The 60948-nt window shown below is 46.2% G+C and overlaps 1 protein-coding gene across 1 annotated transcript; it reads right to left on the bottom strand.

Annotated features, from left to right (window-relative positions):
* Positions 1-4812: 4812 nt before the first annotated feature.
* On the bottom strand, positions 4813-59802 carry AMOTL1 (angiomotin like 1). Its single transcript, XM_066341335.1, has 13 exons — positions 59705-59802; positions 48539-48685; positions 45205-46090; positions 34769-35042; positions 30664-30808; positions 29536-29625; positions 22665-22810; positions 16728-16877; positions 13051-13241; positions 11602-11727; positions 10152-10378; positions 9182-9451; positions 4813-7778 (listed from the first exon to the last, which is right to left on the bottom strand). The coding sequence occupies exons 1-13, from the start codon at positions 59745-59747 to the stop codon at positions 7675-7677; spliced, it is 2799 nt and encodes a 932-aa protein (XP_066197432.1). The 5' UTR covers positions 59748-59802; the 3' UTR covers positions 4813-7674.
* Positions 59803-60948: the final 1146 nt, after the last annotated feature.

Below are 60948 nucleotides of genomic sequence, written 5' to 3'. Positions count from 1 at the left end.
GTTCAGAAAAGTCTCTTCTCTCTAGAACCTCAAGCACATTCTTCGCATGGGAAAAACCATGCCGTGAAAGATCCTGGGTGAAAGCTGGCATGTGGGGGGTGAAGTTTGTCGAGTGCTGGGAAATATTTGCACTAAAGGGGTGTATGAAATTCCTCTCTAAAACTGAAATGAACCTGGTCTGTGGTGGAAGTTTTGGGTCTGAACAGTTCAACTAGATGATGATGCACAGAGGAGTTTCACACCCAGGAGCTATGTAATAAACTAGTTTTCAAGTGCAGACCCAGTTCCCACAAGCACATATTCCAATTTTCTCACTGCAAGCTCAAAGCCCTGTGCTTAGATCAAGCTTTTTTACCTGGAAAAGTCTGTATGTGAACAGGCCTGGCCACAGCCAGGGCCAGGGGTCACTGGGGGATAACAGAAAAATTTCCCTTAGCAGGAATACCTAGCTCAGTCTAGAATCAACTTCTTCATACTCAAGCTTTCTTCTGCCACTAGAGGTGACCAGATTTCTTTTTCTCCTTCTCTTTTTACTTTTCTTGTTCCCTGTAACGAACCAAATTGTTTATTATACTTATTCGTATTCCTATCCTTCTTATTTTCTTGTTCTGATTCCTATACTTATTTTTTATTTATAGCCTTATCATAGGATGGTTTGGATTGCAATGGACTTTTGAAGGCCATCTAGTCCAACCCCCATGCAATGACAGCAGCCATCTGAACTAGATCAGGTTCTTCCTAGTCTGTCTTAGTCTTATTCTGCTTGCTCAGAATATACCAGCATCGACTACTGCTGCTGCTATAATTACTGTAACTATAATACTACTGGTATCAGCATCATCATTCCATGCTGGACCCACCCTTCAGACCAAAACCCCACATCCCAGAGCCTTCCCAGTTTGAGCACCAGGTAAGGGCAGGCAGGATGAGCCAGCAGAGGGAGTGTTTCCCACGCTGTTTTGGCACAGGGGCGGACACGCTGTGCCAGCTGGCTTTGCCCAGGAGTTGGCCCGTGGCTGCTGGAGAACGGCACAGGGGGTCTGTCAGTAGTGGATGGGGACAGGGATGATGTAGGCTGGTGGTGTAGTCCTATTCGGGGTCGGGTGAGGCTTCAGAGCCCTGCAGGCAGAAGAGCCAGCACACACAGCCAATCTGGGTAACATGATAAGGCACTCATGGCATCTGAAAAGAAAGGCTCAGCCATCTATAAAAAGCCCTGTGGTGGGGATAAGGCATTATTTAACAACATAAGTGGAAGGGTCTCTGACCTGTGCACCAGATTTAGGCTTGAGGAATGTGTACAGTGATTTCATTTTAAAAGCAGAGGTGCACAGAGCTGACAGATAATCATCATCAACAATAAATACCCTTATATAGAGTTTGAGAGTACGATTTGGGACTACCACACATGGCCCCACCTGCCAGGCACTGCACAAGCACCTAAATGAGAGTAGCCCCTTCCTCTTAAGCTGTTCAGCCTTAAAACTGAACACTAAAACTGGTGGCATATGAGAACCTGACTGCCTGGGCTTTCACTGCCTGTTTCTGGCACGGTTGAGCTGGAAAAAGATGTTGGAGGCAACAGGGTGAGAGGGTGCAGCACAGAAGCAGGGTAGGATGTGCACTGAGGATGAAAGCCAGAGCTACAAGAGGGATGCTACAAAAGAGAGCCAGAGAGGGAGTGTTTCCAAGGACATGTAGTGATGGGACAAGGGGTAACAGCTTTAAAGAGGAAAAGTTTAGACTGGACATAAGGAAGAAATTCTGCACTATGAGGGTGGTGAGATAGTGGCACAGGCTGCCCAGAGAAGTTGTGAATGCCCTATTCCTGGAATCCTTCAAGATCAGGTTGGATGGGGCTTGGAGCAACTTGGTCTCATGGAAGATGTCACTGCCCAGGGATGGGGTGTTGGAACTACGTGTGGTCTTTAAGGTTCCTTCTATGAATTCAGATGGGATTTACAGCAAGCAGCAATTTTTTTGCACACCAAATTGCATTGCAGTTTTAATAGCAGGCCTACCAGAAAGGGTCATCTTAAAAATGACCTTAAATGACCAAGTAACTGGCCAAGCAAGAGGACTTCCATCTCCTCATACCTTACACCACCTTTCTCCCTTCTGGAGCTTCATCCCAGCAAGATTTTTCCTACCTGGGCTGATCAAGGCCCAAACCAGGGACTGGTGGAGGGATGTCAGCTGCCATCACAGTCCCCTATTCTTGTTCTGAGCTCAGCTGTCCTGCAGGAAGCTTCACATGCTTGGAGGGTCACTGGCTGTCCACCCTGCTTCTGCAGGGGACTGAAGGTGCTACCAGAGCACACAGACACCAAGAAAGGCATGAACAAGGAGTCAAAGTCTACCAAGCAGCTGGAGAAGCCACCACAATGGTAAAGTGCAAGTATGACCTCTAGAGAGGTGATGGCACTGCCCTCCAACTTCTAGCTTGCCAAAAGCTCCATCACTGCCTCATCATGTGGTACTGGGGGAAAAAGTTCCCTTTCAGCAGTAAACTTTGCAGCAGGTCTTCAGCCTCTCACAGGATGTGGGGCCAACGTGGACCTGGGTCTCACCTCGTAATTGCTGCCCTGCTTTGTGTCAGACTGGAGGGCACTGGCACAGCACTGAGTCCTGGACTGCAGCAGGGCATGCCAGGTTACTCTGGAAAATATGCACACTGATATTTTGTTCATCTAAAGCTGAAGTGGTTGGTATGAAAGAAAATAGCTTGTGGTCTTCATACCTCGAGTCAATGAATTCCTGGGCCTTTTATAGCTCAGGAATGCTGGGCACTCGTGTTTGGTTTTACAAGGCTTCGAAGCCACAGTTTAAGGTCTGCATGAACATTAATCACAGTGGTATGATGACAGCTGCTCGTGTTTTTACCCCTCTCTCAGGTGGGACTGCACTGAGGACACTGTGTCCTATTTTCCCCACTTACTTTGGTTTGCAGAGAGTGGGGTTACCACCTTCAGGCCGACTTACCTGACTCAGAGTGGTCGAGGAACACAGCGGGGTGCTCAGATCAGCCCAGTTTGTTGGACTGCATCCAGACCCCACACTGGGGATCCTGACAAGCATGCCAGGGAGTGAGATCCAAACTTTTCACGTTTCACTGCAGTGTACTTCCAGTTCCAGACACAGAAGGTATTTAAAGATGTTGGAAATTGCAGCTTTTCCCCAAGAATGCACCTCACTGCTGTTTGTATGTTTGCCCCTCTCAGACTTCGGGAGTAGAAAGCCCTGAATGTGGAACAAACCAGGGCAGAAGAGATGCCACCGCTGCACAGTGCACAGAATCCAAGTGAATCCTGAAAAGGCCTTGTTATTTTGGATGGGACTAGATTTTTGAATACTTCTAAATAGCAATCTTGCTAATATTTTAGCTCTTCTGAGCTCTTTCTTTATATGATGCAGGTCTGTTACTTACTTTTGGAATAATGGATTTTAATGTTCAAACAAACTGACTCTTGAAGTTTGCTTCTTTGCATATTTATTCCTGACATTAATGCGCAAAATATATTTAACCTGCAGACACTGTTACAGTGACATTCTTTTTTTTTGGCCGGAGCATCTGTGGTGAAGACACAACTGAAAAATGGAATACCCCTCTCCTTGTTATACCTGAACACAGCTGGCCATGAGGCTTTTCCCATCCTAATATTGGTTTGGCCTCTTAGTTTCTTTCCTTTCATGGCCTTGAAAAACAAGATACATGCCAAATTTTACTGTCAAATCTTGACTTGAAGTCAAAAAACCACAATCTCAACAACCACCAAACTTTTGTTCTTGGTACAAGAAATACTACCGGCTGCTTGAAGATGGAGTGATCAGATGGGTCAGGCTGACCTGTGCTTACATGGGGAACACACGGTGCTGGGATCTGGGTCAAACAAACTTCTCCTCAAGCTTCTGCAACCCCCCTGGATCTTTGCTGACACACTCCTGCTCAGGACAGGTTGGTTTTTTCAACGTGTGCAAGGATCTGGGGAGAAAAGGTTGGGACAGGCAAAGAAGAACTCACAGAAAAGAGAGGCCCTTGGTGGCATTCATGCCTTTCATGCCTGCAGCTCCCTGGGACCTGATTCAGGAATTTTTTAACAGACACTTTCAAGAGCATGTGAGAGCCTGCTGAGCAACTTAACCCCTAACTCAAAGCCAGACACTTGGCTAACTTTTGCTCCCTTCCCCCCATTTATTTCAGTTGCATAAACAAACACAGGAACAGTATTTCCACCAGGCCGGAGCATTCCCCTTGCCAGCACTACAGCGTGAAATGGGATCTGGTCTTTACTCCTTACTGAGCACAGTATATAATTCAAGAACATCTAGATATAAAAAATACTTAGATACTTCACTCACACTGATCCAACATCTGTCAAATAAAGAAGCCCCAGGCCCTCCAGAAAAAAATACAAAAAATCAGTGAGAGTTCTATGCTTAGCAGGAACACAGGGCTAAAAAATACGTGCATCTTCACTGATGCATCTCATTAAGTTTCCCCTCTCATTTCCTTCCAGTGAAGATAATCTCACTAAAATCATCTCTTCTTGATCATCTCTAATATCATGCTCTTCTTGCTTGGGCAAACTCCCAGTCTGATCCTCTGCCCTGGAGACCCACTGATTTGATACACTTACTGGTGTCACCTGCTGTGGGGCTTTTCATTAATACCTGTGAAAAATGGAGAAGATGCAACCTTAAAAGTCCCTGAGCATCCCCTCTTAGTCTTAGCACACTGTTTGCAAAGCTTAAAGAATTTTTTTTAAGTCCTTTCTTCTGGAGGACTGAATGTATTCACACTGGAAAAGTGAGAAAATAAACATGTTTATACATTTATTATCTACAATAGTAAGGCACAAATTTAAACAGCAAAGAATAAGAAATCTTTGGCTGACCAACAATATCAACATTTGCTGGGGGTGACACATAACAGCCTTCATTTCCCCCCCTATGTACAAATAACCCTCCAGCTGTACAACACTGTACACAAACTTCTCTATACAACCAACAACAATAAAAAACGACAGTATTTTACAACTAGTTACCACCGACATCACCTGGAATGGCTACAGCACAGTTTCCCAACAACACCAAACAGTTCAAAGAGCTGGGAAAGCCAGCACGAATGGAGCTGTGCCGCTCTGCTCAGCAGGGCTGACGTGTGGCAGTAGTACTCCATGCAAGTCCTGCTAGTGCTTGGGCTGGAGGGAGACACACCAGTCCTCCAGACTTTCCCTCCAGTAAAACTAACATCTCTTGAGTTCAACACAATTGGTGAGAATCAATCTTTTGGATCATTTGAGCTGTTGCCTACAATGAGAGTTGCCTACACACTGTCTCTAACAGTTTCCTGTATGTGACCGTGAATCTGGGGCAGCATCATGTGTCAAGCCATCTTTGGCTAGCAGAAACTGGAGAGACTGTGGTCTCCCCAAGGAGGAGTGCTGTACTCTAGCTGACTTGGAGAAATCGAGCTGAACCACTACCAAACATAACTGAGAGCTGATCCATGCTGATCCAGCACTGTTTCTCCTGGACGCCTCACTGTCTGCCTGCACAGAACTTACTGAAGAGTTTCAGCAAAAGAAATATTACAGCTGGTAACAAAATGCTTAGGGATTTCCAAGTACCTGGGTATCCTTATTTCTTGGATAAAAAGTGATGCAATTAAAAATTCACCAAGATTTTACTTGTATTCCCTTGATTTGTCTTTTTCTTGCCCCATTCCTACCACAGAAGCTTGAGGAAGGGCCACGAAAGTGGGTCAGTGGTGATGCCACACACGGTCCCGGCTTTTATGCAAACAATTACAACATTTAAATTAACTTTAGAGGAAAAAATTATCTTACAAGGCATATATTAAGCTGCATAACATCTTCCAAGGGTTTTACACCTTTGGTTTCACAATGCAAAGCTGCTAATACTTGAAACACAGTTTGCTTCCTGCACAACCTACCTAGTAATACTTTGTTTAACAAGTGCAAAACTCAGAAAGAGGGTGACAACAACATACGTCTAATTCTAGGTACACGCAAAAATAAGTGCATAGCTTTAACATAGCAATTTTGTTCTTTGAAAAAAAAAAAAAAAAAGGTATCAGCCAAGCAGTATTGAGCACAAGGCTCCGGCCTGTGAAGGCTTTGAGTTCACAAGGACTTCAGTTTTTGGCGAAAGCAGAGTTTAAAATGCCTGGTGTTCTCAGCAGCCAAGGGCTCTGATTTGTCACCTACAGGAAGAGGTGACCTTGAGCCAGCCCTGAGTGCACGATTACTTTTAGCACCCATTACTTTTCCACTCTAGGCAGCCTCACATTAGATCCCATCACTCTTTTTCTCAAAGTCAAGCTCTCTTTAAAGTCATTATGGTGCACCACAAGGCTCAGGAACTGCAGAGCCAATACAGAAATGCCTCACAGAGGAAAATTTCCCCATCGACATGTGCAGTGCACGAAGCCACAAGTAACACAGTGGGTGAGTTGGCTGCCTCTTACTGAATTCAGGGACAAAGCTGAAAATAAGAAATGTTCCACCCTGGGTAAAATAAGGTGAAAAGAAACCACAGCTCAGCACAGAAAACACATGATGCTCACATACTGCTTTGCAGTTAAACCCTTCCCAGCCTGCTCCTGCACTCCTTAATGTCCAGTCCCACATCAGCTTGAACAGCAGGTTTGTATGCTCAAGTAAGGTAGAACTTGGCTCTAAGAATTGAAAGTAAGGAAAAATCTTGTTCTTGCCACAAACACACAGATTCTTCCAATATTATGAACCAGTGCCCAGAAAGAGGTATCTTCTGATCTCACATGCAAACCCAGCTTAACTTCTCTAAAAACAAACCCATGCCGCTCCCCTCAAAGGAACTCTATAATGCACAGCCCTTTTAGGGAGTTGCTGGGATCCTTCCCCAACTTTCCTATGGTTACAACAGGGTTTGCTTCAGCAGGGTCCTCCCTCCCCCTTCTACATTCATCCACCAGGAAAATTCCAGCCAACAACTGCTCCTATCAAAAAAAAGTCTCAGCAAGCTCTGAGGTTGCAAGACATGAATATTTGTACTGTAAATTCGGCTCCAAGAGAAACACTTGTCCAGCCAGGAAAGAGGCACCTGACTTGCCTGCCCAGGAAACCCACACCAATGCCACTTCAAACAAATACTTACGAGAACCTGCCATGTACATCTACAGACCAATTATTCACAAAAATTAAGAAGTGAAATTTTTGAGACTGAAACCTTTGAGAAATGTATTGATATTGAGGAAGATGCAAGTTTTTCCTGCATTACTCAGAAACTCTCTCTGGCCTCCAAAGAGACAGGATTTCGCTCCCTGTCCTGGTTGTAGAGGCAGGAAAACAGCAGTGTGCAACCAGTCTGTAATTTCACTACTTTCTCTTTACGCCAGAAAACAGTTTCCTTTTACCTCAACACTCCCCTTCTCACACCACTTTCCATTTTCAAAGACCCCTTCTGTTCAGAAAATCTCAGACGTTCATTTCATCACTCCACCGCTCTTGACTTCTTGCCTGGTCAAAAGTCTCAACATAACAGACTGTAGCTTCGATTTGGGAATAAACTTTGTTTTTTCAGACTCTCAGGGTTAGTTTTCAAGGTTGGCACACTGAGGACCATCTTGGGCCTGGCTGAACACACACAAAATCCCAGAGATGCTGCCTCTGCTCAGATGAGGACTTCCATCATGTCTGCATCTGGAAACTCAGGCTTGTGGAGCAGGCTGCTCACTCTGCCTTTGCTGTCAGGCAGCTTCCCGTGGCTGGAGTTCTCTGCAATGGAAAGAAGGGAAAGTTGATCTTCAGTCCAAATTCAACAGCAATTTGTTCAAAGTAAATATCAACCCATTCCTTGAAGGTGGAGCATGTATTCCCAGTACATCCTACATACTGGAAGCCAAATCTGTTCAGGACACTAAGGACATGTGATGCTGAATTCCCTGCACAATGACAGCAGGTGTGTCAGTGTGCACAGACCCCGAGGGCAGGCACAAAGATGATGTTTAAGAGATACAGACCAACAAATCTCATTAGCTAAAACCATAAAATGGTATGGGTTGGAAGGGATGCTAAAGACCATCTAGTTCTGTGATAGTCAGCTCTTTTAATGATACACAGCATGTTTTTAGAGGGAAAACTTGCTTTGAGAGTGATGCCTTAAGCTTTAGTTTTTGTATTTGCAGATTCTGTTCCTGCCTAGGGATGTAGTTCTGAGCCTCATATTAAGTGCCAGTAAGCTCTCTTCACAGAGTAGGTAGACAAAACAAATCCTTTTTCTGCGGAGAACCAAGGGCACCCTTCAGGCCCAAAAGCATAAACAATGGTGGACTGAAGGAAAGAACAAGAAGGATGAGACCTCACAACCTGAAGCTGTAATTGGACAACTAAACCTCAATATGCAAATGGACCAAAACTTATAAAAGTGTAAGATCTCATGACTGGGCAGCCATTTTTTTGTGACTATTCTTGGTCCACCCTGGGTGCAGCTTTGGTTGGGCTCCAATCCTGCCCAGGGTGGATCCTGGAGGCCTTTCAAAAAATACCTACTTTATTCTTTAGCTCTGTCCAGTCTCTGTTTCAGGTCAGCCTTCCAACACATGAAGAGGAGATGAATGTGTAAGAAACATGCTTTTTCAAAATAATGTGCAAAAAATAAATGTCTCCTTTGCTAGGGTTGCAAACCAGCAATTTCCACCTTTCAAAAATAACTAAAATTGTACTTTTAAACCATCCCCCACCAAAAAAAATCTCTGCTTTTTCCTTACTATTCCCCACAGCTTTCCTTTAAAAATTAGGGAGAAAATGGTGCTTTAACTAACCATGGTTTCAGTTGCAAAAAAAGAGAAGAGTCTGTGAGCAGGTGTGGAGGGTTTTCAAGGTGTGAAACTGTACAATTTTTTTATCTGGCAGCATGAATAATTGCAAATTCTGCCTGCCACAGACAAACAGAGCTTTACAGAAGCTGCCAAGCACAAAGCCACTCTTCTGGGCAGCCTTAGAAAGTACTCCCTCTACAGTTTTAGCTTCCCTGAAGAAACCTCCACCATACTTTACAAACTGTGGCAGCATAACATAACCACACCTCGTCCCCACTAAGAGCGATGTGTCTCTGGGGATTGCTGATAGCCCCGGGGGTGCTGACATTTTGCACTGACGGGGGATCTGGCAGAGCTCACCCAGTTTCTCGCTGGCCACTCGTGTCCCCAGGGGCCGTGGGGCTGGGCTGTGTGCTGGGGTGGTTCCCAAGCGGCCCCGGCCCGGGAAGGAGGCAGTGGCAGGCCAGAAGAGCTCCGCGGTTTTGTCCGTCTGTGTGCTGCTGTCTTTGCTGCCCGTCTTTGCGTGGGAGGCTGCTGGCACTGGCACGGGCAGGCAAGACAAGGAGGGCAGAGGCAGAGGTAGTGAGGGGCCTGATGGGTGGTCATGGTGCTCCTTTCCCAAGAGTAGCCCTGGAAACACATAGAGAGGTCAGTCACATCCTGGCTCAAATATGTGTGCTGTCCCCCATCCCACCCTGGAGCTACAAGATGCTGGGCTCATTTCGTTTGGCTTAGCTTTTCCCCTTGATGCTGCTTTTTCTGGCATCTTGCATTTGTACTTTCCTACAAAATGGCTTTCTGAAAGCAGCTTTCCCTCCCCTGCCTCCCCTTCTGCACACCCATCCCAGTGGCACTTACTCCCGACACAGCCTTGCACACCTCCACACCCCCATGCATTGTGGCCCCAAACAACAGGCAGTCCTGCACTGATTCTCCCATTTATCTGACACATCACATCATGCTGTCCTATCCAAAGGGGGAATCACCCTCTTGATGAACTTTATTCAGGCTTTATTTCTATCCCAATTTTGTTATTTACTCCCATGAAGTTGCAAACATTATGTGCCTGTATCTGGGAGGACTTCCCTCAATTATGGTTTTCTATAATCAGTGCAGAATGATTTATTATGATTAAAAAATGTAATTAAGGTACAATGCAAGGCTAAAGCATGACTGGTTTTTGACTTAAGCACAAGGACTCACATTCTGCCTTTGGAAAGTGCTCTGGAAATAAGCTGTCACGGCAATGCGTGCCAAGGCACTTTTGCTGAGCTCAAGCAGAAGGATTAGGATGAAGTGATGGACGAACAAAAGCAAAAGCTGAACTCACCTATGCTTCCCTTCCAGAGCTTCTCTTCCTTCCTCTCCTCAGCAATCTGGTTGCTGGTGAGCGAGGTCTGGCGCGAATGCGTGCCTGTGGCGGCGGCAATGGAGGGCACGGAGCGGGCCGGCCGCAGGCTGGTGCTGTCAGCTTTCCCAGGGTCCTTGCGTGACCGCTGCTGAAGGACCTTGATCATGGCATCCTTCTCGATTATCTTGGCATGGAGATTCTTTATTCTGCCAAAATATGAATGCTCTGCTTACAGGAATGGAAAAAACACTCAGGTGGGCAGGTCTCCACACCTGGAGACAGCAGGGAGGTCCCCACGCAGATGCCCTGCTGCTCTGTCCTCTCTGCTTTTGGGTACTTGGGCAAGTAAGCTCCCAACACTTCCTCCAAGGATAACCATGCACTTCAAAGCAGACAGCACTTCTAGCTATTAAACCAAAACTTTTCTGCAAGGTTAACTGAACCTATGGTTTTACTAACCAAGCAGGAGTACTGGGCAGTATCCTGACCAGGCTGCATGTTGCTACCTTTACAATACAAACACAAAGGCAATTTTCACCCCTGTAATACATTTGGGCCAGATCTGGAAACTCTCCTTTGGCAGACTGAGTTAACCTCAGGATTCAGGTCTGTTGTCAGCTAGAGTAAGACCTGCTGAAGTGAGTAGAAAGGTTACTTTTGGTTTCTCTGAGGGGTGGTCTGGGCTCTTCCTTCTCCCTCACTGCTGCAAAAACAATCAGCACATGGTGTTCAGAGCTTAGCAAAGCTCGCTACTTCCCTGAAGTCGTACCTGAAGACTCTCAAATCACTAGAAAATAGGATTATCTGAACTCTTTTCCAGGAATGATTAACACCAAATTATACTGAACAACTACAAAACTGTATTTTTCAACAATTTGTACACTTTGACAGTCAAATAACCAGCCTGGCTGTGTTGTACAATATATAACACAATGCAGGTGCATTTTGTAAATAGTGAAAGCATTAGTTTTCATCATCACATGTTTAATTAGCAATGTAAACACAAGGTTGATCTAGATTTATGAAGGCAGTGGCAAAACTCTACTACTTCCCAGGAAGCAGGATTAGCTTGCATCTGTGAATAACAAACAAAACCCAAATGCAGTAAAAACAATCCCTGGTATTTTCTGCAAGCAACAAATACACCTTTTTTATAAAAGCGTCTGCAAATTTGTGTCCTGGCATGCCAGACTACTTTTAATAGTGGAACAACCTCTGCTTTGTAGAATTGTTGGGCTTGCCACAGAAGGCTTAACAGGAAGGCAGGGAGGAAGTTATCCAATGATGACTCCTCTTTAATCCCTGCTTGAAAGATGAAGAGCAAAACTAAACTGAAGTGAAGAAGCCAAGCCCATCCCATCCAGGCATCCTGGTTTATCTGAACCCAGCCCCAACACACAACAAGCAGGAATGGCAGGGCATCCCTTACGTGTACTCCATGTCCTGGCAGCGGCGGTTGGCCTGCACGATCTCCTCCTCCTCCTGCCAGCCCCGCACCTCCAGCGCCGTCTCGCCGTAGCTGCCATTGTGTGAGTGGCTCGGGGCCGAGGCATCCCTGGCAAAGAGGTTCACCATGGAGGGTCAGGCTCCTCAGACTGTCAGGGTGGCTTTTGCACCCTCAGTGCAAAAGTGAGATTGAAACTTGCAAAGAAAACCTCAAACCCACGTACAAAGGGCAAGCCATCAATGGCTGTCTCTCAAGCTACCTGGCGTGGGGGCATCCTGCTGCAGGCTACTCTTGGCTTGCGCTGGGTCATTACTGCCATTAATTTAACGAGGTTAAAGGAATAGAGAGCATGCTGGCAGCATGGGTGACCCACACAGGGCTAACAACCATCCAGAAGGATAGGGTCAGACATCAGAGGGACCCACTCACCAGATCCCAAGTCAACAAGACTACATCATGAACCAGTAACAAAGCTCTACACTTTGGAAGTTGAAAAACAGCACAGGAATTGCTGGCTAAACTGGAGTGCAAAAGGAAAGTCCATCCTGAGTCAACACCTAAAGGCATTTCAAAGGCAAAACTCATTTTAGGATGTTTTCTGGGGAGTTGGCTCCTAAGAAACTGGAGTGAGAAGTTAGCTATCCTATCCTCCTGATGGCTGCGAAGTGTCACTGCCTTTTGTGCTGTTGATTACCACACTGTGACACAGACAAACTGCAGACAGATAGTCCAGACATATGCCATGTGAATGGGAAAGGGTTTACACTAGGGCATGTCAGAAATGGCTGAGGGGAGGAAGCTGGGTCAGACCAGGAAAAATACAACAGGGAATATCTGTCTTCATATTTACAAGGCCGTTTGAACATCAACAGTGATCTGTTGTTCATCCTGCATGCCTGGGAAGGACAAGAATCAATGGAGGTAATTTGCAGCTAAGTTTAGCTTAGCTATCAGGAAAAACATTTTAAGTTTTGAAGATAAAGTGGTGGAATAATAAAGTGGTGGAAAAGGGTATTTAGGCAACAAAATTTCACGTCTTAGAGTTTTTTAAAACTAGGTTAAACAACCTTGTTGCAGGCCATGGGATGGGTGCAGCCATATATGAAGTCCCTGCTCTCTTTGCCGGGATACTGGGAGGAGCTGCCTTACTGTGCTGTGTAATTTGGCACCTTGAGACTGCCAGAGGCCATTGCTTCAATCTGATGCCCAGATCAGATAAACTTTTGGACCTGGTCAGAAGGATAAAACCTGTCTCAACCAACAATTCTATTTCAGTGGCATGACACCTTGGAGAATTGCATTAACCATGGCAGTGTGACTCAGCAGGGAAAGGCAAGCAACATCCAGCCTTAAGAAAACACCCCTTCTGTATTACTCTGCCATGCTTTCCATGGTGAACAGAACTGCCTGCTTGCAGCAAGGTCATCTTACCTCTCCGTTGCAGCTGTGGCTGCAGCGTTCATGGCAAAGTGCCGGATTGTACTTTCCTCCAGATACTTCTGCTCCCACTTGGTCATGTCAGCTTCCAAGGCCAGGATCCTCTCCTCCTTCTCCCGCACCAGCTCCATCAGGGCTGGGGCATTATGCTCTGGAAGGCTGCTTGCCTGGTAGCTGCCCTGCCTCTGCCGGTGGAAACAGTGACAGATATTCATGCCCTGCTGAGCATGAGGAAAAACTCTTTTCTCCTCAGTTTTCTGACACATACAAAAGTCATCCCTTTTGACAGACGCAGGTGGAAATCCCAGGCTAAACCCCTTCGCTTGCAGGAGAACAGGTGAGTTGACCATATGTGCAACCCTAGCACATGCTTCCCCAGACCATGCTGACAAAAGCAAGGAATTGGCTGCTACCCTGATGTGCAGAGATTTCCTGGGATACCCCAAGCCAAGGGAACAAGTAGTGAAAAAAGTTGGTAGGAAAAGAAGCAATGAAGCTTTAAAAGATATTCTTCTTGCTGGGACCTCATGCCCATGGCTGGGCAGTGCTCAGTATCGACAGGCAGTCATTACCAAAGGGTTTATATGTGAAAGCTGAAAAAAAAAGCACCTTGTGACCTAGTTACATGTACCCTATTTAAAGTAGCAGCTGGGAAAATATCCCAGCCATGCATTTAAGCTCATCCCTTCTGGCACATTAGTTCTCTTGTGCCCTCAGGAGATGCTTTCTGTGGTGTAACAGCAACTTTATAACTAGAGGGGCAGAAGATCCCCAGGCACCTGTGGAGTGGCTCCCATGGGATGCTGACAAGCAACAATGGGTGCGTAATTATTTCCATCTATGCTGCAAGGAAAGTGCTTGTCCAGGCAGGATTTATTTCACCCAGTTACAGCACTTAATTAAGTCACCTAAGCAGCATGGGTAGCTACCCTGAGCTCCTCTCACTGTTGACAGAGAGCAGCAGAAGAGAAAGATCCATTCCTTGGCTCAGCAAAAGGATGAGTGCACACAGAGGGAAGAGGCATGAAGCTCTGAGAAAACTCGGTAGAAATAAATTAAATTTCAAATAAAAAAATGCAAGAGATTTGTTATATTCCACGGTGAACAGTATTGTACTAAAGAGGAAACCATGTCTCAGGAGCACTGGCTTATCATTGATGCTGCACCTTGAAGTTCCACTGTCAAAGCAGTACCATTGAAACCAGAGATACCAGGGAAAGACTGCAGCCTTAGCCTCTGGTGCTGTGACAACACATTTGGAAGATGCTTTCTGGAAATGCAGTATAGAGTGGCCCTTGGGAACAATGGCTGTGACTCTGCTCCTGCAAAAATATTGTCAAACCTCTGTCAGGAAGGTGGTTTGGGAGTGTGGTCCTGATCTACAAACAGTATCTTGGGACATCATGGGTGCTTGTCATCTTCTGGGTCAAAACATCTGCCAGCCCTGCACACTGAGCCTGCAGTGCTGACTGATAAAATTTGTTTATTGGTCCCAATTCGTGTGTCAGTAATAAGGAAGACTTGCCATTTGGACTCAGCTACCAGCAAGCCAGCGACTGAAGAGATTCTGGCTCACTGTCTCTTTGTGTGCTGGGTCCCTTCTGCTGACTCTGGTAAAAATGAGAAAAGAAAATCTCCTTTTTTTTCTCTGCAATGAGAAAATGTTTCAGTAGCTGTAACTTTGATTACTCAGAGAAGACAGCTCTGAAGCATAAAGCTGGGGTATTTTGATGCCACGTGATTATGAGCAGCATTGTGGCTCATAAACAAACAACATAGATAACAATAGTAAAAATATGTGAAGGTGATAGGTGAGACAAGTTAAGAGCTGATAGGTGAGACAAGTTAAGAGAATTTTTCCTCTTAAAACTTACCAGATGGAGTGGGTGCAGGCATTTGAAAACTATGTCAACTCAAAATCCAATTGATAATTACAGTACCAAAAAAACATTAAAATTAAACAATCTCTAAGTTACAGAGGAATTTTCTGCCAAAATGGACAGACATAGCCTGAACTCCCAAAACAAGGATTTCAGCAACAGTCCATCGCTGTTATTTAATGTATCAAGTTGTCTCTGTATCCCAGCCTTTCTTAGTTCTAGTTTTACCTTCACTTGAATTTCAATTATATTTTTCTCAGATGTTCTTTTCTCAAATGGTATTAGCATGTCATATTCCATGTAATTCCTCTGTTAAGTTGGAAGAGAGCTGGCTAAGGGAGAACTGAGAACTCCTGAACACCAAGCCCATGGTGGACTGGGCAAGAAAGATTTAAAACACTTCTATGGCAGCAAGAAAGAGCAGAGATAGAATGAGAAGGGTCTGCAGGGAGTAGCAGCAGAGTGCTACCTTGGGAAGGGTGCGGAGGCACCTGCCCTGCCCTGGGGCTGCCAGAAGGAAGAGGATGCTCTCAAGTCTGGCCACCTCAGGACTTCTCAAAGCACTGACACTGCCCCTGACCGTAGAGCTATTTCCCAATGGCATCCTGCCAGCAGGCTCAGCCCCTCTGCTTTCTGGCAGCACAAGCTCTATGCAACAGCTGCTTTGGTGTCTACTAATGGCTTACAAATAAGGAAAGGTTACAGTAGCAGATGCATTCGATGACAGATACAAGCAAGTCCTTCAAGAGTTCCAAGAGCATCATGCCTTGCTTATGTTGCTGGTTTTTCCCCAAGCTGTAGTTTGATACATTTAGCACATATGCTCACTCTTCTCCAAAGCCAGTGCCCATATATTTGGCATTTGGTGCAGGCTGCAGCCTGGAAATTCTCCCTGCAACCTCCTAGTTTTGGAGTTTTTTTCCTTTTCAAGATGACTGGACTTTGTGACTTAGGGATGAAGGTGTTATAACAAAGGAGTAACTGTGCATAAAATACAGGCATAACAATACCTGTCTAAGGACACAGGGCTGCTGAAAAACAAGGGGACACACACATAAATTCAAATCTATGCTCCTAGCCCATTCAGGACTGGACTGATACATAAATAATTTATTGTCTGAAGATGGTATCACTTGGCTCCAGATCTGTCAAGGGTCAAAGTTTCTGTGAACCACACACATCAAGCTTTGCACAGAACAAACATGGCCTAGGTCTTGCTCCTACCAGATCTCACATCATTCTACCTGGCCTTCTCATTGAAACATCAGCTAAAGGTTTCAGGGTGAATCTCTCACATGTATTGCACCTTTCCTCTCTTCTTTCTGTGTGAAGCTGGTTTTTGCCCAATCTGTCATTGCTAGAGAGAGAAACCTGGAAGCAAATTTGGCCCTACCTGCTCTTGGGCAGGGGAGCCAGGACATCTCAGCCCAGCAGCAGGCAGGGCTCAACTGTATCCAACAGCCCCACAGCAGAGCAGCCCCATCCTCTGCTGAAGATCAGAAATAAGAATCATGGAGTGATTTGGATTGGAAGGGACCTTCAAAAATCATCTAAATCCAGCCCTCCTGTCATGGACAGGGAAAACTTCATAAGCTCAAAGCCGCAGCCAACATGACCTTGAACACTTCCAATGATGCACAACCCTATCCAAATGAATGGTTTAAGAGGAAAGCCCAGCAACCCAAATCCACAGGCAAGGTGTCACCTGGCAGGGCTGCAAGTGACCATCTCTGTTAAAACCAACACCAAAGGCCCCGTGCCGGGGTCCTGCCCGTATCACCCTGTCCTCACCTGCTGCATCCTCAGCGAGTCCAGCTCTCTCTCCAGGCGCGTGCGCAGCCGCCGCTCCATCTGCTCCCTCTTCTCACAGGCCGCCTGCAGCTGTGTCAGCGCCTGCTGCAGCTTCTCCACCTTCTCCACATAGGCCTGCTTCCTGCGCAGCTGTGGGGCACAGGGGGTCACCAGCCTGGAGGGCACGGTACCCCACCCCGCGCCCCCGGTGCACTCGCAGGCATGCACTGAGCTTGAGCATGGCTTTGGCCATTTGCTTCCAAGACTTTCTCTAGGGAAAGGACAGTGTCTCTGTCTTTTCCCTGATGGGCAGGGAATGTGCACAGCAGGCACTGCTGGGGCAGAGCTACCCTTTTCAGAAGGAATGCTGCCCCAGATCTTCCACCCACTGGGGATCTATTAACCATCAACCCCACTCAGGCCATTTCTAAGCAAGAGCTGTCATGTGGGTGGATACTCTTTGGGCAAACACACAGGACAGACCCAGTTAAGAGGAATTCCCGTGGGTTTTATTGACTGCTGACACTTGGCACACCACCTGCACCCAAACAGAGGGGCTCCTTTTTCACTCCTGCAGGTTTGCTCTACACAGGTGAAACAAGCAGAGTGCCAGCAACCAGAAGTGCTCCACCTATTCCATTCTGCTCACAGGCTTGTCCATGCTGATCTGTAGATGGGATGTGCAGGCAGCTAAAGTCAGGCCCTCTTTATGTCCATAATGCAATTACTGAAGGGCTGAACTTGACACACGGGTTTTGTAATGCAGAGTTTTACAGCCAGAGATTGCTCAAGCAGCATACCCCAAAAGGGGTATGAATTCCTCTTCTGTCACCCTAAATCCATCTGTGTTACAGGTGAAGTGAAATACAGGCTTGCTTACAGCAAAAGCATAGCTTGGTCTAAACAAACCTCCCTAATGCCTGGCACCAACAACTGGCAGAGTGACTTCCTTAGCCCTGCTGCAATCTAGGCTAATGCTAACAGTTCCCTGGGCTTTCCCTGAAAACTAATGAGATTATAATCCCCACTAGGCTCTGGCAGCAGCACGAAGACTGCATTCCTTAGAAGCTCATGACTTGGCAACACCACACAGCAGAGGCTTCTTACTGAATGTGCTATTTTGGCAGTAGGAAGGTATTTCTGTCACCTCCAGTCACACCAGCATGGACAGAAAGGGTTAGGAAGCTCCCCCATGGTCTCTCTTTGGCAGCAGACCTCATCTGCTCTCCCATGTCCTGCCAAATGCTGCAGGGTCCATCTGTATCACAGCAGCCACAACTTGGCTTTGGAGCAGCCCTCTAGGCCCCACGGTTCACACTCACACACCTCTGCCCTTGTGCGTGAGGCAATGTTCACATGCCCACTGCCTTCAAAAACAAATTTGCAGCAGATATGCAACAAGACAGTTCTCACATTCATAACTTTATAGGAAGGTTCTCAAGCCAATTCTGGCTTTTCTATTCTGCATGTAGATTCATAAACAACAACAACAAAAAAAATCACCAATGCATTTAAACCACAAAATATAAAACACTGTAATTCAAATTAATTTGGTTGCTAGTGAAGCATGGATCCATAAGGGAGAGGTGACTACAATCAGAGATGTGACATTAAGGTCCAACACCTCACAGACACACGGACTCCAAAAAACCCCAAAACTAGATGGCAACTGGAGAGGTACCAATCCATCATCCTGCTGCATGGTAGGATCTCCATAAAACCTGGCACACATCTGTATAAGCTGTTTACAAAATCACCCAGGGGTAGGAATTACACAGCCTATCCCTGCAAACTACTTCACAGCTTATTTTCCTTTACTGCCAGAAAACTTTTACCCTAATGCCTAATCTGGCTTTCTCTTATGCAATTTAAGCAAATTACTTCTTGTTCTGTTTCCAAACTGTGATCTACTAGAACAAGAAGCATTTAATTAAACAATTCACTTCTTCACTAGATCAGCAAACTTGTCTGAACACTGCCCTTGTCCTGGGGATTAGGAAAACAAAGATGAAGAAGAGCTAAGGCTAAAAGGGGATATCCAAGCAAATAAATCTGAGTAAAGATCAGTGGGTCTTGGAAAAATATCTGTGCTAGTAATGTAACTCCAGTTTGAACAATTGAATTCAATAGATATGAGATTTGAATGAAAGACCGTAAGAGATGGAAAATCCACTATCACTCTAAGTAGATTGTTTCAGTGTTAATTACTCTCAACTCTATTTTCATCCTGATTTCCTCAGCTTCAGCCTCCAAACACTGCATCTCATTATTTCCTATTATGGTAAATAGCAATGTTTAATCTCTCTGACAGCAACGCTTCATCTCCCTTCTTCATCCATCCCTGGATAGATATTGTCTACTTTGACTTCAGCAAGGTTTTTTATACTGTCTCTCACAAAAACCTCATGGGTAAACTCAGGAACCGTGGATGAGTGGACAGTGAGGAGGACTGAGGACTGACTGAACAGTAGATCCCAGAGGGTGGCACAGGGTCTGACTGGAGGCTTGTTACTAGTGGTGTCCCCCAAAGTTCAATATTGGGCCCAGTATTGTTAAACCTATTAATCAATGACTTGAGTGCAGGGGCAGATGCCTCCTCAGCAAGTCCCCTGCAGACAAAGCTGAGAGGAGTTGCTGATACCCCAGAGGGCTGTACAACCCTCCAGAAGGACCTCGACAGGCTGGAGAGAGGGGCAGAGAGGAATGAACTGAAATTCAACAGGGGCAAATGCAGAGCCTTGCGCCTGGGGAGAAATAACCCCAAACTCCAGTACAGGGCTGGAAAGCAGCTCTGCAGAGAAGGGCTGAGGGTTCTTTACTCTGTGGGTGACAGAGCACTGGAACAGATTGACCAGAGAGGTTGTGGAGTCTCCCTCACTGTAGATTATCAAGAACCATTTGGACGTGACCCTGTGCATGTGCTCTAGGATGACCCTGCTTGAGCAGGGAGGCTGGACCAGATGACCCACAGTCATTCCTTCTAATCTTACCCATTCAGTGATTTATGTCCAGGTGCATTCATCAAAGCTCAGACAACTTTTCACTTTAATTCTTCCCAGCAAAGAACAGTTTCTGAACGCCAAATAAATTGTACAGCTGCTTTCTGAGCTCTATCCAATTATTAAGTTTTCTGTTCAAAGCAAGGAACAGACACATGATTCCAGCAGCAGTCTGCTAAATGACATGTGGTGATAATACTACCTACATATTTTGAATTAAATCCTTCTACTAGCAGGCACTCAGGATAATGCAGATTTACATAGAACACTATCTTATGATAATTCAACTTAGTAGCTACTGCTTATTTCTCAAGGCTTGATTTAAAACGCTGTTAATTACATGCTGGTGGAAGAAATCTGAGCAGATTTACAAAGCAGCGCATGAGCTAGAGCTCTGTTAACAATAATAACAGTCATTTTGATTTGACTGAATTTGTGTTTTCCTCAATATAGTCCAAATTATAGTAAAAATCCCTGGTTTAAAATGAAGGTTTAACACTGCAACTTATCTTCTGCATGTGTCTAATTAAGATCCAGAAACATTGGAGACTGTTGAAAAGGGTGCTCTGATTCAGCCATGAAATGGGACAAAAGGGAAAGTGAGTGCTGGAGTTTCGGCACATGCTGGCAGCCTCAGATGAACTGCACTTCACCCAAGCTGCCTGACACTGCCTTGAACAACTGAAACACAGCAGCTGGGCTAAAATTCATTTGAGCTGCCCCTAGAATGAAAAAAGAAGTTAAAAGGTACCAGACCAATATGGGTTTGTCAGGCTGAGGACTCTGATATACTATGGCAAATACCACAGCATCACTTTCATATGTGTCACCTCTGGGATCTATCATGCCCAAAGCAGGAGATTACCACATCTGTAACACCTACAATGCCCCAGGCAGGAATTTACCACCTACAGAACATCTGCCATGCCCTGGACAGGTTAGGAGCTCCCTAGAGGGGAACATCTAACCTCTCCTCAGCTCAACCACTCCACAATCCAGGACCCAGGAGAGGCACATTTCTGTTGGATGACTAGACTAAAACCTGACTAGTGCCAAGCTGTTAGAGCTCTAAGGCTGCAAACATATTTACTACAACACAGCAGGCACAAGGTAGGTTCTTGAACCACCTGCCTGGAAATCACTGTATATGCTTCTGCCTTCACTAGTCTCTATTCAGCAAGTCAATGTTACCTGCCAGTACCACGCTGACAGTCTGTGGACCAGACACAAGCTAAACACTCTTTCTTCCCATCCCCTGCATGATGCCATGAGTGTAGAAGCAGGCATTGCCACCTAAAACATTCCTTTATTCAGCTTGTTGTAATGAAATGTAAATAGAAAACCTCGGGCTGCCTTTCAGCCAAGAGTGTCAAGTGAATTATGTACAGACTAAAGATATGCTGGCTCCTGCAGCTACCCCAAAGGGACTGTCCCAAATACACCCAGATGGTGAGCAGGCTTTAGTCTAACTAACAAAGGAGTAGTTAAACCTAATGTGATCCTCTTCTTGCTGCTGGGTGCACCCATCTGAGGAAATGGAGTTTTTAAAATGTTTCTAAACAGGGAGTCAGAATGGACCAGTGGTCAGGTACAAACCAGCAGTGCCTTCAGCACTCACATACAGCACTTTAAATCTTCCAGACTCTAAATAACCATTGGTTAGCCTAACAGGGAGTCTGTCATTGTCATTTTATTGCCAATAAAAACTATTCAAAAACCACAGAGGTCAATTCACCCTTCATCTTTCCAAGACAGTGAATGGCACTTAACTAAATTGCAGGTATTTGGGAAAGGCTTTCTCTGCTCCCCATAAGACCCTTTGCATCCTCTGCTCCCCTGGCCAGCCCTGTTGAGGGAGTAAGTGGAAAATGAAGATCTGAAAGAGAACAGAGCTGACCAAGATCTGTGCCAGAGCCTGAACCTCCACCAAATCTGTTAGAGCAGAGGTTCATCAATGGCCTTCCCATCACTAATGACCTGGCCACTTAGGCAGTAAAGATCATGTTCCTTTTAATTTCCATAAAATATTCTCCCTCTGTTGGTCCCAGGGACAGAGATTTTAGGGGTCTAAAAGGTCAAAAAGACCTGTTTTGACCGTTTGTCCTGGTCTGCTAGAATGCATAAACTTTCAAATAGTTACTAGATCCACATCTCCTGATTTGAATGTCCTTAAGGAATACAATAAGTTGGAAGATTCTTCACCAGTAATGGAGAACTGATAATGTCACTCCTAGTCATAGTTAAAAGTAAGCATTGTTTCCATTTTGAATTTGTCTAGTTTCAGCTTCTAACTACTAGGTATTGTTCTGTTTGTCATTTTAAGGAGCCCTGTGCCTAGGATTTCTCTTCCTATCTGAATACCTGTTTCCACTATCAGGCTTATATGGTTACTGCTTAAAGACCTCTTGGGAGTTTTGCACTTCTTGGGTCTCACAGTATGATAAGTGCTCTTCCCGTGGCTCGAAATCCTGGTCAGTCAGTCTGCTTCCAGCCAGACTGGCCAGATATTTTAAGATATGAAGCCACCAAGCCCTGTGCTGCTGTGTGCATCTCAAAAGCTCCCTGGTATTCTTTGGTGAGAAATGGGATGCACTAACACCACAAGTCTCTATCACAGTCCCAGGCCAGTGAGTAGTCAGTTTTTTATTCCATTTTTCTGATAAATCCTACCATTATCTCAGCCACCAGCTGAGTTGAATTTGATTTTCTTCTGGTTACACTTTGAAGGCTTTGCTCTAGACGCATCTATGGTCACCTCTGCTTGCTTGTTTGACTCAGTATTGTGTAATCACCCACTTTCTCTATAAAAGGGCAAGTGCAAGGGAAACAGGAAGACCTAGCATCCTGTGGGTAGGAGAGAAGCAGGGCTTGGATGGAGAAAGGTCTAACCATGATCCATGTCTATCCTCAGAGCACAGAAATGCTGTCCATGCCTCACCTCCTCTTCCAGCTTGATAACCTTGGCTTGTGCATTGTTTAGGGCCTGGTCAAGGATTTCTATGTGCCTCCGCTGGTCCTCATTGGCTGAACGCACAGCTGCCAGCTCCATCTCCAACTTCTCCTTCTCCTTCAAGTGCTCTTTGTCTGAAAGAAAGACAAGAACAAGAGCCACTCTATGAGGGCAGCTCACAGGCCCCAGGCCACACACCAGAGGTAAGCTGTCACCCCCCTAGAAAAACAAAAATTAATGGAAAGCAGCAGTGAGTAGAGCCTTTACAACACAGTGCTGAGACACAGTGGGCAAGGAGCTTCTACTGCCAGGGCTCAGTCCCTCAGTGCCCAGCCTTACACCAGCAGCAGAGACGAGTGGCAGCTTGGGCTGCATCTGCACTAGCAGAGCTTGTATCTGTATTCCCCAGCACTGCCTCACAGCCTTCCATTCTGCTGAACTGCTAGCACATCCCCCAGCAAAATTTTGGCTTGCACCAACTACTCCTTTTTTACACAACACCCTACCTCAAGAGCTGCTTATAGCTGCCAGCTTTAATGCTGCTGCCTTCTGTAATGGACAAGAAACCTCAGCCCAATGGGGTGGGCTGTGCTGTGCCTCGTGCTTTTTATTTGCAAGGATGGAGATCGTGATATACAGAAAATCTGAAGAAGCCAAATAGTAAACACAAATCTGTGCTGGACAGCCCAAAAATGGAAAGAGGGGGAAACAGTAATGAAAAATATGATAGGAGGCTTCTGTACACGCTTTCTCTGACCATGAAGAGAAAAGGGAGGCTATGGGACCACTTCAGGCCTATGGGCACCCTGGGTGACCTTCCAGACCTGCAGGACTAAAGGATCCAGTGACCAGTGCTCCCCTTCTGTTAAACATCACAAGCGAGACTAAAGCACGTAGACAGCCTCTGTGCTGAAAAATCATCCCTTTTTTGGGTAAGATTTAAAATAACATTAAAAAAAATAAACAACTGGCTAAATTCAGTCAGCTCCGCTCACATCTTTGTCTTCAGCAACAAACTGCAGGCCCACCACTGACTTTGCTGGCAAGCTGCCTGGGGAAATGCTTGGCTCCTTCTGCTTCTGCCTAACAGTGCTGAGAAGCCATTTCTGGGAACACAAGTGTCACAGGACAATTACTGGATCCCTGATGTCAGAACACAAATAGTTAATGACTGGAGTGAGCAGAGGATCAAGGTTTCATTCAGTGACATCTGAAATTTCAATGTCTGGCCTTCGTTCTGAATGACAACAAAAATAGATATTTGGAAAGCCTCCAGGAAGGAAAATTTCCTCCAAAAATTTATTTGGCATCAATTAAACGTTGTTTTGATTTTTGATTTTTAAAACATAGCATTACATAATTTATTATTTTTTAACTGAAGTGAAAAGTTGCTTCAAAAACACTGAAACATGGGAAATCTGCCCCAAATATGCCATCCAAATGTGACCACTCAAGCTGGAAGCCCAACCATTCACTTTCCCCCAAGCAGGGTCAGAAATCTTTACACAGCCAAAGCCATTCCATTTCAGACCTGAACTACCCCCAGCAGATGGTCAGGTGGGATGAGAACAGGTTTAATTCATGCACAATCAGCAGGTGCCTGCAGCGAGGCGAGATGTACACACGCTGAGCCATGTGGAACAAGGCAAAAGTGGATGAAGTGAGCCCAAACCCACCCAGCTATGTTCTCATTTATCCTAAAAGGAGGAACTCAACACCTCATAAAAAATCCTGGTAGCAACACCATCATGCTGGTCACTGCAAAGCCCACAAGCAAGGCCCAGTGAGTGCTGTGGACACCACACCACTGACTGCCACCATGAGCCATCTTGGTGTGATGGTAGCCTTCTTCTTCCCTTGTTAGCCAGGGATTTTATATTAGCCATGCAGATCTCTTCCTCCAATGCAAAAATATTTACTTCAATCAGATTAGGCAGAAGGAACATTAAAACCTATTGCAGAAAAGTGTAAATCTGGGAAAACTATCAGGGAGCTAATGTCATTAGAGGGTGAGGAAGCTGGAAGATGAATGCTATTTCAGTCCTCCACTCCACCACCTCATGCTGGGACCACACACACTCTGCTCTGGATTTGAAACTCGTGTTTCACATTACACATGTGGGTAACACAGCAAAACAGGACTTGAGATCTTCATTTTCAACTTCCATTCATGGAACCTGAAGCACTCAGCCTACCCTGTTGCACTGTGCTTTCTATCCTACCAAAGGAAGACAAATTATACACAAATTCACAAAATAATCACTTGAAAGGTGGCAAGAAAAAATTCCTGAACGTCTCTCAATACCTCTCTATGTCAGTTTCATCCTGTAAAATCCCAGAGGTACATTTTATAAGTACTCTACTTGCAATAACTTTTAGTGAAGGAGGACTTAGTGGAACATACCTTTAGTTCTCTTCAAGTGCAAACAAAGTACCTGAAAGTCTAAAAACGGTTTTACTACATTACCCTTGCATACACCTTTTTTAACCAAATGACTTGAGTTAGTAACTATTTCTATGTTCTAGTGGGTCACTGCCACACTCCATTACAGAACAGTTCCCAAAAGGCTTCACTGTTGCAGCTCACAGTTGGAATCTCACAGTTTTCTACAGACTGCCTCTGACTGTTGCACACACTGCACACACTGTTGATATTACACCTATACTCTGGCTGAGTGGAAGAAAGGGAATAAAGCAAGGAGACTGCTTCAGTACTTCTCAAACAGGCTTTCTGACTAGTCAGGCTGGGCAAGTGGATCTAAAATAGACAAGTCTTGAACCTGCTTTGAAATGAAAATTTTAGACAAAAAGATACAGGCATGAGATGATACAGATTTAGTGTAACTCACATGTGACTACTACCTTAGCACACATTACATCTGAGAATCAACTTATTTGACCAATTTAATGATTGGTCAAATATACCAATCATTATCTATCTCAGTACATCCCAACCTGATTTTTGCCTTGTTCTGATGTTACAGAGTGGCAATATGGACATATTTTACAGACAGTCCTTGCTACTACAAAATGACCACTGCTGGCAGAAGAAAATATATCAAATTACGGCAGCCAGAGACTAATCTGGTTGCAGGAGATTTCCTGCAAACAAGAGTGGCTCCCATACCACATACCTTATAGCACTTCCAATAATTTCTCTTATGCAGGTTTTCATTTCCCAATGGTTACTCTTCACTCACAGCTGTTAATTCCACAGATGCTTTCCAGCAACCAGGCATTTCCTCAGTGAAACCTGAGGGACTTCTTTTGCCTCTCGTCAGTCTTGCAGCTCCTGACATGGCAGGTGTGAGGAGGACCTCTGCCATCTGCCCTCCCTGGTCACATGGCAGCTGCTGCCACCCTCCAGCCAGCTGATGCAGTAGGATGGGGCACAAGAGTCACCTCTTCTGCCCACCTGGATCAAGCTGTGTCCCACCAGCTCCAGTGGCCCAACCTTCCTGAACAGCCATGGATGTGAGACAGGGGATCAAGAGCAGGATGGGCATTCATGCTCTCAGTCTCCCCAGACCGACTGTCAGAAGGAATCCGAAATGAGGACAGGACCTTGTTGCCTGCTCCAAAGACCTTTCAGCAGCTGGTATGCACCCCATAATAACAAGCAAAATAAATGAATCAGTATTTACACCAAGCAGCCAAACAGGAGAAGGTTTTCCACAGCTTTACTAAATTCTCTGCACACTAAATAGGGCCAAGTTGCCAGGCCCAGACATTGAGGTTTCCCTCCAGAAGAGCATAGAGCTACTGTCCATCTGTCCATCTGCCCAAGCCTCACTCAGTCCTCTGCAGCTGTGGTTTGATGCTGACAAAGCTGGGCCAAGGGAGGCCTGGAGCAGCAATGCAGATTATTTCCTGATTATTTCCGGTCTGGCAATGGGAACATTTCTTTGCCTGGGATATTTGGGACAGAGATATATGCACAAGTTCATGGCACATGAACTGAACACTCCCACAAAGTGTAAGGCTCTATCAACAAACTGCTAAAACTGTCCACACATCCCCAGTAACAGATGCAGAGCCATGCAGATTGGCACAAACCTCAATCTGTCTCAGACACCTGAAAAAACAGTGTTCCCACAGTTCAGAAACCCCCAAAACACACAAAATTCTCACACTCCACCAAAACATATTTTTCCCAATATACGATTTTGTAAGCTTTCTCTCAGCCCCATGCCCTTGAAACCATCCTCAGTCTTCCTGCCTCTTCCTTTCCCCAGCCTCTCCTAACCTCCTCCTAAACGTCTCCTCTCTTGCCTATATGGACCCATATGCCTTCATCAGCTGCTGCTCCATGGCTTTCCTTCAAAAAACCCTTTTCCCTGACAAAACATCACACAATTACCTTGAAACTAATAACGTCACACAATTATCTTGAAACTAATATGATGTGCGTATTTTCCAGCCCCTGACAGAGCAATAGCATTTCTCCTAGGCACAAATGCCTGGCACTCAATACTTAGAGGCATGTGGCCTGGCTTTGTCTATTATTATTGCAAAGAATAAGAATTTTTTTGTCACCTGCAGTCTTCATCTCAGAGCACATGACTGCTCTGCACTGTTGCACTGCTAATGGAAAGCTCTGTGAGGAGCTGAGAAATGATCCTTGAACATCCTGCCTTGCCAGATTTTTCAGGGAGTTTTTCCCATAACTGGAGTTTCACCATAGAAAAATTGGTATGCAGTATTACCAACTTCAAGAATCTTAGCCTTCTCTCTTCAGCTCATCACCAGAGTGGCTTAAAAATGACAACTTTTAGGAAAGTTGCTGATGTTGGAGTCTTCTTATACAACCTGGGTCATGTTTCCCGGCTGTCTTCCACAAATATAGGGACCAGAAATCTGCTTTTGCTTTCCTAATATGAAAATTAAGATTTGCATTTGCTAATCTGCATTTATTTAATAACCTGCCACCCTTACGAAAGAATCAGAACATCACTTTCATAACGAAGTTTTTTCTCCTCTTCTAAAAATGACTATTTCAATCTCAGTGTATATAAAGCAGCTAAAACTCAGTTTCCTTCTTCGCAGTTTTCTGCCTGTGCATCCTATTAAAAGACATGAGGAAGGTACAAACTGTGCTTGCAAAAACCCCAGGTCAGAAGTGAGGTACAACCAAACCTCAGTGACAGTCTGCCCCTGTGGGAGACTCAGAAATACACAAACATCAGTGTATAAATGCAGTCAGCAACAGAGGATTTCCAAGCAGACCCTTTTATGGACTCTGAGAAGAGTGCTTTAAGCAGACACCCTGACATCGAGGTCAGTGCTGTGCATGTCCCAACAGCCCAAAGAACATGACTGAAGAGGACCTGCTTTACATGTGCCCATTTTTCTATTCTTGGAAGCACTCTGCATTGCATTAGTAACATTTAGCTCTCTGGCCCAGCCAGGACACACTCCAAGCATGCAGACCTTCTTATGTGATAGAATTTGAAAAGCTATATTTGTTTGTAAGCTGTGAATTGATTGCAGCAATACGCTGAGTGCACAGTGCAACCTCAGCAACGTTTCACTGCTAGATATTTATCAGCAGAAACACAGAGCATGTTTATGTACTGGAAAAGAACTCAATTTGAGTCCATCCTGGGGATTTAACTCCTCCTTGTAGCTAACAGCATATAGCAACACTGCAAGGCTGTCTCTACACAGAGAGCAGATCCCAGCCTCCAATTTTCACTGAGCAGCTTATCCCATTTGAACTCTTCCTGAGGACAAGAAGATTTATACATCAATGCCATTTCCTTAAGAGATCATCCCATTGTATTTGCAGTAGTATCTACATACCTTATGTCATTTGCTAATATGGCAAAGTGTCATGGAAACACATCATGGAAAAGATCACTGGATTCTTTTCTGGTTTGTGCACATATGTACCAAACAATCAGCCATGCTGGCATCATTGCTGCTGGTGGGAGCCAGGAGAAGGCTCTCCAGCATTTGGAGCAGCAGCTGGACATTACAGGGCTGGTAGTGAGACATACTGAGTAGTAGCAAACTCTTCAGTGCTAATGGAGGTGGATGGTTCTCCTCTGCAGTTGCAGCTCATTTTCCAAGGAAGCTCTTGTGCAATAAAAGAGAAGAGTAAGCTGTACACAGCAATGAGCTTCACTGGGATTTAAGCTCTCAAGATACTGCACAGCTTCCAGGTGGCCAAGCCATTCTGGAAGCATGCTGAAGGTGCTTAGGATACAAAAGAAGACACACACTGCCACACAGCATCCAGCTGCTCAAGTTAGACGGTCACAAACACATCGGTGCATGGCAAGAAAAACAGCAGCACTATAGCCAGTCATTATGGGAGCTTACCATGTACTGGGAATGGATGCTTCCACAGCAACAGAAGCTGTAAAGTCTTTGTCACTTCAGTCCTTTGTAAAAAGCATGGCTGAACTCTGTTCTGTCTGCTGTTAGTCAAATCACGGCACTGACAAACTAGTCAGCAGAGCTCATTCTGAGCTTTTCCCAGCAAAGAGACAAATCTGGCTTCTCTAAAAAGCATACATCTCTAGAGATTATCTCTACAAGCAACACTTCACAATTTCAGATAAATATTTATCAAAAACAAGCTAAGTTGTGTTGCCATTAACTCCCACTGCTTGGTTGGTGCTCAGAGAGAAAAAACCCTATCCTAAACAATCCAGCCTGCAGTTTAAACACGAGTACATGATGAATCAGCTGAGTAACACCAAGCCACAAGCAGGATAACAATTAAAAGCAAAGTATTCACCTCCACTCCACCATGTATATATGTGTCCATGTATATATATATATATATATATACATATATATATATATATACACATATCTCTGCATCATTCAAACAGATAAGTACAGTACTCACTCTGAGTGGCATAAAGGCCCTCTGTTGCCTTATCCTCGTGCCCATCAAAGTCTCTGCTGGCCAGCTGCCTATTGGCTGTCTCCAGTCGTTCTGCAAAAAACAGGAAATACTTCAAGTATAAATATATGTATATAAAATTGTAGGCCAACCAAGAAAATAAGATGCATGCCAGCAGAGCAGTATAAATAGACTCTCTGAAGGAGGATATTAAAATGGAGGCTGACACATACATAAAAGATGAAGCCTTTGACCTCTTCCATGAAGCTGTGTTATTCAGATTCACAGAAACTGGGAGGGAAGTCTCTGCCATTCACAGCTGACATGCCCAGGCAATCATCTCTCACACTACTCAAAATGCACAAGGCATCTGCAATCTGAATTACCCAGCTTTGCAAGGAGATGGCTGCTTTCCTGCAGTGAAGAGCTGCCCCTGGGTGCAGCAAGACATCCTAGGGAAAGGCAGCCCCCAGCCCAGAGACACCAATCCTTGGGGATGCCCTGGGAAAGAAGGCATTTTCTGCAGCCAAGGATTACTTTCCTTGGGAAGGTCCTGCCTTCATAGACTTCCTCCCTTCAGAAAGACCATGTGACCCACCACTGCAAAATTTTAAGTCAGCTTGCATGAGCAGTGAGTACCAAAGTACCCCCCCTCAGAACCTGGATGAGCACTTGTTATCCAACATATCCTCCATTTCCCTTCTCAAAAGGATACACCCTCAATTTAAAGTTTTTTAAAAGAGATACTCTTTGATACTCGCTAATGGTCTGTGAAGGCACTGACCTTGGGGATTTATGGGTAGTGCAGCATTGTTCTACATTACAATTTGTTCTTCAGCCCTTCAGGAGTGGACAGGATACTGTGACTCCTGGCCTTGCTGTCAAATCCATATTTTCAAGTACTGAACACAAAGGCACCATCTGCAGCCGATTCTTACAATTTGCCACCAGGGAGTTGACAGCAGTTTTGTCTAATGCCAATGAGCAGGGCCTTATTTCTCATGATGTGTTTCTAAATATTGTATGAAGCCACTCCTCTAAAGCCTGCTGCTTTGGAGCTTGTAAGTGAAACACCATGTCAACCTCCCATCAATGGAGGGGGGGAAAAAGCCACAAGCAACTGTAACATACCACGGAGATCCCTGTTGAAGTCATGAAGTCTCCTAATTTCTCCTTCAAGTTTGTTTCTCATTGCTTTGTCCAGAGATTCCCTCTTAGTGGTGGTCTTGACCAAACCCTCATAAGCTTCTGAAATCCTCTGAATCTCTATTTCAAACTGAAAGGAGAGAGAGTTCCTGTTAAAGCCCTGCAGGAATGTGTCCCATCCCAGTGTTTGCCCAGCACATTCCAATAAGACACAAGGGGTCAGGGCAATGCTCATGTCCAGTGTCTTGCCAGTCACCAACTCTGCAATGACCAATCTTCCTGGCAGAGGATGGCATGAAGCTCCAGCAATGCTGGTGGCTCCCGCAGTGGGAATCCCTGTAAACACCCTGTGGGGCAGCTCACCATGTCACAATGCCCCAAGACACCCCACTGGCAGCTCCCAAAAAAGCTTGAGGTGGGCTAGACTTGATGGAAGTGCTTGGTTGCCTTTAGTCCATGACCATGGTGACTGCTTTAATGCCATCCAAGAGGAGAAAAACAGGAAATGGTGTACTTGTGTGGGCTGTATACTCTCCCAGAAAGGGTGTAGGAGAGACAACATTTATTACTCAACAGGTCCCTGATCCAAAACTTATCTCTGAGCACCACCACAAGTATTTTAGACTCAGCTCTGGCTTCATGTCACTTTTAAACTATTGTGATCCATTCCATCCTTGACTGAAGACTGCTTTATACAAGAGAGACTCTCTATAACAGAGAGAATCAATTGTTCTGGGTTTTCAATCTTCTTAACTTCATCTCCTTGAACTCTGGCAAACTGCAGGCAGGGCATGCAGAGGAACTCCTTAGTGGTGAACTCACATGTTAAGACCTTAGCCCAACAGACTGACAGAAGAATAGTCTGGGGTAGAATTTTGCTGTTCAGCTCAATCCATCCAAGTCTTTTAAATAAAATAATGTCATGTTAAGTGATACAGCTTTGGTAAAACCATAGCTGCAGAGATGGTGAACACTGATGTGGGTATCTGTTCCTACAAGCCTGGCCCTTTTGTTTGTGGAGACAGAGTGGAAAACCAAAAGACATATACAACCTCCCATACACCTTTCTAAATCTGGCACATTTTTGGCCTCTTGTGTCATGGGTGGGACAGATTCATGACTTTTGAAGCCAGGGTGTAAGCTCACCTCCACCTGTTGAAGAGTTACGTACCCCTCAGTAAGCTTCAGGCATGATCTTCCAGTTGTAGCACTTGGAGAATGAAAGCTCCAGGGATGCTGGAGCTGTCACTTCACTGTATGTGTAGGAACCCATGGCCAGGCTCTAGCAGCCTGGACCTGCACTTCCCACAATACTGGAGTCACTCCGTCAAGATACAGCCCACAGGCAGGCAGCACCTCCAAACCACACACCAAGGAAAGGCTGGCAGAGCCATGATGGGGAAACCAGATTACATTCCCCAGTTTCTAATTCCAGCTTGTTCATAAGCACTAAAGCTGAAACAAGTGGGGAGATTCAGACTAGACATTCAGACTAGAAAGTGTTTCTTTACTGAGTGGGTGGTCAAACCTTGGAGCAGGTTTCCTAGAGAGGTGGTCAATGCCCCAAGCCTGTCAGGCATTTGAACAATGCCCTTAGCAGGGGGCTTTAATTTGGTTCACTCAAGAATTGTTCAGGGAGCTGGTAAGCCACTCTCTGCAGGAGAAGATGCTTTCTCCAGAGAGCTCCTACCACAGCAAAGCAGATTTGCTAGCACAAAAGTGGGTTTCCACAGGCTAACAATCTGGCTCAATGCTGCTGGTTACTACAAGGATTCTGCTTGGCCCTCTATATGCTGGTATTTCCCAAAACACATCACCACACAGCCTGCAGCCCTGGAGGCAAAAACTTGCTGTAGCAAGTGCTCCATCAGCACTTAACAAAATTAAAGGAGAGCAGAAGAACAGCCATAAATTGTGTTGGCGTTTCTCAGCAGCTCTGGGATTTCCTTCTCCTTCTTCCATGGAGGAGAAAAAAAAACAATTCAGCTTTTTCTCTGCCTGGTAGCTCCTGGAGCCAACCCACTCAAACAACCCACACATGTGGCATGGGGAAGAGCCAGCCCAGTCTGGCAATTAAACTTAGCAAGGTAACACCACCCAGAAAAGGGAAAATCAGGCAAGAAGTTCAAAATTAAATGCACGTAATTCTTCTTCTAACTCTTTTTAGGTAAGAAAAAGAGGCAACTCATCAAACAGCACAGAGATTCATCATCACCTTGTAACTCTCTATAAAAAAGTTTGTTCACACACAACTGAGAATGTGACAACACTCAAAACTGATCTTGTCTGTACATTTGTACAAATGCCCAGGGAGTCCTATAAGTCAGGCTGACTTTCTCTAACTTCTATTTAACAAATAAATGTGATGGGAAGGCAGTCCTACCTAGAATAAAATTGTTACCCACAAATAAGAAGTACTCCTTCCTGACCTTTCCACTTGCAACAAGCGGGAAGAGTTTTCACATCCAAAGTACATAGTTTTACTCAATCACATTTTCAGAGGCAATGTTTGTGGGAACCAAGGAAGACCTGCTCTGACCTTGTGTTCAAACACAAGCAAAAACAGCATGGGAGGGATACCATGTGTTAGAGATTTGGTTTCCTGAAGAAAGAATGCACTTGAGTATTGTTTCACTTTAATATTCCGCTTACATTCCCCCAAAGTCAATGGGACTCAAGTCCACACTTTATTGACTGAAGTGAGACTTCAGCCCATGCTTGAATACCTTTCTGTTGGTGTCTGATGCAATAGACTTGCAGGGCATCCAAGATAAAGAGAGAGCCATTTCCCAGAGTGAAAAAAACCAAAATATTTATAGGGCATTACACTTAAATATCTTTTACTGAACAACACAGCTTTTGTAAAATTAATAGCTGGAATATTTCTTTTTGCCCAAAAAGGCCACAGGGAAGTCGGTATTACAGTTTTTGCAGATTTCTTCACAGATAGTTAATGTTGAAGCGAAATTTTTTTAACTAAGTTTAGGAAACTGTGAATAAACTCAACTCATCTTGTTGCAGAGGAGGAGACAGAAGAGAAAGCAGCTACAAAACATCTGGGTTTTTTTCTGATCTGTTTGAACAGATTGTCACATATTTCTCCCAAAGCTGAGGCTGGGACATGGTCTCTCAGATCTGCTGCTTCTTCTGTGAAGGCTGTCTTCAAGAACATCCTGATCCACAAAGCATAGAAAAAAATAGAGCTCCCATACAGATTCCTAAATTCAGAGAGAAAAGACCTGCAGTCTAAGATCATTTGTGTCTAAGTGGTGGGAAGACATAAATGAAACAGTAGTGCAGGGTCCTAAATAAATTATTTGGTCCAAGCCCTTGGCACCCAAAACCAGCAGATGTGGGGAGCATCTCTGCTTTGCCTTCAGTGAGCCACAGTTTTAAGCAACTTCTACTTTGATACAACTCTTCATCCCACCCCAGGCAGTGCACAAGACATTACCCTTCTCCACCTAAAAACCTGCATATTACAGAAAAGAGGATGCATGATCTCTTAGAAAAATGGATTTTGAGCAAAATCTTTACCAAATGGCTCTTTCAGATAAGGATGTAATGCTTTTAGAACCAACATTATCAAATGGATGTCTAACATCAGTGCTTAGAAACTCAAAGAGCAGTAACTGAAAGCCTCTAAGACAACCCAGGTAATATATTTCCAAACAAGGGACAACTCCACTGGCGGCTGTTACCCTTCCAAAGAGTGTGGAGCACTACATGAGCTTATTGTGGTGGACAAGACTGCTTGAGACCAATGTGGACTTGCTCTTCATATCATTCTCACCTGCATCTCTAACCCCTGTGCAGATGGTGCAGGACCCAGGTACACCGGAAACATATTGCCCATGGGAGACTTCCAGGGAAGGCTCCAGTGAGGTCAGCATGGAAGTATGGAAGGGGAAAATATCCACTTGAGAGATATCTGATGGGCTCCCTGTCCTAAAGGCAGCAGAGCCTTCTGTGAGACCACCGTGGAGAGGCAGTGATTAGAAACGGCCAGTGGTGCACCTCCACTGCAGTGACAGAACTATGGAGAACAGCTGCCCAAAGACACAGGCTCCACCCCAATCTCCACACCTACCTTCTGCAGCTTGTCTGCCTTCTCGTAGTAGCCCTCCAGCTCCTGCCGCAGCACGTGGTTCTCCTCGGAGAGCATCTCTACCATCTGCTGCGCCCGCTCCACGATGGCAAAGGCGTCGGGTGTCAGCTGCTGGCCCGGCAGCGTCGGGCTCTGGGCAGCCGCAGGGGCCGGCAGCGGGGCCAAGGGGCCTGGGAGCAGGGGGCCAGCGGTGGCCTGCGAGGACATGGGGCTGTGCTGCTGCTGCGCCGGCGGGAAGGGCGGCTGGCATTGTCGGCTGTGGGGAAGGACACGTGGGGAAGTGTTAGAGCCGCACGCCCTCCAAACGCTTACCAGAGCTCCCACCTAATGACTGCGTGGTTTATTAATAGCGTTACAACTGGACAGTCACGACTCCTGAACACCAACAGTCGCAGCAGAGACTGGGTAAATTGTCTCCTTGCCTGCTCTTGACAGTGATGTGCACATCTGGTATGAACAGACAAAGGAAGCACTGACTCAAAACCTAGGTGTGCAGCTAATACTTCAGCAGCAGCCAGCCTCTCCCTGCCTCCCCTTCCCACAAACGCCATAGCTGAGAAGCAGAAGCTGGCAGGCTTGAAGAAAACACAAGGGATGCATTACTCACCCTTGGAACACCGCTCCCTGCCCAGAGCAAAACCAGCAGATTAGCTGAGTTGGGAGGCAAGAGGAAGTGATGTGAGCAAAGCAGCATCCCTGAGTGGCTTTAGCAAGTGGAAGAGGGAAGTGCTACTGCAGAACTGCTGGAGGCACAGCCACGTTCAATCACAGTGAGCCATGAAAGCCATCTTCCAGTGGGAGACCTCATTGTGTCATTCCCCAATTAAGGACACCTATCACACACCACACTCATATCAGGGAAAAATAAGAAGTGAGCTGATAGTGGATCTGCTTGTGAGTTAGGCTTGCTGTCAGCAGGCAGCTCTAACACACCTGAATCATAATTTGCAATGGCTGAAGATAATCCAGGAGGATGTCAGCAGTGAGGGTAAGCCTGCAGCTGACAGCCAGGTGGGATCAGAGTCCCTGACTCAACCCATCTCCATCCCTCCATCCACTGCACAGGCAGCCCTCGAAGCCTCAGCCAGGGAAAGCAGTCCCAGGCAAAATCTCACTGAGCACAGGCTAAGCCATTCCTCAGCCCTGATGCCAAAGTTCTAAAATTTCTACACTGATCTTGTTTTAAAGAGACTCAACCCAGATCATGTGGTACCTCAGTGTCAGGGCCCGTTAGGCTGGAAAATAAGCTGGCTGCTGGACCCAACCTGAAAGTCTTCAATCAAGTACTTTTTGGGATTTGTATTTTAATGTAACTACAAGCTATTAGACTTGCTGTTGATATATTTACCTGTATTTCTGTACCCTACACACGGCACAAGACATAATGAACAGACACATTTACCCCACTGGGCCTCAAAGATCCATGAATGCTTCTTAGACAGACAGCTCTGTGGTATATAAAAACATAGTAATTATGGTTACTGTTGTCTTCAGGACCTACACAGCTTCTCAAAACAGGGTTTCCGAAAGTCTTCAGTGTTGGCCTAATTCTACTGACAATAACCCACCACTTCCTTCAACTGCAGCAGAACAAAGCGGAAAAGTGCAGGCAATTCTAAAATCCTGCCCTAGAAAATGAACAGCACTGCTCTAACAAACTTGTCCCCATCAAGCCACACAACAGCAAAGAAAGCCAGCAACTCAGCCTTAATCTTCTGTCCAAGCTAGAGTGAAAACAAATCAGGCTCTGCAGGCCCCCAGACACAGCACACAGTGCCACACTCTCATCCCAGCTTTTCGCAATGCATCCACTCTGGCACAGAAAGGTATAGAAATGGAGGAAACAATGAACAGAAGTACACTGCTAACCTGGTCAGAAGTACAGACCAGTGTGCCTGGGAAGAAGATCCCAGTGGAGCTTCATGCAGCCTGCACTGAGGAAAGCTGTGCTGAGCTCAGTCTGGCCTTGAGATGATGTTTACCTGCCTAGCACAGACATACTCTAAGGCTGTGTCTCTTCCATAAATTAAACATTCATGGAGCTCAGAACAGGGGCCGTTCCCTCTGGGCAGCTCCCAGGGCCAGAAGGGCTTGCTCTCAGTACCAGGCATATTAGTTCTCTGGCAGAGGTGCAGGCTAATAACTAAGGAGCTAAATGTCTACTGAAAGAGGATAAAACTTCCCAAAAGACAGGAAGCCAGGGAGGTGCTGTATGACACCTCACAACCAAACACACAGGAATTCATAGAATCACAGAACGGCTTGGGTTGGAAGTGATGTTTAAAAATCATCTAGTCCAACCACCCTGCCCTAGGCTCGGACACCTTTCACTGGATGAGGCTTCTCAGGGCTCCAACCAACCTGGCCTTGAACATTTCCCATGACAGAGCATCCAGAACTTCTCTGGGCAACCTGCTGCAGTGCCTCACCACCCTCAGCATAAAAAATTTCTTCCTTATATATAATCTAAATCTACCCTCTTCCAGTTCAAAGCCATTTCCTTTTGTCCCATCTCTACAGGCCTTGGTAGAACATCCTGCTCCAGCCTTCTTATAAGACCCCTTTAAGTACTAGAAGCCTGCAATAAGATCTCTCTGGGGCCTTCTCTTCTCCAGGCTGCACAACACCAACTCTCAATCTGTCTTCACAGAAGAGGTGCTCCTGCCCTCTGATCATGGGCATAGTTCTCATCCATCCCCACAGTCCCCCCTTCCTTCTGGTGCTCCAGTGTGCAAGGGACCTTATGCCCACTGTGGGACTTGAATATTCTTTTGCTCAAAAATCTGAGCAATAAATAAACATCATGAGTGAGGGATGTCACTCACAATGCAAAAGATGCTCCACAAGTGAATGTGAACTCAGACAAGCATACAACACCTCCTCAATGCTGCTGACAGCCAGGCTGTGCCCACATGTTTTACCACAGAAATTAATTCAGTTAAGTGTGAGCTTGTTTGTCTTTACCAAAAGAAAAGGCACTGCTAGTTTTATGCAATTAAAAGCCCAACTGTCTGGATACAGTTACACCCCTACAAAGACACTTAGCAGAAAGTAGAAAACTTGGAAGATTTGCTGCAGGTACAGATTTTCTCACTTCCTTATGGGAACAGCATAGAGCAATAGAATTAAATTGATCTCTGAATCTAAACCAGTGGAGATGCAGCAATTTTTCTTTTTCATTATGAAGCACAACAGTCTTTGTCCATAGATACACCCTTTAGACCCTTGCACGAACTTTTGACACTGTACTTTTGGGAAATCTTAGCCTTTCATCCATTTAATCTTTTCTTGTCACTTTCGTCTGTCTAGCTTTACAATACAGACGAAGGAAAGACCACAGAGATCTCTATTTTCTTAAACTGCAAATGACTTTTTCAGCTACTAAAGATTTACACCCTACAGCAGCTGCCAGCCACCAGAGTCTCAGCAGCCAGGGCCACAGGAAAGATTCTCCAGTGTTTACCAGCTTGGAAACTGAACAGGTACAACTGACTTGAAGCACAGCTGTTCAACAAAATTGTTGTTTCTAACTTTCTTTTTACTTGTTTAATCTGACCCAATTTAGTTCTGACTTAGCCAACTGCAAAATCTCTGAGTACATATGCAATAAAATAAACACCGCAATTCACATTAACAAATCAGCATTTGCAAAAATAGGAATGTTATAACATCAGCTTAGTTCCTATCCAAATTCTCATGTAAAGCTCCAAAGAAACTCAGCAATCAGGATTATCCTGAGGTCCTTTGGGCTTAGTGAAGACTGACATTTTCACAATGCTTCTACTGTATTTTAATGTTGATCTTACTCTGCATTAGAGTAGGTTAAAATCTTTCAGCCAAACACGTCCTAGTAGAAAATCATCCTTAAAAGCATGGGGCAGTGGAACTTTGTGAGTTTTGGCCATCTCTCCAACATTTCAGCTACATTTCTATTAAAAACATATTTTTTGATGACATTATTGTAGAAGTAGGGCTCCCATAAGCTTCTGCAATATATTGTAAAGAAGGAAAAAGAGAAAAAAAAATTTAAGGAAAATAGCTTTTTGAATAAAGAGCACCAGCAGGCAGTGAGGCTTTCAAGGGCTGCTGTGCTGGGGTGACCAAGCACTCTCTCTTTTCACAGATACAGCTTGTGATACATACATAACAGCTTACTACCTACAGCTTGCAATAGAATGTCTTCAGCAAAATACTTGACAACAAACCTCACTTTCCTAAGAAATCCCTCAGGATGCTGGGGCTGCCCAAGCCCCCAAATTTAGGCGTGGTCTTAATACTCTTCTTATACTGGACCACCTGGGAGCAAGAATTACCAAGATAGAGGAATTTGGGGAGAATTTTAACTTTATGTAGGAATAAGAAACCTGGAAGGGAAAATTAATGATAAAGTCCACTTGCTGTTGATGACCAGGAAATCATAAATACAAAAGAGCTGTTGTTGGATAAAGCAGCACAGTATTAGTAATAAAATCAAAATGCCCATAAATGTCCTGGAAAGGAAATTCCACCTTAGCCTTGCCACAGGTACAGTGAAGCTCTCTTCTGTCTAGAGATGGAAAGGGGCTAGTGGAGGAAGGACTTTGTTTCCAACACACCACGGCATTTACATTCATAATTAAACCTCTAACCTATTTAGCTCATCTTTCTCTGAATGCTCGGCCTTCCTTTGCCTTTAGGGCAGACTGGCCTACTTTATCTTCCAAAGACTCTCCCAAGGAACTTTATTTCACAACTTCATGCATCTTCTGTGGATGCTCTGGCTGAGTCAGAGATGAGAATAAGGCGCTTCTGGGGTGCAGTTCTTTGAAGTTGCCTTAGGCTTTTACCTTACAATGAGAGTAAAAAAGTGTGTGAAATGTGCTTATTCCTGCCCATTGACTGGGAGCCTTCAGTCTGGATACTAACCTCAGACCAGGTGTGTCTACCTGATATCATTATTTCTGCAGTCATGAAGCAGACTTCAAACGCTATTCTGTCTCACTATGAGTAACATGGAAAAACAGTATTATGGCCATGCAGGAAAAAAAAAAAACAACAGGATCCTGGCAAAGTCAGCAAGCCCAGTCTGATGGTTATGGTGCAAGCAAACACAATTATAGATCCGTCACTAAATGATGATACAGAAAGAAATGGGAGAACATTTGCCAAAGCCCAAGGCCCTTACGGTATTCTGTGCCCTATGGAATCAGCAATAGTTGCAGGACCTTGTAAACACAAGTGTTTGTTTCAAAAAACATTCTGCAGACTTGGATCTCTTGAATTCACTATTTTGTTGGTGACGTTTGTTAGTTCTGGAAAGACTTGGCACAGCTTCTTTGGCATGATTACGCAAAGATTTTGCAGGGCAAAATTATAATCTAAAAATACATATGTTGTATCAAACATATCCTCAGTTGTTAAGAGAGGGATAGGATACTGTATTTCCTCACAGAGATCCACACTCAGAACAGATGCTCAGCATAAGGAAAAGGTGCTTTCCTCAACCTCTGCACTTTTAGAGGAACCAACTGGGATAATAATAGAGAAAGGTAAGGAGAAATGACAGGCCATTACCCAAGCTGTGGAAACAGCTTCATTTCTCTTTCATTCATTTTAATGTAAGGCATATTAGAATATTATTAGGCATATAACCAGAAGGAGAGAATACAAAGCAAAGCTCATCTGCAGGGCTGCCAGCATTCATGTCAGATGGAAGTGCAGCCTCCAACCCACACTCATGCTCGGATTATCCTTGGAGAAAAAAGCCAGGACAAGTCAGTTTGGGTGTAACATCCTTCAGTATGTCCACACTGCCAGCAAACCTGCCTGCCTGGGCTGTCTCAGGGAAGAAAACAAGCTCCTTGTGTCCTGTCAGCAGCCACAGACATGGCTGAATTGGTAAATATCAACAGGTTGTCAGAAAACAGCAGTAATATGTGTGGGGGGAATAAACACACAAATAACTGGAGAAGCAGCAGACTATTTCGGCAGTTAATTATAGACTCCTACATCCTGGCAGGGTGGAATTTTATGAGGCACATAAAAAATGGCATGTATTTAAAATCAGCCCAGATTTATTCTTTTCATTGATTCTGCATGCTGACTTTTAAAATGCATGGATTAAATTAGAATGAAAAGGTGCCTGCATGATTGTCTTCTGCACGTACCACAAATTAATTCCCCTCAGTAAGAAGCAGAGTTTCTAGTTCACGGCTTCATTTGCATTGCACACACCTTTTATTAATAGTTCAGAGAAAGAAATCACTCTGAATAAAAGACACCAGGATCTGACAAGAGCCACTGGGATCAATGAAGAGGATTCACTGTGCTGAGTGATCTGGATCACTGTTTAAGCAGGACGCGGAGAAACAATATCGACTTGAGCTGATTCAAGTTCATCCATCCAGGAACAAATACAGCAAGCTAAAGTAAAAGGGTGGAAAATACTATCCTGGGCTGGGACAACCCTCACATGCCCGGCTGGGCAACAAGCTGTATGGAGAGATCCCAGGGTGCCAACTGCAAGTGTTAATGAGCTACCTAAACAAGGAACACTGACTCAAATCAGAGGTGTAAGCCTCATTAGCCTCTGGTCCAGCTGGTACCGAACCAGTGTTCAGGTTGGCTTTCCACAGTGAAAAAAAGGGATTTTGACAACAGTGAAATAAATACAGGGCTCTGGACTCCATCTGTTAAACGTATTAAAGGACTGATAGCAGAGGTCTCCTCACTGTATCTGACAAAGATTTTGCAAAATCCCTGGTAACTAGAAAATACAGGCTGAAACTAAAATGGAGATCTATGCCAGAGATGGCAATTAGCTAGTGGAACAAGGCTGTAAAGGCCACGATGGATTCTCCAGATGGAGATTGTTATACTCACCAGGACTGAATGTTTCACAAACTGGAATTAATTCATGGCATTGTGCAAATAAACTAAATTAGATTAGTTCTAAGCCCTTTTACCTAACAAGCTGTGACTTTCTGAACCTCCACCTAAGGAAAGTTAGCAAAGACACAATTCAGGAATAGCTGCACATCTAGGAAAGGAAAGGTTTTCTAAATATTATTATACTTGGCCAACTTAAAGCATTTGGAAGTTGTGAGTCAGGGCCCCAAAGCATCAAGCAACTGGCTTAAAAAATACTGGTTTTTAAAAGGAAAAAATACTGGTTCATTTTTATTTCCCTTCTGGTTGTTTTGTCCTTTAAGCTTCAAGGTTCAAGATCATCTCTGAAACTGTGATGCCTGCAAAACAGAGGTCACTAAATCTAATTTATGTAAATGCTGAGACTACCCCTATGACTCTAGGAGTTCTTCAGTACAACACAAATTACCTTGAAATTTACAATAAATTACAATATTTCACCCTGATGATTATAAAGGCAGTGTTTCCTCTTAAACCAGTTGTGCAAAACAAAAAGTCAAACCAAAAAAAGAAGTTAAGCAGCAGCTACAGTTATTCCATTATCCTTCAACAACCCCCCCCGGCACTAATCCCTTTCCAGCCACATCTCCCTTGTCAAAGAAGTGTGGGGAAGTGGGGGCTCAGTGACCCTTTAGGTCTTCTCCATCCCTGGTATCTGCAAGTGCTTTTCCTGGATCGATGCACTCTGGTTTTCTCCTCTTTTCTGGAACACAGAAGCCTTTTGCATGGTCCCTGTCCAGAGGATGCCAGGATGGATGGGCTGAGGAATTAATATGACCAAGACAGAGGGAAGGAGATGCTGGGGTATATAACATTCCTGTCTGACCATGAGCAAAGTTCTGTTCCCATCAGCTTCTTTCCCAGACACTCGTCATGAGATGAAAGCTGAAATTCCTCACCTCACTTGTTCCTCTAACAGAAAAAACAGCCTCTCCAAACCCTACCCCTACTGTTAACTTTATGAAACCAGGTAGGCCCCTATCTCAACCTCTTCTGTCAAGGTCCTCCATCCAAGCCAGATCCTGGCAGTGAGCCTCCCCAGAGCCCAGTTAAGGGGAAAAGCAGTGAGCAAGTGCAGAGTCACAGGAAGGTTTGTGCTTGGGAGCAACCCAGGAATGTAACACAGCCCTCCCTGCACCCTATTCCACCAGCAGGGATCAGACAGTGACTGCTGCCCAGACAAATCCTCTAGTAAAGACAGGGCTGACACCCCTGAACAGGTAACCTGCCTTTATCCTCTCCAAAGACTGAAATATTTGGCACAGAGACCACATCATGAAATTGCATTTTAACCATCCCAGACGGGGGCAAGCCCATCCTGTCCTGCAGCCCAAGATGCATGCAGGGATGCACTGGAGCACAGATGCTGAAGACAGAGAAATGACAAGTGATGAATAAGTACATAGAAACTATAGTCACCCCCTAAGTGCTTTTATCAACCAAATCTTCCTGGGTGGCAGGACCATACAGAGATCCTACAGACCATGGGAACAGTTATAAAATGCAATAAGCACAGAATAAACTAAGTGAGTTTATTTTTTTGGGGTTTAGTGAGAACAGTTCATAATAATTGAGAAAAAGCTCAGGTAATTAATATTTCAGTGTGCCAAAGGAAAGGCTGACACCCCTGTGTTAAAAAATATAGACAAACCTGAGATGAGGATGAAGACCATCACTTTGCCGAGACCCAGAGACTCACTGTCTGACATCTGAACACAGCCAAATGTTCCTCCATTCACTAACAGGAAACCTCACCAAAATCCTGGCACCATGTGAAGGGAGCCAAGAAAGACCTGAAAATAACCACCTGTACATCAAGATCCAGAACTGCCATAAATAAAACTCAAGAGACACCAGACACCTTAGAGCAAACCTAGCTTGGTGGAACAACCCCCAGCCATGCCAGCCCCTTAACCTACATCTCTACATGCTTGCAGGCATAGCCAGCACGGATATATGCAGATTGAGAAGTATTAAGGCTGAGTTGCCAGAAAGATACCACTGAAGATTTTTTTAGTAAGTGTGCAAAATTTGGCAGCTCTGCTCTGTCAAGCTGCCAGTCCTCTGCTGCACCCCATATCCCTCCCCCTGGTGCCCCTGTAACCTGAGAGGAGGGAGATTTCTCCAGCACCGTGCAAAGAAAACAACCCACAGGGGTAGCAGACATCCCCCATGCAGTGTGATTTTGGGGTAAATGATGCTGCCTTGCCAGGAACGAGCAGTGACCACCATCATGAGTCAGTGAATTTTTCCCCACAGCTGCTGGGGTGATCCAGCCTTTGCTGAGGACTGGCATGGAAATCTGCACTGAATCAAGTGGGTTTCTCAGCACTAACCTTGCTGATCAGGCAACTGGGAAAAGCTCTGGAAGCAGCCCCAAAGGGTTTTCCATTTTACCCCACTGATGTTCCCAGTTAGCTGAAGCAGTGCATGCAGAACCCAGCTCCACTCAGTTGCAAAGACTCAGAACCAACATTTTCCAAGCATTTCCAAGAGTGATAAAAATACCCAAACCTCCTTCTTTTCTGCAGGGATGAATCTGCTTGGTGCTGGAGATCTTTGCTAGCACCACAAACAACTGCAGGAAAGCATGGCCCCAGCTGCCCTCACATCCAATAGGCCTTTCTTTGCATAAACACGCATTTTTGCTGAAGTCTTAAAAATACCATCTTGTTCTGAAAAAATTGCAAAAACTCCGCACAGTGGCCATACATGTAGCTGTAGAAAGACTCAGTGCAGGCCTGCCACTTGTCACAGCCACCTTGCCCCTGTCTCAACACAAAACCCATTCTTTCTGCAAACCTGGAAAAGTAGAGCATTCCCTCCTGCATTTCATGCCTTACATATTTTGGACAGAAAGAGCCAGGTCAGATGTGCCACCTTTTCTTGGTGCTGTGCTGTGGCAAAATAACTGTGTGCAACTTAAGGTGATGTCAACAAAACCTCTGGGGATTCTGGGATCAGTAAAGACCCAATGAGACAGCTGGCAACATGGAAACTGCTCACATTCACACCGAACAACTTCAGATTTCCAAACCCAACAAAATAACTGTCTGAGAGGTCAAAAAAGACAGGGATGAGACAGAGAAACACTTCCATTTAGGTACAGCAAGGAAAAGGAACCCTTAACACACCATCTCATGTCTGAAGGCAGGGATCAGCGCACAGCCAGCAAACACTGGATTACTGTTAATGCGCTCGGAATAAACCTATGCTCACAGAGAGGCCTGGCATGAGGGGCCCAGTACTGTGAAAGCCCCACGTGAGCTCAGTGGGAAGATTTAAGCAGCACGTAAGTGGAATATAAGCTTTATAGAATCCTCTGGGAGATGCAGGTGCCTCCACCAGCTGGGCCACAGGATGTTATGTCCCCACTGCAGGGTGTGATGTCCCCACCGTGGAGAATACAGCTCACTGTGGCCATGTGTACACAATCCCCAAGCCCCCAGACACTGGCTCCTGCAGCGCAGGCAGGACCAGCCCGCCTGCAGACCCACCCCAAGGGCCATTACCTGCTGACCCCGTACTCTGGGGGCGGCTGGTAGCGGACGAGGGCCAGCTCCGCCCGGGCGGGCTGGGGGGCGGCGTAGGCAGCCTTGAGGACATCCTGTGATGGCTGCTCGCCATAGAAGAGCCCGTGCTCCTGTGCCTTGCTGCCCGGGGCTGCTGCCTTGCCTTTGTAGGGGTACTCAGGAGGCGGGCCCCGTGGGTCTGTGGCCTTGCTGGGCTGTGGGGCTGCCTTGAAACCCTTCCCACCTCCTGGGGCCGGGGGATGCTGCTTGGCGCCGTTCCTCTCCAGCGAGAGCTGCATGATCCTCTCGCTCAGCGAGCGGACGTGGCCCTGCTTCAGCTCCTTCAGCGCCTCATCCTTATGCGCCTGGCCGCTGCTGGCCCGGTTCACTGTCGGCCTCCCCTCTGTCCTGGACTTCTGGCTGGAGGAGCCATAAAAACCCGGTGCGGCAGCGGTGGCCGGCGGTGCGGGCTGGCCACGGAAAAACTGAGACTGGGCCTTGGCTTCCTCGTAGGTGGGGAGCTCCTCGGTGCCATGCGGGGGCTGCGGGGCCCGAGGCTGCTTCTCCATGGCAGCACCGTCCCCCTGGTGCTCCTGCCCCTGTGGTTCCTGCCGCCCTGACGGCTGGACCATTGGCAGGTCTTCGGGAGCAAGGTTTTCTGCGGAAGAGAGAGTGCTGGCAGTGCTGTTGGAGGGGCCGCCGCTGCCCGTGGCCTGGTGCTGTATGGCCAGCAGGTTCATGTTCTCGCTGGGGCTGCCATACCTCAGCCGCTCCTGGATCAGGCGCTGCAGGACCGTGCCGGCTGCCACCTCCTCCGCCCCTCGCATCTCCGCCTCTGGCACACGGCGGAAGCTGGGTGGGCGCAGGGTGCAGAGGGTCTCCTCGGCTGGGCAGGGAGAGAGAGGTGGCCATTAGCTCTGCTGTCCAGGAGGTCTAACTCCCCCTGCTCTTTTTTCCCTTCCTCCACCCCACAACAGTGACCTTGTGCCCAGGACGTCCCCACGGGCAGTGAGTGTCCCACTAGGACTCCCCTGACAGCACAGGGGACATGGAAGCCAACAAAGAGGCAGAGCACTGCTCCCTGCTCATCCTCCACCCCTAAACCCTAATTCTGTTTGGCAGTGACCCTTAGGAACACATTCCCTCCCTGGCCTTCCCCTACATAATATTTCATGCGTCCCATACCCACAGCTCTGAACCTCCCTTAGAGGGAACAAGAGACATTCTATGTCACAGAGAAATTTGGTATTTTCTAACATGGATGGGATGGGAGCCCATATATAACAATGGTTATCTCATCCCACTGCCTAACCAATTCAAAGCCCACAAAAAGTTAACATTTTATTAAGGTCCTTGTCCAAATGGCTCTTTAAACATGGACAGGCTTGGGGCATTGACCACCTCTCTAGGAAGCCTGTTCCAGTGTTTGACCTCTCCCTGGAGACAGTTTGCACAACTTACAGAGGCAGCCTGCACGGCAATACCAACTGCTGTATTTTTGATGGCCAAAGGTGTAAATGTACTGTGTGCCATGACAAAATAAAATGTAAAATGTGTCACAGAAAAACTGTGAAATAGAACTGAAAATGAAATGGTCCTAAAGGTCTGAGAATAATCTGTACTCTGGTATCTTCGACTAACTGCAATTTCCCTTCTGGCTGAAAACATTATTTCTACGGGAATCAATACTAACTGTTGTAATTTTGTTGGGTCAACATGAGGAAGGCATTATGGTCATAGATTTAATGCCAGCATTTTAAAAAAAAGCACAGAGAGATTAGCTACACAACCCTAACACAGGTTACTGAAAGTCATTCAGAGACAATGGCAGTATCTTTGCACTATATATACAGTGGAGCTTGCCTGAAGCTAAGCATCTAGAAGCATTTGGACAAAGCTCTCAGGCACATGGTATGATTCTTGCAACATCCTGCATAGGGCCAGGAGTTGGACTTGATGATCCCAATGGGTCCCTTTCAACTCAGCATATTCTATGATTTAACCATGGCTGAGACCTTTGGAATTTCTCCCTCCTGGAGCCCTCCTTCCATCCCAGAAGCGCTGTAAGATGTCTATCTGAACACTGTCAGAGTCAGAAGAATGTTCCTGAAAGACTCCAGGGCAGACAAAAGGGAGAAGGGTCTTCCAGTGTCCCTAAGCATGAAGGAGGTGCTTTCTGCAGTTCGGTTTCTTGAGGTCTTGGAAACTTTCTCCTGCTGTTGTTCCCAATTCTCAGAGGAGTTTGTAACATTTGTTTTTTGGCATTTGAAAGCAGTTTAAAAGCAAACTTTCTCTTGGGGTCTGGTCATTTCCCTGAGGTTTCATCAGTTACTGCACATGCTGTGAGGTAACTTAGATACAACCTGGATGCCAGAGGGAAAGAAAAGCCTTTGAATCTTAACAATGATAAGAGGTCACTTCCGCTAACATTTCTGTGGCAAAGCCTTAAGGATGATTGTGGGGCTCAAGAGGGAGTGAAGATTGCCCGGCTGTTTCACTCCACACCTGCCCTTGAAGATACACCTCTCCTGCATTCCCTGAAACAATGTTATCTGCCTGCCAGCCTCACCCGCTGGGGTTGTGGCCTGGCTACCAGCTCTCAGAGGGTCTGTCAGCTCCTCAGAATGGTCTTTGATTCAGGAAGATGCACAGACACACAGTGCATCTCCATGTACCTGTCTGCTCAACAGCCAAGTTATCCAGCTGCTTTATATGTCCCTGCAGTTGCAGCAAACTCTTGCTGCTTTGTTCATGTTATCACAGCACACAGAAGCCTCATCATGCTGGACATTCTTGCAGACAAGCAAAAACATCTCTCTAACACACCAGAAATCTCACAGTCTAGGTTGTTAGACAACACCTGAGAAAAGCCTGAGGAAAGGGTATAAAGCCAACATCACACAGTCAAGGTAGTTCTTTATAATACGTCAGGATTTCCACTTCTGTGCTGGTCACGTTATCATCCTTTTATCTGGGAGGTGTGCTTTCAATTGCCTATTACTGAAGTCCAGAAAGATTGACCACAGTGAGCTTTCCACAGTGCCTATGGCCTGGCTCCATCAGCAGAAGAGCCGTGGAAACTGGTCCAGCTGTGCAGTAAAAAGCCCCATGTCGCAAAGGACAAGTGGAAATGATGCACCCTCCACAAATACAGGTGGGTGACAACACACAAGTCAAAGGTAACTTTGACTCTAAAGAGAATGAGAAGCTGGCCTTCAACTCTCTAAAAACTACTTGTAAATGGTTTAAACTGCTTGATTCATACTTTGGGAAAAACCTTGAAGTATACGCGACCCACCTTGAAGTTCATACAGGAGTGTGGCTGTGCACTTACCAGCTTTTTCCTTGGCACTGATCACTTCAGCTGTTAGTGGGGACACTTCATGCCTGCCAGCAAACAACTGGTGATCCTGGTAAAGAAAGCCAGTGTCTTCCAGTACCTGGACTGGGCTGGTAGGCTTGTAACAAATAGATGTGGAGCCTGTAGGAAAGAAGAATGGAATGCCAGTAAAGAAACCGCAGGAATGACAATATGTGAGGCCATAACTTATGATAGTAGTCCAAAAAATTTTCTTGAGCATGGCTAGGTGCTGAGAAGCCCTTCTGAGGCCAGTGAGCAAACCACCTCTTCAGTCCACACTTCCCAAACAACACATCAGCTCTGAGGAACAAGAGGCAAAACACCAAGTCACCAGTGCTGTTTCATGCATTGATCCAGGCTGGCCTACAAGGTCCTCAGTCCAGGTACAAAGAAAGGTTTGTAAGGGCTAACAGAGGTAAGTCACAAGCTCACAAATCAAGGCATAGCCCCAGGATATGAAACCAAGAGAGCCAGCACAAAACTGAGCAAGGGAGTGGGTAAAAAGAAAGAAATGTGAGGACACAGCCACCCATTAAATACGGCTATAGTCTGGGAAAGGCCTTACCACAAAATCTGCTCATGAGTAATAGTTCAGCAAGACAGAAAATTGCTGAGACACAAAATACAACCAGTGCTATCAAGGGAGAGAGTTTATAAATCACTTTGTCCAGATGTTCTTAATACAGTAGGGAGCGGATGTAGCTGGAGGGCCATGGGAATTTGTCTGGCAGACCAACTGCACGGGAGCTGCATGCCCCAGCTCCAGCATCCCACAGCCACTAATGGCTGGACTGTGCTGGTTTTGGCTAGGACAGAGTTAATTTTCTTCTCAGTAGCTAGTGTGGGGCTATGTTTTGGATTTGTGCTGGAAACACTGTTGATAACACAGGGGTGTTTTCCTCTCTGATGAGCAGCACTTAGACTGCATCAAGGCCTTTTCTGCCTGCAACTTGGCAAACCACAAGGCTCATCCTAAATCTGCTCTCAGGGTTGCTTGTTTTAACAAGCTGATGCAAAATGCATCACAGCAGTGTTAAGCCAGGAATGATACTGGCTTGACCTTATATTTCAAGCCACAAATTGGCATAATCCTACAATTTAAGAAAGATACGGACTGTACAGGATCCAAAGGAGAGGAGGGCAGCAAAGATCATCAGTGGGCTGTAGAACCTGTTCTGTGAGGAAAGGCTGAAGGAGTTAGGTCCTCTCTCCCTGGAGAAGAGAAGGCTGTGCGGGAGCTCTCATTACAGTCTTGCAGCATTTAAAGGGAGGTTACAAAGAGCAAAGAAGCTCTCTCTCTCTCTTCACAAGGAGCTACAGTGAGAAGGGGTGGAAAGCACAAGTTGGACTAAGAGATGTTTTAGCTTGACATAAGGATTAAACTTTTTACAGTGAAAACAATCACTCACTATACAACCTCCCCAGGGATGTGTCAGACTCCTCATCACTGGAGGTTTTCAGTATGCGATTAGACGCTGTCCTAGATAATCTCATCTGAATTGTCTCCTTCCCTCAAAAGGTTAGACCAGATGATCTGTGAGATCCCTTCCAACCTGGTCTGTTCTACGATTTTAAGATTTTTTACTGTCTCATTTTTCCGAGAACTTACTTATTTTTTGTAGAGAGGATCTTTGAGGTACAAACTTTGGAAAAGGAAAACCTTGGAATCTCCTGGCTGCAAGTACCCTGGCATAACAGGCAGGGTACACTGTCCACTTACCTCACTCATGATCACAGGTTTTAGGCTAAGGGAATGGTCATCAACCCCTAACACCTGCCACTGCCAAGGACTTGCTTGAGCAGGAGGCAGAGGGCTCAAAGTGCCACTGGTGATACATCCGGCCATCCTGGCAGGGCAGAAAGCCCACAGGCACCAGAATCTGCAGCACCCTACTCTGCAGGAAAAAGACATCCACAAGTGACCTGGATTTATTAATCCTGACTGCTTGGTTTGTGCTCAGCTAACTGCATGCTCCCTGCAGATATTACACAGTCCATTGCTAACCCCATGCTCCCTGCATGGAGCAAGGCAGCAGAGGGATAGCAAGGGGTTAGAATCCAGCCTGTCATTTCTACAGGCACGAAGATACTATTTTCTTCTGTGCCAAGATGGGAGGAAATAGGCATTTCTGCAAAATGTTAACGAATTCATCACTTTACCATTCATATTATGCATGAATGTGTATGGCAGTTATCTATATTTAGAGAGCAAGAGGGAAAGATTGCTTGCTTGAGTAGATTTAAGCCATGTATGTTTGTGAAAACAAGCATAGGAGACTGGTCTATAAATTGTGCTGATGCTGACACAGATCCAAGAAAAATCTCAAGTACAATAATTTCCAAAATTATTGGCCTGTTCTGGTAGAGAATAGGATTAAAGACACCCTTCATTGCTCCTCCACACATACAGTCCTGCCTTGGAATTTGGAATCTTGTATGTAACCAATGCATTTCAAACCCAAGCCTGTTTTATGAATAAAAAGTAGATTGGGGTGAAGCAAAGAAAAGCTGCACACCCAAGGAAGAAGACAAGCAGCTTCAAGCATTACAGGCAACCTGGACAGCCAGCAGATACTGGCTTGGCCCTACCACTCAAAAAAGAGAATTCAAAAGAATTAAACTGTTAGTAAAACTAACAGTATCCTCGCCTTCTGCATTTCGAGTCTGTAGGCACCCTTGCGTCATGGTTTCAAATTTTACTAGATGAGAAACAAAGACATGTTTTTTTTATTTAACAGGAGCAGAAATTCTTACCTAACCACTTGTCCTCGGTTGTCATGGCAGAGCAATATTCTACTTAAATCAGGACTGGTAAATGCCAGCATCTGCCAAACTGCTCAGTTTCTGATCTTTGTTATATCAGAGTCAAAATCAAGTAGCCTCAATCCAGGCAGAAACTACCGGACTGTGTTGTACCCATGTTGATGTTTTATCATCATAAAATGATGTCATGATGTTTTATGATGTTAAGAATGATGTAACAATATTTTATGTTCATTCACAGTAGGTTTTAATAAAATGTCAGCTGTAACTGACACACAAAACCACTTTCTGTGTAACAGAGAAAACAGTTGCCAAGAGATCAATGCTTGGCACACAGCCACAATCCAGATCATGGGCAATAAGGCACCACTTGAAAGCTTAGTGGAACCTCACAAGCCAACTGGAGCAAGGCACAAGCCTTATTTCTTTCTCCCCTTGCTCTCACTGGAGCCTTCCAAACCCCAGCTTCTCTCTCTGAAGGAAAAGGCTTTATTACATCCAGCTCTGACACGGCGCAAGGCACCCATCCGATGGTCAGGCACTTGCTCCTTTCCCAGACCTCCTCATTCCTCCACAATGCTCACCAGAAGAGCAGTTTTCATCCCTATAACTGATTCCTGGTGCCAGAGCAGCGGTGCCCAGCAGGCAGGAGTAAGAAGCTAGCAACCTAGGATGAAGATCATCACCCCACCAGGGGTGTGTCCCTGGGGAATGGCTTTTTACCCATATCTAGCCCAAACAAGCCTCAAAGCACAGCTGCTGCAGCAGCTGTCCCATGTTTTATGAGAGCCACTGCCAAGAAGAACCAACCTCATCATGTCTGTAGGTGCCTGCAGGCAGCCACCAGCTGTGCTGTGCACACTCCTCTCCTCTCCACCTCAGCCCCAGAATGTCAGGATGCAGCCTAGTCCATAGACATCATGCCTTCAATTGCCATGTATCTAGTGTCTCTTATAGCCAGCTCTGTAAGACATGACCATATTGCTGGCCCAGTTCAGTCCTTGCTAAATTGGGTAGCTGCTCCAGGCCTTCATTTCTGCATCTCTACCAACTCTCCTACATCTAAGTGACTGCCTGACATCAATTCATTTGTTTTCCTTTTCTTTTAGATAAGCAAGCATTCCACTGTACAGAAGCAGACATATTATCCTGGAGGTTACTGCACAGCAGTGCAATTCATTTGAAGATTCAGAGCTATTTAAATGAATCAGCTGCTAAGATTAACACCAGACAGTCAGCCAGGACTCAGAGACAGTGGAGCAGCACTTAAATATTTCCTGTTTCTGATGTGGTTTCAGTCTGGTTTTAAAAAGGATCTAAAGCAAACCACATAGGAAGCTCATGGCTGTGACATGAGAGGAAAGCCATGTTTTTAGAGCAATAACAGCAACCCCAAGAAACAAATTTACAAAAACAGTCAGAGAAGATGGTTTTCTTACAGTCGAACTGTACCACTACTCTCATCTTCAGTCAAACACTGAAAGACGCCAGTTATAAAAACACAGCTTGCTGCTCTTCAGAGGCAACACCTCGAGGCAGAGCCCAGGTAATGAGTTTCTGCATCACACCCCACTGCCCACCCAGGTAACATAATGTGGCTGCCCACAGCCCAACCCACACTGCTGGCACGTATGACTCCTCCTCTACCACCCAAAAGCCACCCAGCCAAACAAAACCACAGAGTTGACCTCCAAAAATTCCCCTTTTAATCAGTACCCTACTGACCCAGTCGTTCAAAAGAGACTGAGGTGTTTCAAATATCATACTAAGCAATCATCTGAAATTAAAAAGTAATTAAGGCAGCTTTACACTTTCCTATAAACCCTGCCACAGCATGTAAGGGAAGTCCAAAAATGACAGAACAAAAATTACATCACTTCCAAGCCCACATCTGTCCTTCTGTATCACAGCCATGCCAAAAAGGAGTATAAATACCTTATTCTACATTTAAAATATTTTCTCTGCCCTGTTGCTGCATAAAAATCTCAGGTCAAAAAAGGAAGAGAATTATTTAAGGGAAATACCAAAAGGACAGTAAAGCACTCAAAGGTGCCAGAGGCTGCATGAATGTTGTGCCCTGAATTGCCCAGGGTGGACCATTCAGTCCCTGCAGTGTGTCACAGGGACCCTCTGTCGAGGCTGGACTCCCCTCCACGTGCATCCTGGCCCATGAACCCTACTTTCTCTCCTAAGCATTGGCCTAGTCTTGAGAGCAGGAATTGCCATACCCCAGCTACACAGCCATGCTACTACTCTCCCAAAGCTGGGAGGAAGATTTGAATTTCCTTTGACACAGAAAAAAAATAACTCATGTGTCTCACTTCTTGGTTTAGGTATAAAAATTAGACTCCTAGCAATGTCACAAGGGATGCTTTTGGTACCTCCAGCAGCGCTGGGATTCTTTTGCAGCCACAGCTCCAATGAAGTGCAGGGGCTCAGGCAGCTTTCCGTCAGCAGCTCCCCAGTCAATGCACAAGTTTTCTAGGTCACTTCTGGGGTGGCTGATTCATCCTAACATCCCATAATTCTGCTTGTGAACCTCACATCCACTGCCAAGGCTCCTGAGTCCCTGCAAGGACTGAACAAGCATCACCAGTATTGTTTTCACAGGAGCAGGAGCAGTATCTTGCAGGACAAAAATCCAACACACATAATGCACACCAGATGTGAATGAGAAGCACCTCTCATTTCCCACATGAAAGCAAGAGAAGCTGCACCCCCATGCCTGGCAGGACTATCAGACCAAGCTACGCCTCTGCAACTCACCGCTCTGGGGAAAGAAATCCTCATTCCAGTATCAGCTCCAGGATCCACATTGTGCTATTCCCTTGCTCAAGAAGAGTTCTTGGAGTCACCCATCCTTGATACTGTCGTTCCACTCTCCAGAAAATGCATTATCCAAGAAAGCACAAGCAAGAGTGATGGGAATAGGCAGTGGAGGCAGCCAAACCCCGTCTCTCCCAGAGAATTGTGCTAACACGTCCAAATTTAACTGCCTACAAGGATGAACATTCTCCATGAAATTTCAGCCTCACGTGCTTATTTTCATATATGCTTCTCTTCAGCAAAAACCAAAGCAGGGGAGAAAAAAACCTGAGAGAAGCAAAGCCAATGTGCTTTGAAAGCAGCTCCTAAACCTGGCATGAGATCAGATGGATACAGGAAAGAGTGGAGCCAAGCCTGCCTCCCCGGGAGATCCCCTTGGATGCCCGCACTTCTCCACCTTCCTGATGGAAGTCAGGTGAGTAGGGGCAAACAGTGCCCATCACCACTCTTTCATCTCAGACAGTAAAAGGTTTTATAATGCTAGAAAAACATGCTGGTTTTCCCCCGGACCCAGGCTCACCCCAGAGGAGAGGCAGGATACAGACAGTATTCTCACCACACCTCCAGGTGCCAAACAGTTACCTGGGCATTAACCTGATGGGGGAAGAGATGCATATTCCTCAGGCAGCTGCGCCAGGCTTTGCAAAAATATGCGCATTTTTAAGGTCTCTCTATATTACAAGCTACACATTTGCCTTCACAGCTATAACATTGAGTCTACAAATACAGCCAGCCCAAATTTATTCGAAGAATTGAATCAATAATTGAAACTCCTGCTTTGATCAAAGTGCCAGTGGCACAATGACGACTCATGTCAGCATTGCTGCTCCAAGATGAAAGGATAAGTATTAGTCAGAGCTGAAAGTAGGGGAAGAAACTCCCGGTAAAAGAGTGAAATACAAAGGCTGACATGGAGCTCGTGAGTGAGACAACACTTCTGCCACAGCCACACCGCCCCAGCAACTGTCTGCAGACATTTTCACTACACTATAAATTCTGATTTCCAAGCAATGAAAAAACCCTCCAAGATAAAAATTCATCACATAAATTCTTAGGGAAGGAAATCTTCTTCCACTGGGGGAAAAAAGCAAAATCATCAATCAGCTACAACATACAGACAAGACACTTGTAGAGCAGGAGTTTAAGCCACGATAAATTTTGCTGTACTTACTGCCTTTAAAAATGATCACGTTACAGAAAAGCACTGGCATGATCCATGTCACTTGGATATTTAAGCCCTTCCATTAATTAACCAGAAGTGAAATAGGACCTAGGTCTGTGGACCATTCAGTCTTAGGTCCTTGTTACTTCAAGCAACTACATTATAAAATTCCCTTCTTGAACTGAATAAACAGCATCTTGAAGAAGAAGATTTTTTTTCACCCCATTTGGAGGAGGTTTTGTGATCTTTCTTCCTCAGACACACACAAATACTCTTCTTGGTTCCCACTCACAGTCGCGGACATTGCTCTTTATCCATCTTTTTTTTTTTTTTTTTTTGCCAGTGGTGTCCTTTAGGTTAAATAGCTTTCTCCCTGAGTCATTCCCACAAACTTGCAGCGTACAAAGGAGCCTGGGATAAGGACAGAACAAAAATAGTACAAAGGCTGTACAGTACTCTCTGACTGAAAAGGCGGGCATTGAACTCTACCGTATGGATTTCTAGAGTTTTTCCATTTTTTTTAACACAAGCAACAAACCATCCGAAGGATCCAAGTTCTTCATTTCATCTGTATGAAGAACTGCTTGTGATAACCCCACATTAAGCAGTCTTTGCACAATTCTTACGTGTCATAACTTAAAGCAAAAAGAAATTAAACCTTCTTCCCACCAGAATATATATTACAATTATGATCCTTCCATTATTAAATCATTACATGCAATTTATATTCAGCCACTTTGAAAATGCAGAAATTTAATAAAGGTGTTAAATGTAGAAGTGCTAACAAGATAATTGCCTGTAGATCTTGCTCCTAGATGGCTCAGGTCAGATTTAGAACAAGGAAAATCACCGCAACAGCCACCAGTGTGGAGCCATCATATCAAAACCAGCCTCAAAATGGTGCTGGTCACAAGCAGAGCAGCACATCCCAGGGGATGGGACATGTCACTAGCAGGGACTCTCTGTCCATCCCAAAGTAGCCATCACAGAGAGGAATTAGCATTTTACATCATTAAATCATTCATCAAATTAAATTAAATTAACAATGTCATTATTTTCCATCTTGAGACTTGATCATTTGAGTTACTGTAGTCTAAAGCACATTTATATTTGTGTTAGCCAACGTGGTCAGAGCAGAAAATGCCAAGTGCTACTCAATTATTTAACCCCATGCTACGTGCCCTTGAGATGTGGCATGCCCCTGTGGATCACCCCTCTCCTCGGCCCGTGCTGCTTTGACACATGCTGGCTGTCATTGCCTGGTCTGCACAAAAATGACGTGCTACAACTTCGAGATGTGGGACAGACATGCATCGGTAAAACCACAGCCACACACCATGGTGGGACACATCTGACCTGGACAAGGCCATTGAAAGCCAGCAAATGCTGCAGGACCTCCTGCTGTTAATGGACTACACCTTACTGTGTGGCCAAACTCTGCTCTCACATGCACCAATCCAAACCCGGAGCAGTTTCACCAGCGTCTACAGATTTACTTGAAATTTACACCCACAGTAGTATCTCACCTATTCAAAAAGTCACTGGAAGGACCAAAAATGGATATATACATTTCCTAAATGTAACATTTGAAGACAAAAGTTGCGCTAAGAATTTAATTTTTTAAAGGTGATGTTGTTCTTGTTACTATTATTTTCTACTTCCTTCTATTTCTACTTCTGCCCTGAGTGGAAGGCAGGCCGTTCCATTTAAAAATTCAGGATACAAATAGGGACCAGATTACATCTCTCCCAAAGCTGCCAAAAAGCAATTGCTGTATGAAACCAAAAATCCTCCTGGGATTTTTCTCAAATCCGCAAAATATTCCTGAGCACTAAACTTTCCATTGGGACTATTACATTAGTAGATAGTCTGCGTGTGAAAATCCAAGTATGCCGCCATCCTCCTAATGGTTTCCAGCAGATGAAGGCCGCACAGGGCACACACTCCTGCCTTAGCACCAAAGAATATTTATACGAGATCTGGCCTTTAAAGCCACTTACTTGCCTGTCAGTGAGGAAAAAAAGGCACTGTGGACTCAGGCTTTCACTTCCTGAAGGAAAGCCGCAATGGTCAGCAGTAACATCTCCGCATAATCCTGAAACACTCGTGTGCACAAAGTCTGGTTGTGCTTGACCCTCCCCGGGCTGCTGCTGCCCTTCCAACCCCCTTAGGGGTGTCTTTGCAGGAGAAAGGCAAGGAGCACCAAGGAGCACTTCGGCTCTGTGCTGGCGTTTCCTCACACAGGAGCTCTTGCAAGGAGCACCAGAGCTGTATCCGTGCATCCATCCCTCCATCCAGGGATTAGGTGTAGAGGGTTGGTCCAGATCGCCACGGAAGGCCAGAACTTGGAAACTGCCCTCACGCCTGTCACTAATCCCGCAGATATCTGGACTTAGGAGAGGCCACATGTGCCCCTTTGGATTGAAGCTGCCCTCCTCCAGCAGCTCAGTCTTTCCAAAAGAAGAGGGAAAGCAAAGTTTCCCCTGACAAACGCTGGCAGAGAGAAAAGGGGAGCGATGGACATCAGGACAGATGAGAACGGACATGCAGGTGATTGGGAGGGTCCCACTGGCCCCACACAGCCTGGGGAATCTGGGAGGCCCAGCCCCGGCAACACTGTGGGGCACACATCTCCCCTATTTAACAACCTAAAACCAGCCTCCCCGAATTCATCCCCTCACGCCACTGCTCCAGTCATGGCCAGGGATAAGGAATGCTGTGCAGGACACAGACCTCCCATGCGGGGCCATACCATGCACCCAGCACAGCCCCAGAGAGGATTTTATGGGCTCTTGCCCACCAATATTCCCTGCCCTCACCACTCAGACATTTCTTGATAAGGTATTTATAGAACGCTTGGAAAAGCTTTCCTGGCCATTAGAAATGACTATGTATACATACACATATATATGTATACATGTATACACATATATATGTATACATATATACATATATATGTATACATATACATGTATAAAAGTAAATATATACACATGGTCTATATTTTATTTATATGTCATACATGCAGCCATATATGTATGTAAATATATAAAAATACATAAACATATATCTACATGTATTTATATAAATTTTTAATATCTATATATAACTATATACATGCACACCTGTTAGAAGGAATGGCACTGCCAGCTAGCTGTGCTCAGGAAAATTCATAGGACTCATGTCCGCTGCCACCCTTTTCTCAGGAAGCTTTTAGGCTTACTTCCACACATAAAAAGACATAACCTGAGCTCAGTGGATGCACGAGAAGGGCCTTGCAGACCCTCAACCACCAGATCCTCATCTCTGGCAGCAGCTCCTCACAGCTCCCGGGATGTTCACACAGCACCAGGAAAGAGTAAAAAAAAAAAAAACAAACTCTTTCCATCGAAAGAGGAAAAAGCCCAAGCAGCAACCTTCCTGTACTTCAAGCTATGAATCACAAAACCTGGCAGGAAGATTCGGGTTAAATTCACGTCGTGGGGATTTTTTTCCTTTCAAAGCTGACTTTTTTTTTTTTTCCCCCGGAGTTTATCTTTGTTCCCTGCATGGGTGGGAAGGTTAAATATAAAAAAGTTCCCTCTCACCATCCCCCTGCAACAACAGCGTGAGAAAGCGCTCTCCCGGCGTGGGAGGCCCCTCCTGCGTGTCCCCTGCGGCCGGCGCTGCCGCCCCACGCACCCGCGGGACGGGACGGGCCCCGTGTCCCCGGTGGGGGCTCCGGGGCCGCTCCGAGTGACAGCCCGGCGCCGGGGACCCGCGGGGACTCCGCGATCGCCGCTGCGGAAACGGCAGCGGCCGCTCCGAGCGCCGCTGGAAACATTCCCGGCGCTGCCGGCCGGCGCTTTGCTCTTCCCGGGAGCGCCGGGGCGGCGGACCCCCGGCGCGCTCCTCCTTCAGAATATCCTGCGGACACCCCGCTCTGACCGGGGCGTGTTTCGGGGCTCGCCCCGCCGTGCTCTGCCTTCCCGGAGCGGGGAAAATTCCCGGGGAGGACTCCCGGAGCGGAGGAGCGGGAGCAGCGGCGGCCGCCGGGCCGGGGCTCGGGTCTAACGGAGCGGCGGCCCGGCTTAGCACGGCCCCGGCCCCGCTCCCGCACCGCCTCCGGGCTCCGCGCAGCCCGGGAGAGCAGCGGGGTGCGCCGTGTCCGGGAGCCCGGGCCTCCCCGCATCCCGCCGGGAGGGCGGCGGGGCACGGCAGCGCTCACGGGCGGGCACGAGAAGCGGCGTCCCGCAGCGGCAGCCCCGCACACCCCGGCGCGCTCCCCGGGACACACGTGGGCGGGGGCGCCCGCACCCCGTGCACAGACACACGTGTGCGCCAACATGTACGCGCGGACACGGCCCGTGCGGGGACACACGGACACCGTCTCCCTTCCCCGCCATTACCTCCGGCTCCGCGCCCCGCCGTCCCCGGCAGCACCGCTGCCATCCGCGCCGCTCCCCGCCGCCGCCGGGCGCGCTCCGCCGGCCGCCGCGGGCCGGGCCGGGGCGGGGACAGCCGGGGCGGGGACAGCCGGGGCGGGGACAGCCGGGGCGGGGACAGCCGGGGCGGGGACAGCCGGGGCGGGGACAGCCGGGGCGGGGACAGCCGGGGGCGGGCCCAGGGCCGGCCCAGGCACCGCCCGGCGCGGGGCGGCCTCTGCCCGCCCCTCTCGCCCCTCCTGTCGGGGATGTGGAGGCGGCAGGCTCGGGGGAGCGTCGCCTCTCAGGCTGGAGGCTCGCGGCACCACCCGGAGCCGCGGAAGACATCTGGGTACGCCCGGGTGAGCCCGTGTGGCAGCACGACTGCCCCGCCTCCAGTCTGGGGATGCTCAGGATCTAAATCCCGACCTAGGTATCGGCACAGGCTGCCTTGTCCCTTGCGGGACAGTTGGTGGGGGTTACGCCGAGTCCCGAGTCCGTGAATTAACCCTGGGCATCCTCCTCGTCTCCCAGAGCTCTAGCTTCTGCCTATGCATGGAGGAGCCGATGGCTGTCCAGGGATTGACTGGGGATATCGTTTCGTTCCTAAGCTCAGCTCCTCGTTCCTAAACTCGGCGCCCCATTCCTGAGCACAGCCCCTTGCCCTGCTGCCCCCCTGCTCCATCACACGTCTTTGTGGTTGGGCACACCAGCTCCGCGGGATGAGTGTTCATTAGCAGTGACCCACTGCTCCATCTCCCCAGACCACTCCAGCCCTGCTGCCAAGGTTTTGACAGAGGGGACGTGGCAGAGGAGCTACTCTGGTGTTTGCACAGCAATCCATTCCCATCCGTGCAGCCATGTGGGCACAGACCGGGTTGGGCAGTCCCAACACACCCTATTCCCAGCACTGCCCCATAGAGTAGGCATCTTTTGGGATGAATGGCACTACCAGGACACTGCTTGGGTTTCCTCATCTCAGTGCTTGAACCTTCTTCAGTCCAGCAAGCTGCCCAGTGATGCCATGATTGTCCACTGTATTTGTACTTCTTTCTCCCAGGCACTGATGGTGGCTTCTCTTGCCTCAATACTGTGCCAAATGGATAAAGGCAGGTAAGAAGAAACGCAGCAGCAGGTTGAAGAAGTAACCACTCACTGTCACCACAGGCCTGTAAAGGGGCACAGCAAGACAGGAGGTGGCCCAGTGCCCTGGCCACAGAACTGGATGG

Source organism: Sylvia atricapilla, chromosome 2, assembly GCF_009819655.1.
Source record: "Sylvia atricapilla isolate bSylAtr1 chromosome 2, bSylAtr1.pri, whole genome shotgun sequence".
In the NCBI taxonomy this organism is placed as follows: domain Eukaryota; kingdom Metazoa; phylum Chordata; class Aves; order Passeriformes; family Sylviidae; genus Sylvia; species Sylvia atricapilla.
This window is presented reverse-complemented; position numbering and strand designations above follow the sequence as displayed.

What these genes read in the sequence shown, in the direction of transcription:
- AMOTL1 (XM_066341335.1), bottom strand. Translation starts at nt 59,747, where the DNA reads ATGGCAGCGGTGCTGCCGGGGACGGCGGGGCGCGGAGCCGGAG. An exon ending in GGGCCTTTATGCCACTCAGA is followed by an intron (nt 22,811 to 29,535) that starts GTGAGTACTGTA and finishes TCTTTCTTTCAG; the next exon opens with ACAAAGAGCACTTGAAGGAG. An exon ending in ACTCGCTGAGGATGCAGCAG is followed by an intron (nt 13,242 to 16,727) that starts GTGAGGACAGGG and finishes TTCCACCGGCAG; the next exon opens with AGGCAGGGCAGCTACCAGGC.